Source organism: Ixodes scapularis, unplaced genomic scaffold, assembly GCF_016920785.2.
Source record: "Ixodes scapularis isolate PalLabHiFi unplaced genomic scaffold, ASM1692078v2 ptg001946l_1___fragment_6___debris__unscaffolded, whole genome shotgun sequence".
Lineage (NCBI taxonomy): Eukaryota > Metazoa > Arthropoda > Arachnida > Ixodida > Ixodidae > Ixodes > Ixodes scapularis.
In genome coordinates this window covers 58407-124999 of record NW_024610216.1, presented here as the reverse complement: position 1 = coordinate 124999, position 66593 = coordinate 58407, and the positions used below count along the sequence as shown (strand labels likewise).

The 66593-nt window shown below is 43.3% G+C and overlaps 1 protein-coding gene across 1 annotated transcript; it reads right to left on the bottom strand.

Moving 5' to 3' along the window:
• Positions 1-6984: 6984 nt before the first annotated feature.
• LOC121834630 (neprilysin-1-like) lies at positions 6985-64036 on the bottom strand. Its single transcript, XM_042288344.1, has 21 exons — positions 63940-64036; positions 58080-58139; positions 57839-58000; positions 35220-35309; positions 34788-34996; positions 31299-31487; positions 26300-26398; positions 21586-21678; positions 21374-21504; positions 20417-20654; positions 18154-18252; positions 18004-18081; positions 17382-17494; positions 12023-12081; positions 11892-11943; positions 11714-11781; positions 11524-11654; positions 11391-11456; positions 9143-9244; positions 7218-7294; positions 6985-7081 (listed from the first exon to the last, which is right to left on the bottom strand). Exons 1-21 carry the CDS (start codon positions 64019-64021, stop codon positions 6985-6987), a joined length of 2295 nt encoding a protein of 764 aa, XP_042144278.1. The 5' UTR covers positions 64022-64036.
• Between the last annotated feature and the right edge of the window lie 2557 nt (positions 64037-66593).

Genomic DNA, 66593 nt, shown 5'->3' with positions numbered 1-66593 from the left:
CCAACGACCTCACCGAGGGTGTCAATGGTGGTGACGGAGGAAGCTGCCTCGGTGCTTCGAGGTTGATGACTAGGCGTTCCTCGACCGGTAGCCGGGCGGCGGGACATCGGGAAGACGGTGGTCAGGAGAGTTCCTCATGGTGAGATTCTCTAAAAGCCAGCAACTGTGCGGTGGCCTCCGGAGCCGGGAACAAAAACAGCTTGCGCAGTGATAAACGCGACAAACAACAACTGTGCCGTAACGACGTCAAACATTCCCAGGGATTCGGGATATCGACCACCCGCGTCAAATCTTGGCAGATGGGAGCAGACAGCTAAATAACAATAAAATGTACCCGTTGAAAATCAAACAACAAATATTTCTCCCAGATATATTAAAGTAAGTAATATTTATTAGCCGAAGAAAATTTTCATTACGCTTTAACTGTTTCCTAGAGGTTCCTGCAGAAGAAAAAAAAAGATTTACTCTATTGATTCCCAATAATTTTTTAGTTCTATCAAATTTATGAAACAAACATTAAGTATTTCACAGACTTCCTAGGGGGATATAAAGTAGGGACTGCACGCTACCAAATTTTGTGTGCATCTAACCTAAAACTGAATTCTCCTATGTTGAAGATAATGATCCCTGGAGAAGGGGATCAAGGGGGACAAAATACAAATATATATCTACAGGTGACTGGTGCGCGACCGAAAAAATCCAGCTCCCTTGCACCTTTGTATTAATTGCATTATCATCATCTTCTAGTTTCTCTGAGAGATATTAGTAAATCTTAACCTCTCGCCCTGGCAATGTATCTTCCGTGTAGCAAATGTATCATCCCTGTAGCGGGCTTTGCGGGCACGGTGTTTCAACGAGGTTGTCGCACGTGGAAAAAGAGTAAAGTTCACTCGATGCATTGCGGCAGCGGCGGTGTAACGATACTGGGTTGTGACATCGGTTTATTTAGATGGCAGTCGATATAATGACAACGATGGCTGCGTGACAATAGCGACTGTTAGCAAACCGCCAAAGCTCGGTTACACTCGATGTTGAGCGTAGCAAACGTAGCGTAGCCCAACCTACGCGGATTGGTTGCAAATATAGAGTTTCCGCTCTCCGGCCAATGAAAGACGCGCGTTCTGCGCTACGTTTCGTTCGCTGCGCTCAACGTCGGAATGTAGCAGAGCCTTTACCGTGTTCCGCGTACCGCAATACCGGAGCCTTTAAAGGATGCTTTTGAGCGCTCGCCCCGCGGCCATGGTGTCATTCGGGCGCGCGCTTAAAAGCATGCTTCAGTGGCTTTGGTCCTGTGTTACTCGGAATACTGTAACAGTTTTCTAAAAGTTCCCACTGTTAGAATATTCCGGTCGTTTACTGTTTGCGAACAAAAGCAATACATAAAGCAGTTATAATATCTACTCAATGTGTTGTACTACATATTTCCCAGCGAACTTTGCAAGATAAGCCCTGGTTGTAGTGATAACAGGCGCTGCATGCGACTACTTTAAAACAATGGCATTCGAAAAAAAAAAAGAAACAAAAAAAAAACATTTTTTTTTTAGGGAGTGCGTTTTTGCTAGAAACTTGCAGCTTTCAACTTATATGACCTAAAATGTTTTGAATGGTTGTGAAACACCGAGTTTTACTACATGATTTCCCATTTAAACTTTGAGAGATCGCCCTGTTTGTTTATATACGAGGAGCTGAATGTGGCAACCTCCAAAGAATCATGTTCCAAAAGAGAATACCCACGAGTTCGTTGGGGGAGCGCGCTCCCGCCAGGAACCTTCAACGAGCAAGCTACATGGCTTAAAAGTATTTGAACATCTACTCAAAGAGTTCTACTATATGATTCCCCAAACACTTCGTGAGATTTGCCCAGATGTTTTTAGATAAGAGGCGGTTAATGTAGCTACTTTGAAAGAATCACGTTCCAATAGAGCAAACCTTCCAGTATTTTGGGGAAGTGCGCCTCCACCACGAGCCTGTAGCGGGCAACTTATGTTGCTTATAGTGCGGCATAAGCGTTGAGATAAGAGCCAGCGAATTTTTTTTTTTTTTTTTTACAAGTCCTGTGCAGAAAAAGGAAATCGCGAGTTTTTTTAACCATGTACTTTTTGAACGGAAAGCAGCCTAAAGCCGTACATTTTTATATTATGTTTACTTCAATGTAAATTAAATAAATCGAAAAGGAAGACCCAAAACTCAACGAGTCAAACCTGTATTAGCATATTCGTCGTCATGCAGGGATGCGAAGACAAGGGGTCGGAGTGGGGAGATGATCAGAATGCAGTATGCTTGCGTAAAAATCCAAACTGATTAAAATAACTTGAATGTACAGTCGCCAGTGATATAAAAAAGACTGACCAAGCGTCTAAACCACAGGTGGCCAGGCTTACCCGGCCTAAGAGCCGCAAACAAAACCACGAAACTTCCAAGAGCCGCGGGGGGGGGGGGGGGGGGGGGCGGCAAGACAAACCTTTGTTTAGAGCAATAATCGGAACTCTAACTACTTTCAATCTATTCGAGTCAAAAGCAGTCCAACTCTACCTAAAATAGGAGTTGCACGAGACTACCAGACAGCAACCTGTCTTTCGATTTAAGACGCAGTCCATTTCTCGTTTTGAATAAGTGGGGGGAGCCGGCGAGCCGCACTTTAAGGCGCGAAGAGCCGCATGCGGTTCGCTAGCCGCAGTTTGGCCACCCCTAGTCTAAACTAAAGATTATAAAGCGTTTTTTTTGCCTCAAAATGATTGTTCTACGGTGCCTTCATGTACGCTTATAACCATTTTGTTCCGAAAGCTCTTTTCTTTTTTTTTTCTGGAGCGGCGTGAAGAAACGTCCTCTGTAAGCATTCTCGACGTTGACTGTGCTACGGTGGCATTTTGCGTTCGGCGATTTCTTTATAGTTTCCCTGTGAGCGCGAGCTGTCGGGATTGAAATGTACAAATAAAGGCATCACCCTAAACGGAATGACATCGCGCACCCTAGTCTGTCCAGTTGTGGTGGGCGTTGATTAATATATAGATTTTTCTGTTAAATTATCACTATCTGTCAACGTGTAGAAAACGCCTGACGTTCCGCACACCGCGTTAAAAAAAAAAAAAAAAAGCAGAAAGGCCTTAACATATGAAGGACGGAACTGCTGACGGATCGTGGAACGTGTCGGAAAACTTGAGATTCCATTGCCACGTATATTCAGCGTGGTTGGATTCAAAAAATGCTTCAGCCATTTTGTGGTACAAGTGTGCCGTGCTGATTCCAATTCGCCGCCAACATTATTAGCGTGTATGAGATCATGTGATTCATATGATGGCTGTCACTTGCTGAATCCATTTTTTAAAGAACGCGACATCTTGATTAGCTGGTGCCATGGCGGATTGGGGTAAATTTACGAAGTATGCGACTTCCTGATGGTCTGGCGTCCGGTCGGATTCGACCAACTCCTTAAATCCTGTGACGTGGTGACAGGCGGGCGTCAGATCGGATTCGGCTATCTTTTTCACGCAACCTACGACTCGTGGCACGTGGGCTGACTGGTCCTGCATATGTCTCGCACTTTGGTCATCCATTTTTGTGTGTCTTGCTACTTCACTGACTTAAGAAAAAAATAAACAAACACACAGCCACACAAAAATATACTAGCTATCAATAGAAATATTGCACGTGCTCATTAGTTATTCGGCTCTCGTAAATGTGTCATAAGTCCACGCTTTTGCTGGCTGTTTCCCAACCACGTCTGTGGCTGATATCGAATCCCTGGTTGAGCCTTTCCTAGAGGGAAAAATGACTGTTTGATTTAAAATAGTATCTCGATTTCCGTCATACGCGTCATTCCACCTAGCTTGTGACAAAGAAGTTTTTTCATCGCTAAACAGACCTGATGTAGGGGCGGAAGGAACTATCTTCCACCAGTTTGTTGGTAGACTTGACAGCACACGTGTTGAAGGTGCAGAAACAGCAGCCCATGTAAATGGCACAAATGCTCAGTGTTTAGTATCAAAATGAGAGGGTCCTGCGAACTAAGACAGATGAGTGTATGTCAAACCTGATAACAACTAGGCTGAATGTTATTTGTCTCAATGAAACACGGCGATATAATGGTATACCCCGACTCAAATTACTTCACAGCTAACTACAACGTGTTTCGCCAGGATAGAGACTACGAGACCACTGGTCAGAACTTCGGGGGAGCCGTACTAATTGCTGCTGAGGAATCTCTTTCGACACACCGCCGTTTTGATCTTAAAATATATTCCGAGTGCGTAAAGATAGAAATCAAAGGAAGTGATGGCTTCGGCTACCTAGTTGGAATTTACTACTTCCCACCCCTGTTTGATCAGGTTATCTTTGCTGAGCATCTCGAGACACTTAAAAAATACCTCGATTTCAGCATGTAGAAAGTTTATTGCGATCTTAATATTCCGGGTGTAGATTGGTCAGTTGGAGATGTTAATAGCAGCAGCCTCATAACAAAAGATAAGACTTTATTTTCATTCGACTTTATGAAATTTTGTGGCTTGGATCAACTCAACAGAATTGAGAATTGCGCTGGAAATGTCTTTGAACTTGTTCTGTCCAGCGTGCCGGTTGACTTTGTAACTCCTAGTTTAGCACCCTAAGTGCAGATGGATATTTTCCACCCTCCATTCAAAGTTGAGTTCTGTCTTCCTCAGAGAAAGCCAGCAACGTATCCCTACACTACTTACTGTTACTGTAAAGGCGATCGCCTGAATATATATATATATAAATACTTAAAAAACTGCCACTGGAGCGGCCTGCTCACTATATATGATGTCGACCGGGTGACCGAAGCATTTTCTTTATTGGTTAAGGACGAAATTGATCTATTCATGCCGCAGCGCATTGCAAAAACTTCAATATATCCTGAGTGTTTTTTTGATGTGTTGAAAACGTACAGGCGAAAGAAAGGACACTTTCATCGACTTTTCATACAAACGGGCTCTTCCTTATATCACATTGAGTTCAGTATATACAGGACCTTAGTGAAAAAAAATATATTCGAGGGACAAGCGCCTACATTTAGACCAGGTAAAGTGTAGCTTAAACCGGCGTCCAAAAACCTTTTGGCGATTTGCAAAAAAGCCAAATCGCAATTCTAACCAAAGCATTTGTATGCGTACAGATAACGATGCCAGCTATGCTACATCTCCTTTAAAAGTTGCGAATATATTTGCTACTTACTTCAGTATCTGTTACTCAACCAGCCAGGGTATTGCTCCACCTCAAGAAGTTAAAACGAGCTCCCATGACTTATTGACTGGTGCCAGAGTAGATACGAAAGAAATCTTAAACCGCGCCACTTGGAGGGCAGAAACCGTTGTACATTTAAACAGGAAACTAAAGGATAGCTCTATTTTCTCCATTTTACCTACTATTCTTTTTTAATGCTAAAACTCCACTGTAAATATATGTACTTTCCGTCATAATTTCGTACTGTTCAGTCCTTTCCCCAGAGCACAATCGCTCTCGGAGACCGACAGTTACATTGGTCACTCTACGATAGGAACTTACTGTTCAGATCAGAGTTTCAACATGACTATCCGCACGTTGATCAATTGCACCTAATTCCATAGGTTTTCTTAAACTCTTTAATGTAATGTAAAGCGGAATGTCAACCGGCGACAACCCGCCCCCTCGGATCACGGCCCGACCAGCGGCATCAATGCCCGACAGCTTACGTCATATCACCTCGCTATACCACTGATACGCGAACACACGGTCGCATCGGCGATAATTCCAGTCTTCTGTTCACAACGCACAACACTACACTCACGATGTTGCTGCTATGTTGCTGACACGCAGAAATACAGAACCACGTTGATTGCCGGCTAACACTCGGCATGGGAAAACAGAACCGAACTCAGCACGGAAGGCACCCAGGCAGGCGGCAGCAAAACCTGCCTCTCCTGGACGCAGTTCCTGCGATTTTGATACCGTCGAAAACGTCGACACACTTCCGCCTGGGTCTCGAAAACAAGAAGGTTTTAAATCTCCTTGCCTGCAAACCGGAAACGGTTATCTTACCCAGTGTATGTAACGCTGCTGGCATACTCCGGAACTTCGCTGTATCTAGCGGCTTCGTTTGCTCGTTTGATAAAATTAGTGGTAGAAACGTCAATGCAACCGAAATTTTCTGCACGTTTGAACTAGAAGATGGAATTACAGGCGGCCTTCGCTGCTGCTGAAGCTTAATCAACTCGACAACATTTATAAAAAAAAAAAAAAAAACGAAAAAAAACGTGCGCGACGTGCTCGAAGAACGGAGCCGAAAGAAGATGAGTCGGCAGGGCGAAAGCGTTCTACTGTCTGCCTGGAGAAGGAGAAAAACGTCTCGTTCCTCCCTACTTCTCGTGTCCGCTGGCGGGCGCGTCAGTAGAAGGGAGGAAGACGCGCCTTGCTATTTTTTTCCTCCATTTGTTCTTAGAGTGTAGACAAAATCAAGTTGTGGCATAATAGACCAACATAAGGAGCGTGAGGTTCGTTTGCCACATTTCTGGCGATATGTGGTGAACTTCTGAATTGCATTATGCAGTGTTTTTTTACGCTTCTTATTGCTTACTTGTGAACTAAATAGCTGCTGCAATGCGTGCGATTTAATAAATAAATAGGTCGGCTTGGGCAAATAAAACACCGCGTTTCTTCGAAAGGGCAAACACTAGGAATGCGATAAATATCCACAGCCTGAAAGCCTATTCTACATTTCTTGAATTATATTTGACTGCTTTGCTAAACAACGAAAAAAGTGTGGGTTACTGACCTGCTCTTCTTAGTTGGATTATCGCTGTTGCATTCCCAATCTTTTTATCATACCCTTTGTCTTTATTTCTGAAGAATTTTTTTTTTTACGTTTTGACGTAGATTAAACACGCCACTTGCAACGGACGCCATTTTTAGGTATGAATAATCAGCCTTGCGATATTTTGAACGTGTTTATTGTTTAATTATTTGGGTAGTAAATGCAAATATTACTGTTGCATGTTACACGTAGCATTTGTCTGTTATATTCATTCGACTGGTTGCATTGCAGCTGAATGTCTTCAAAAAGATGGGAGAATTGCCAAGATGCCGGTTGAGCCTAAAAAGAGTAGCAAACAATTAAGACTAATAAGATTTACATGTACACGTCAAAAATTCTATAACTTTTGACTGAAGAAAAGTTCCTTGAGTTTAGTGCACGAAATGTTGTAAAACCTTTCATGATAAAATGGTACCTTATTTTAGAAGGGGAATGACTGTCCCGCTCGACAATGTCCCTGAGTTCTGCGCCCTGATCGTTTTGGCAAAAGCTCTGTAGAAAAAAACCGGAGTACACTTAGGGCAACCTGCAATAACTCAAATTTACACTTAATATGCGAGAAAAAACTTCCGACATATTGAAATGCAATATTCAAAGATATATTTTTGCGGAACGATTATTTTAACGTCCGAACGGTAAGCCCCTTAAAGCTGAAAAAAATGTGCTATATATTTAAGAATTTGAAGGTTAACTGATGAATTCCAACATGAAAAATATGCAAATGAATTTGTTATCGGACCACTTGCGCGCCAGGCATGCAGAGGTAGAGACTGATCATGAAAGTGCACCAAATATAAATAATTCTTCAATAAGAGGCAACGTTTTTGTTTACCCGTAAAAGAAAAAAAAGTTATTTTGTTGTGGTTTTCTAAACAGATTGGCAATAAACATGATCTCCCACCGCTGCGGTGGAGGCCCTGCCGTAGAAGGCCAATGTGCCAATGGCTGAAAATGAACCTTGTATTTATTAAACTGACAAAAAGAAAAACCTTACATACTGAAGGAACGAGAATTCGTCCATTATTCTCGTATCACCTTGAGACATAACATTTGGCTATCGCAACGCCCACATGCGAAGCAATGTTCGGTGTCTTCGATTCGTGTAATGAATTTAGAGTAGAGGTCTTCGTTTCAGACATAAGCAGTGAAAACACGCAGATTTATTTAATCTACTGTAGCTCTTTGTTTCGCATTTCGCTGCCATCAACTAACATTTAAAGGTCAAATTGTGAAGTTCCCTAAATGTGGATTTTATGGTAGGTATAATAGGCATTAAGAATGAAAGGCGGCCGTGCCCTGAGCGAATACAACTTGAGTTATAATCTTGTCATTTTAATATTAAAGCATGTTTGTGAAAACACAAACGTATGCGTAAACCAATTAGACTGCCACGAGTGAAAAGTCCCTCGTAGAAGCCCTTTGCCTTCAGTTTTATATCTAATAAATCGTAGCCTTTGAGAAGAAACAAACAGGAACACATTCAGATGCGCTGAGAAAGACCAATACATTCCAGGAAAACAGACTTTCTGGCTATAATCATGGACAACTAAGAAACGCAATATCTGCTTTTCTTCAGCTGTCAGTGATATTAGGAGGTCAGTGATAGCCCTGCGGAGTGGGGGGGGGGGGGGTGCCATTTAATTTTATTTAATATAATTTGCTTTATTTTCATTTGTGTTATTTTAGTGCCGCAGAAACAGCTATGCTCCTTTTGGTGGTGCACTACGTCGTAATAATAAGAATTCGCACCTCAAGAACGTGTGCTTACTTGTCAGAATGAAAGGACAACGCCAATTCCCTTTCTAATTGTTTGTTCGCAACCAATAATATCAATATAAAACGTATGTAAGGTGGAGTCGAAGTCGTTAAAAAGAAGAAAAACAGTTCCAAAGCGGGTGTTGGGCTAAGTGCTGTGTAAAACGAACTAATAAAACAATGAGCGTTGAAAATCAGACCTTTGAGTAAGACGTTAATATAAGATGTTCAGTAGCGCTGCGCAATGATCAAACACATTGAAAACCTAGTGCAAAAAGGTGACCTCACTGATCATCCGTCTATTACACAAATAATGTGTGCCAGTCAGTTCACCCATACTTTCATAGTCATAAAACAAACGTTTCGTCAAGTACGACAATAGCAACAAACGGCAATCTCCTTTCAGCTAACTAGAAGATCGGTGATTCTTCCAGTACTTTCAACCTTCACCTTCTCGTACAGAGGTTGACCTTCGTGGTTGTTTAACATGATATCACTTTCATACAAAATGCACGCGCGCCAACGGACCCGTGATGAAAACAAAGCTTTCACTTTTAATTTCATATTCATGGAGAAAATACTCACATATGCCAGTGATATAAAAAACAACTGGTCAGCATTAAATTCAGTCATGCATGGCAAGCGCTGCGGCGCGGAGGGGTGCTGCGTCAACAGTTTCTTATGAGCCTGCGGAAACAAATAACTGTTAGTTCAGGAGTGTACAAAAAGCTGTCAGACTTATTTTATACAAGAAATTTTTAAGATTAATGTCCACAACGCTCTAAAAAGACAAAGACAAGCAAGGAGCGGTAGACAACAAAAGCACTCAACTCTCAATTTAATATTTATTGAGGAAACAGCAATGTGCCCGAAAACGCAGTACCACTTTTTTATGTATAAAATATTTATCTGAGGCAGTTATCTTACCTTGTCTGTTTTTCTTTGGAAAAGGCTGCTTACCAAACCTTTTTGGGGCTATTTTGAGTGTACTCTTCCACCACAATAATAATGATGCCTTTAAATTTAGGACGACATTTTCAAACCGCACATTTCTACCGTTGATGACACTCTTAAAATGATATCGTCACATGGGTGTTTAATTATCTGCTTTTCTTTATATAAATTATTTCTTCTGAGATGCTAGCATCCTATTCCACAAGAGGGGATCCAAAAGCAACCCGAATGAATTTCTGGAAGGCGGGCGATCGATAGCACCAGCTTCCGCGCTAGCAGCGCTTAGCGGCAGAAGCTATAGAGAGAATGGTCATTGTGTAAAGAAAATGGTCATTAATTTGTAAGAACAGTGCGAAAACAAGGGTACCTCGTTGGCTGAAGTTGTTTCAATGACCACGGGTGCGCTGATTGACAGCTCTTGTGACCAGCAACTAGCCACATATATTCTCCTAGCGGAAGGATAACAAATACCCTCCAATCACAATCTAGGTGTAGGATGTATTCAAGTAGTTAATTTCAGCACACAAGAGTGGAAATCTGCGAGTCTTCGTAACTGAGAGCGCAATGCACGTGGCGTTGTTGTTACTCTGATATTTAGAATGCACTCAAGCTTTCTTTTTACTGCACTCGCGGCGGGGACCGCTGCCGCTGTCACGACGGAATGGACGATAAAAATGAGGATTCGGTTCTGTGGGAGTTTAGACCCGAACTTCAAAGCGAACCCCGCATTCGCAGCTGCGCCTCAAGTTTCCGAAATTGTTTCTCGTCAATGTCACCTTTCCTGGCTTAGTAAAGGCACTCAGCACCTTGAAACTCTTCTTTTCCCACCTATATCTTATAATTACACATTCATCCACTTTAAACATCATCTAAAAAAAAGACCTGCGCCTCGCTACGCGAATTTAGCCAATTCTTACTTTGCAACTTCATCACGGGGGGAATATGCGGCGCCGGCGGGAGCCGGGGCTCTCCATCCCGGCTCACGCCTGCTACTCCCATGGACCAGACTCACTCTATACACGGCTCTCCCCCTTCCGGGTCATTTTGCCGACCGGCGTCGTTTGTTAAAGTTCTAGGGGCATGGTGCAAATATTTTCCCCAAGAGTTTTAAAACCGTTTCTCGTTTTTTGCAATGTCCAATATGAAGGAACACCTTGCGGCTGTGGAAATCATTATTATCTTTTAGAAAAAAAGGCGGCGGAAATTCATGTAATACTTCTTCAACAAGCTTTCAAGGAAGATGCTATGAAGAAAACGCAAGCATATGCGTGGTTTTCTCGTTTCAACGCTGGTGAATTATTGATGAACGCCCAACGTCGCTCAGGGCATTTGCGAGGAAAAACGCCACGACTTGTGGGGAATGGGAAAGTGGTGGTTTAATCACGACAATGCCCCAGCACACATGCTCTGTTAGTGCAACAATTTTTAACAAAAATAATAGAACACCTCTTCTCTCCCCCCCCCCCCCCCTCATTTTTATTTAGTGGACCTCGTCCCGTGTGACATTTCCAGTACGTCCTTATGAAAAAATTCTTGAATAAAAAATGTTTTGTGCGCGTCGTAGATCCTTCAAAGCAGACATTGCAAAAAAACGAGAAGTGATATTGAAGCGCTGGGGATAAGATTCAACATATGGCGTAGAACTATAGCAGACCATGCTGATCGAAAAATTTACGGTGCCGCTAAGCGCTGCTGGCGGCGGATGCTGGTACTACGAACGGCCCGCCCTCCCGAAGTTCATTCAGTTAATTTTCAATACCCAACGACACTCTTTTTTATCTGATTTTGTATTATTTTGCGCGCTGTGTTTACTTAAAGCATAAATAACTCTACAGTAGTGCTGCTTTGATTCTCGTGCTTTATTAACCTTGATACTCACCTCAAATGCAGTTTGTAATCCTTTAATATCGGCAAGATTTTCGTTAAGTGTTCCATATCCACTAATCTGTTAAAAATGCATGAAACATTAGGTATTGCACGAGTATGTAAATAAACTAAGTAAAATATATTACGTTCAAGTGAGTTTCTTCTTCCGTCTGACCATCATACAGTTGCTTGACACAAGTTTCGATGGGATCGAAATTCTGCGTCGTTTTATCGTTCCACCATAGGCGTTGGTTTCCATTCTCGTCATGGTAATTTCCTAGAAAGTATTTATAGTTTGAAATAGATTTATCTAATAGCTAGTATTAATTTACAAACCTGGGTAAAAAAAGCCGTGATTGAGCTCGTGTCCTAAAATCCATCCTAGAGTTCCCATTTTGACAGAGCTGTAGCCGTTGAAGGTAAATATATATATATAATAATATCATGCAATTTAATTATTTTTAGGGTAGCAAAGCCAGGCACGATTGTTGAAAGCATTTTCATCTAAACTCACGATGGCAGTCCAGAGGAGTAGAACGGGTGTTGCAATGTCACCGCCGTCAATACTGATGAAGGAAAGTGTAAAGTAAATAATAACTCTTGTCACAAGCATTAAAACGCAAAGAAAATTTAAAAAATATTTACCAACTGAATTTTCCAGAGGCAAATAAGCGGCAAACACTGCGCTCACATCATGGGACCATCTAGAAATAAAATGTAATAGCAACCGGGGGTGTACAATAGTTGTAAAAAAACGCAGTTAAATCTATTCGCGTGACAGAAAGTGCACATTGTTTCACCATTTTCACAACTTCAGCAAACTGCAAGAGCTGATACCGCATTCAGACAACTCGAACTACGCAACCTCACAACATACGCTCTCATTGTGTGCGCAGGTCATTTCCCGCTAATACAACCAGGCGCTTTGAATGCGCCAACGATGCACTCTAGGATTTCATATTCGTATATACGTGGCTTCTAGATTTTGTGCTAACATCGATACAAATTAAGTGAGCTATGATTTGTAAACGAGCAAAATAAAGGAATTCGTCTAGAAAATATTCGCTAGCTGTACAGTACGCGACAGGGTTAACACAAAGACGACATCAGCGATTTTTTCAAATTTTACTGAGACAAGAAAATGTTGAACACAAAAATGAACCTTTGAGGTTGGAGCCCTGAATAAGCGCCCTTTGACACACCAGCACATTTGATAGCAGCTATTTAGTAGACCAATTTTCCCGAGATCGTTCGGTGCATGCGTGGCGCTACCACAACCTTAGCTCACGGGAGGCAGGAGGCAGAGGTCGGGGAGCCGTAGAGACGCATCGAGGTTTATGCACCCTTCAGAAACAGTCACGTTTTCGTGATGCATTGCGGAAGCGGCGGCGTAGCCAAACTGGCTGGTGAGATCGATATGTTATATAGTCCCCGTTTGCTTAAAGGGTTATTTCAACAAATTTGAAACATACCCTTCGTGTTCAGAAATAAGCAGAAATCGCAGGTTTGTATATTGAGCCTGATGGCTGTATTTTTCGTAAGAAACATCCCACTCTGGCAAGCGCTCGGAGACCAGCCAGCGGAGAGCACGTGACATCCGGCGCAGCCGTGACGTAGATTGTCTCGGGACGAGCAAAGCTGCGACGAGGCTGGCGTCACAGGATATCCTTGCCGTTCCAGCCACCGAAGCGGCCGAAGCACGCCAGCGATTAGGCCACCGCAACAAACCCAAAACAGCTTTTGTACGAACAATGAATAACGGTTTATTCTTCTATAATCTTGTAAAGGGATAATAACGACGTCTGGCACACACAAACGAGAGTTCCAGGGAGAGGGGAGTTTCTCCTTCCCCTCGTCTCTCGTGGTAGGCGGCGGCGAGCCAGGCATCGTCAATACCTGTCAAGGATCCTAGATTGGTATTACAAACGAGGCTTTGGCGACATCGAAAAATCCTTTTTACTAGTCCTTTAATTCGTTTTAAAACTCCTTTTCTTGTCGTTTTGAAGAAGAGATTGCTGAATCTGATGCGGTTCTGCTTTCTCGAACACATATAGACCCTGAGTTAAGCACCGAAATTTCGTTGTAGTATCCCTTTAAAGGGTCACTGAAACTAAGACGAAACAATCTTTTTTTCTATCTGGTTAGGATAAATACTTTCAAAAAATATGTTCGCCTAAACATTTTTGTTTCTTAAATATTTATGTTACTATACGAAATTTGCTATTTCCGGCTCAAACCGAAACTGTAACCCCGTGGAGGGATGATGATGATAGCTTTTGTGCCCAACTAGTGTGCGCTCTGAGGTAACAGTGTGACCTCAGGAAATGTGTTTAATAAAGCAAAAAATGAAAAAAAATCTAAGCTTTTTGGAACCGAAACCGAAACATAAGTACGGAAGCTAATGGCACTGACATTTGGACGAGGTGTACGGAAGTGGAGGCAGAAATGTAGAAGAAAAGAGTGCTACTAGAAGTCACATGGCTACACCCGACACGAAGTTGCGTGCACCATTTGTCGTGCGATTGATTTTCACATATATCCCTTAAGCTCGATATTCATACGCTTGAAAATCGATTGGCTGGTACCACTAACGACAGTTAAGAAGTAGCGACTGCACGTCCTTCGCAACGTTCGTCTGTCGTGCACCGCCATTCTGTCGCTCAGGCCGCGGTACGTCGCCATGTTTAGACTGCCTTAGTAGGTAAGCATGATGAAATACAGGCTCAGTAAACACGGAGCACATACGTATTACATGCACTTCTGTGATCTGTGCAACAATTGTTTTTACAAACCTTTTGGTTTTTTTTTTATGCCACAAATATCGGGTTTATATTATTTTCTACTTTTATTAAGGAATGTGTGCCTTATATTACGCACAACTTTGAATATATTTGGCACGCATAGTTTTAACGCCAAGTAGTCATGAAAAACAGTGAGCGCCACTGAAATCGGCCAATTTTCGGCCGGCTGTTTTCGGGTTGAAGGAAAACGAATTTCGTGCCGCAAATTGTGTTCTGGCCCGTCGGGCTTTTATAGTTCATGCTTTAATAAAGATATCGGCGAGCATAAATGCCCTAATCGTGAAGCTTAAAACTCGAGACTGTGGTGAAGGAAAAATAAAAGACTTTCACGTTGAAAAAAAAAAAAAAAAAAAACACAGGAGAAAACCAACACCATCTAGATAAGCAGAAGGCCCCAGCACCGTCATCACTGTCGGATCGATGGAGGCCTGTGATTGGTCACGAGTGTTAGGCAGTGTTAGGCCGGGGCTCGTGTTCAATCAGCACGTGGAAGGTCGGACTTGGGCCCAACAGCCGAGTTAGCGCGATCCTACTGCTGTGACTTTTCTAGATGGGAGAGGAGGAGATGCGGAGGCTTTGAGTATTATAGGTGGTGGTGCTGAGACGCAACTAAATCGTGTATTTTTCTCCTTACTTATATCCCCCTAATTGACACCAGCAACTCCTCTACCCGACATACACTTCGTTAACAATGCATCGATTTGTGAATTGTGAACGATGGTGCCGGTGTTTATCGCGAGTATATAAGTAGCGAGAGAAAATAAACGATTTAGTTGTGTTTGAGACACCTTCTCCAGTGCCTTTTCTTCTTCGTTTTTAAAGTTTTATATTTTGTTCTTACCACGGTCACGGGTTTTAAACATCTTGATTAACTATCGCCAGCTTGCCTGCTCACCCACTGTTTTTTTATTATTATTACCCGGTCTGGGTGTCCCTTTAAGAAATGCATGACATGGCTTTATTATCTTTGCGTTTCTTTATTCGCGATTCGTGTTTTCGCTTTATAGGCGTATGCCCAAAACTTATAAGATATTTGCTACAAAGCGATAATAAGACGCTAGGCACTCTCCGGGCGTTTTTGAAACTGTCAATGAGGAAGAAAAAATGTCGCCTATTTTTTGCTTATGCTAGTGAAACAAAAGATGTAAAGGATTACTTTTAATAGAATATATTGGATCAATAAAAAAGTTAATACGAAAAAGTAGCCGCATAAATTTTCTCGTTAACCACACGCCAGAAAGCTCTTTCTCCTTCAAACGTAAAATAAGGGCTAGGCGACAAACACAATCAAGTTGGCAAGAAAACAATACTTAGCAATTATTGGAAGGCGTCCATAACTACCGGTGTTTAATTCGGAAGTGCACGGCAACACACGCAGTGGCCCTAAAGTTCAGCGACACTTAAGCAAACTTCTTGTTCTGCTTGTTCTTGTAATAATACTGTTCTACGAGGAGGAGTACGTTTGGCTGCGTCATTATCATTTTTCTTCATACAAACTACGTACAAATCGTTCCTATTATCTTGGCGATAATCACGAATAACAGACACACATAATACTTAAGAAGGATTATAGTTTCTTGAAGCGGCTGAAATATGCTGGCTGCCAAACGGTTCTATCTATTGTGAAAATTGAGAAGATCAACATATCAGCAAGCCACCACACCAGAAAACGAGAAAGCATGTATTGGCATCCTGAAACGAAAGGTTCAGGATGCCAATACCGAAATCATCCACTAAAAGGGGGATGTCCACCTTTCGGTGGTCATACACTTGGCTAGTTTTATTTTTTCGTGGTATGCGAGAAAAAACGGATTAGTGAAATGCTGCTGTTAATGAACTCGAGAACGCATAAAAACGCGTATGAAAAACCAAGTTCCAAAATCAATACAGGTTCCAATATTAAAACCATGAAAAACCAACTAGCATAACCCCAAGCACTAAATAAATATGGTTAATGATGAGGACACGGTTTCAAAATCACTTATTTTAACTTGAGAACGATACGCTTATAAAAATATTTCAGAATGATAAAATAAAAGACTTGCTAAAGAATTAATGATCATATTTGCCTTGTCCGTCATACTACACGTTTTACTATATAGAGCCACAGCTGTTACAGCCTGTCAGCAGACTCAGTGCGCTACAACACAGAACATTGGTAGCACCCCAGTTCCTAGACCAGTGAGGGTGCCTGTTTGTGTGAACACAGGTGTCCGCGTGAGGATTTTGCAGTAAAAAGAAGAACACAGATTCTTCTTCCCTAACCCTTGGGCAGAACGTCTCAATTTTTATCGCGTATTAATAGTGCTCGAACACTACCATAGAAATTTACACCAAGACGTCATACAATTGATTTTCCCGCTAAGTGAATTAGGTTGGCGAAGTAAACGATGAGGCAACCATTACTACTTTTAACACTCTCAACTTATTAATGTAAATGGGAAACAATTCAGTTTAGTTTTGCGAACCAGCATTAATATCCCGGCGGCCAATTTTCAAACCTTTTTTCCGTGACATTCAGTAAGAGCAGCACACTCCACAGGGGAATCTTTTGTTTTTAGTTACTACACTAACTTCTTCGCATTATGAATCAATTATCCTCAGAAAACCTGAGAAAGCAAATGAGATGGCAGTTGTTTAGATTTTATATTTAGGTTTCTATTTTCGAAAGAATCAAGTGGAACTACTCTAGAATCGGGACATAAATTGGCTAATACTGGTCAGTAAGCCAAGTAATGCGACTGGCCTGCTCTTAAGTACAAATCATACCATGGTCTGAACATTCCCCAGAGGAAAGCCTTCAGGAACGAGTAAGCGCCAGTCGCACTCCTGGCAATTTTTGGTCAATTTTTCTTCTTTTACAGCTGGTGTACTTAAGCCTTAATAAGTAATATATAGAGAATCTTTTGTTGAGGACCGAAATCTAGTCGTTGTCACTTGTTTCTTAAAAATTTTCTATTGAAGAGGAAGCATCTTTTTCACCAGAATAAAGCACCAAAGCCAAAACGTTTACAAACTGAATAGCAAATGACCTGTCATGGTCGTAGTTTAACATACAATTTAATAAAAATATGTTAACTGAATTATTACTGCAATATTTGTCCAAGCCATTCTTTTAAGTACCATGAGATCTGAGCACTGCAGTGGTGTACAGGGACACGAGTAAATTTTTTTGTTTCCTAGGAGATAAAATGTATACTAACTCTTTACTCCGATTGTAGGGACTGTGCACCTTCTGTAATTTACGAATAGCATTGTTTTTCCTGAAGCTCAGGTAAGTATCAAGGAAAGGGTCCTTTGGTGTTACGTTCCCAACCTGCATAAAACACATTAAGGTCTGTTACATCCACTTAAATCTGCTCTCCAGCGCTTTTAACAATACCCTTCTTGAATTTTCTCATTTAATGTTTGCTATTTCGCATCATACAAAAATGGCGCTAATTCAGTAAAAAGTGTTAGGCCGACATCACACTGGTCATACGTCAAACAAAAGACAGTCTGCAAACGCGAGCCACCGCAATAGCCGTGGTTCGAATGCCGCGTGACAAGTTTCTCTTTAAACTCATTGCCATGCGGCATTCGGAGCACGGATCTCGCGGTGACTCCTGTTCGAATTTGTGTGCAAATTGTCCTCTGCATGAAGTATAAGCAGTGTGACATCGGTTTTGGGCTGCTGTGAAATAAATTTAATTCAAGAGCGAAACCCAAGTTTAAGGGAGAATCGAATTTTGATATAGCTGTTAAATTTATTTGTATTGATTTATGTGATGAACTACTCAGACACATTGAACAAGCGTAAATATAATTGTACATCAATATGCTCACGTGTTTATACATGTCTTTCAAGACATCATCTTCATATATCTCTTTGGGGTAACCTATTTTAAAAACCACATTTTTGAGCTGCAAGCAAACAATAAACATTACTTCTTTGAATCCATCAAATAATTTATATCTGATTCCGAGCAAACTTACCTTTTTTATTGCCTCTTTTTTGGTGTCATCGTCCATCCATGTGGTATTTTGAATAACAGCTTGATGATCTTTTCTGATACTTTCGGCAAGTGACTCTACCTGAAAATAGAAGCATATTTTTAACCCGAAAAATACTTTTTAGGATGTTCGATATACGTTTCAAGTTTCACACAAAAATTATTCGCTGCACGCATCAAGCGAATCAAATAGATTGTTTTCGCTCGAAATATTCTTGCGGGAAAATTACGACAGGAATCAATTTTAAATAATTTGTATTAAATTAGTTTGTACATGTTCTATTTTTCGCAGAGAAAATAAAATAATATATTGTAGACTATTAGTTTAGAACATGATAGTCATAAACACGTTGTACTATAATGAGCTACTGCTTGCCAATCTCCACATTGTCTTAAGTTTTTTTTTATGTTTAATTTGTTTTCTTCAACAAAGTTAGTGTACAAATGGTCGCATTTTTGCGCGCCGCCGATATCGCGTTTTGTTTGAAGAACTCGTTCATGCGGAGCGCAAATATTTCTGCTTCTTGCGCAGGATATTGCGGTGACGTCAGAAAAACGCCGAGCTCTCATTGGCTCTAAATGAAGGATAGTAGGTATGCCTCAGAGCAAGCTGCCGCGGGGTCTACCCACTTTATCTTTCATACAGAACGATTCAAAGCTCGGCGTTCTGACGGTACCACAACCCCTGCAAAAGAAGAAAACGAACTTGCGCCCCGTTCGTGCTGAACCTGTGGTTCGCTCATCGCGCCCGGAGTTGTATCTTTGCCACTGCCTAAGTCTTCACCATTAACCAACGGACAGGGGCATCCGGGCACATAAACCTACACAGCCAGCAGAACACCTAAGTACACTAGTCAATGGGCAGGCCGTTTTGTAAACGTGACGACGTGCCAAGGACGCGGGTCTCGGACGCAAGCGACGCAGGGAAAGACCTCGGATCACCTTCCAGTGGTTGGGGGAAGGGAGGGGAAGGGGGGGGGGGGGGGGGCGAACTGCGAGGGACTCGACCGCGGCAGAGGTTTACGAGTAGGCGTAGACATAGTGTTGGGTCAAACATCGAAAGTGGTCACCGTATTCTTGGAATCCGGTGTGCTCCTTCGCTGCGCTCATGTTTACGAAACGAATATGTTGATATGTTGTGTCGGCCGAGTTCTTCGTTTATCTAGTTTTTTAACGTACCTAATGCTCGCGCTCCGTTTTGGCGCAAAACTTTTCCTTGTGAGGCACGTTTTGGCGATTCGCGCGGAAATCATCGCGGTCACTTTATTTTTACCTCCAGAAACGAACCAGGGCTCTACACGGGTTGAACACTGAGCTAGTTGAGAGGAATTCATCCTGGTTGAAAGCGCGCGAAAGACGGGGCAATTGAATAGAACAAACACGACAGACAAGTGCTCACTCGCAACAGACAGTTTAAAGAAACAACAGAGGCCACATAGAAAAAAAAGAGAGAGCGAAACTGCCAGTTTCGATCAGTGTTTGTCTGTCGTGCTCGTTCTTTACTTTGTCCTCGTCGTATGCGCGCTTTTTAACCAAAATGAAACCAGGGCTCGAGTCTTGATGTTTAGTCTCTGAACTGTGTACCTGACCTTGGGTGCTGACACTTTGGCCTTCCGGTGAGGGTGGTGTTTCTCTTCCGATTGGTCGAGAGTGCATCGGGGCCTGCACCCGATGGGATTCTAACTAGACCCTGATGGGATACGACAGGCCTTCGCGCACTGACATCACCTCTGGCCGAACGGAAGATTGTTGAGTTTGAACTAACCCGTGCCCGGGTCTTCTTTCTCGCGGCGTTCCACGTTACTTTAGCCTCCGCTCGCCGACTACAAGTCAGCCGGCGTCCTCAATGTACGCGGGAAGACTCTTGACGCCAAAGCGTCCGTCTCGTAATTGTTAAATTACGTAAACCGTACGCGGCAGTTTGTTACAGTTATTTCCCATTTGTGCGTCTTTAAGTAATTGCTTTACGTATCAGTGAAGTTCCGTTTGATTTATTTATTACTTCATGAGTCTAAACATTTGTCAACTCTCTTTTGTCGGCCACATAAAAGAAAAAAAAATGTCCTTCAGCATGTGCTATACCTGCAACCGGCATCTCATTCACGTTTCCCCCTGTCCACGTCGCTATAGACACTTCGTACGTTTTCGATTGAGGTCCGGGATAAAATAAGCTAACATCTCTGTTAGCTTCAGTGCGGGATTATTATGACAACTCTATTGACAATTTTTAGTTGTAGAGTACTTACATATTTTTTCTGCGTTGAATTAAAGTACTTATCCACATACAGCCTTCCCATCCCGTTGCCGATTAAGGGGTCATACGGATCGTTTACTGCGCTGATGCAATGTCTCCATCGCGGCTCTGTTCCCTGGAGTCCCCTCCACACTTTGTTGAACTCCAAGTTGAGTGTTGTCATATTATGCGAAGCAATCGGACCTAATTTAGACAGAAGTTTCCATCCAAAATAGTTGTTCACTGTCACCCTGAGGAAAAAACGGTGGATCAATTATTTCTTGCCCGCCTATTCGCTTGCAACGCCGAAGCCCAATAACCTTCGTCATCTCAAATATGCGTGTTTTTTTTTAGCTGTGCCAAATTCAGAAAAGGCTGATAAATGTCATGCGTATGGAGGTATAAAGGTTTTACGACATCAGGTCCTTATTAATATTGAACAGCTTTTTGGCTAGGCTCCTCTCCAGAATTTCTGGAGAATAAAAAGATTTGATTGATTGATTGATTGATTCTAGGCAATATAAAATTTTAGCAGACCACGTGCTTCGCATTTTTTTTGTGTGTCAAATGTCATCGCAAAATATTCTTTGGATATTTATTGTCTGTCTTAAAAGTGCATTAGACAGGCATAATATTTGTAATTATTACCTATAAATAAACTCTAGAATTCAATATCCAGCAAAATGACTCGATAAATCATCGGATTGACAGGACGAATCGGTTTGGAAAACCGTAAGTAACGACAATTCATTATGAAATGGGAAAACTTGAGAGACGCTTGTAACTGTTATGTGTTTTTATCTGGCTTAATATTTTATTCAAATCTACGTTATTGTCTACTAAGTTGTCAAATATAACTGTAATTATTTCGTAGACAAGCACGTAAGACATATTGTTGAAAAAGAATTCCAGCACAATGATGACGGCCTCTGCTGAAAGTAAAAACCCCTAGTAAAGCCTTTTTTCTTACCCAGATGTTTCATTAAGCAACTTCATAGCTCCCTTAAGGAATCCTTCATTGAAAGCATTCACCTCCTCTTCTCCGTTTAAGTTCACTGACGCATCTTGGAAGATATCTTTTAGAAGCTGAAGCCACCCTTCCTGGAAAAACAGAATAACTTATCTGATTCCGTCCGACTCGTACACTGGCTCTTAGCTAGCTATTGATAATGGAAGGCTTACTGATCCAAATGTTCTATCAATGTCCTTCAGCTTCGTGGATGGCTCGGACTCCTTTTGAGGTGGGCGTGTAGATTCGTCACTTCTTGCCTGGAACTGGATTATAAGAGCAGGTGATCATCCGGTGAACAAGGAAAATTAAAAAAACCCCAATATTGCATCTAACATCTTTAAATGTTTTTGATGATTAATATTACTAAACCGGACATTAGTTGTACTTGAGAAGTTTTGCTTGGAGTATCATGTATGAGTCGAAATTTAAAGATGCTTTGAGTGTAGATTCTATCTCATAGTTTAGAGTATGTTTAGTTACCATCAAATCCATCAATTTAATAACGAATTAAGTGATTAGTGTATCGAATAATTGGCCACTTTCACCGCTGGCGAATTTGGTGATTGACCAAATGATGAACTCGTAGACATATACAACCCACCTCTGACAAATGACTCTTTATTTTGGTTTTGTGTCTGGGCCATCCCAGTGAATGGCCGAACTCTCTTTATATGAGGCTCTGCTCGTTACCGGCTCGCAGCACAGCAAAAATGAAGTTCGTCTTGGGCATATGGAATTCATAATATTGTGTGAGGGCCGACAATATTTTCAGAAAGATATGATAATTAATTTCGAAAGACATTAGCTTCAAACGTTAAGGAATTTAAGTAGTATTAGGAGACATTAAAGACGCTTACGTTGGAATACTCAATTTGTTCAAAAAGAGGCTAGACGCTTTATTTATTGCATTTTCCTAACAGTGTGGCTTCTCAGTATATTCTGGTCCACAAAAATGACAGCTTCAAACTAACCAATGTTTAAACATAAAAAATTGAACACGTGAGCCTGACTTTGTGGCTTAAGCGGCACTTTGTCTTTCGATTGAGTTGTGTCACCAATGATATATGTATGTCCTCAGTCATAACCTGATCTATAGAACATTATCGTAGCTTATTTAACTGTGTACATCGAATATTTGTGTGTCTACACTTAAATAATGATGAATTTCAAGGCAGTGTCGGCATCGTTTCGAAGCTTAGCTGTTTATGGCGGATGTGTTTACCCTTTTTTTATGAATGTTGAAAACGCTAGGCAAAGAGACGACTGATGGATCGACCTCGTCGTCTTAAATCCTGCTTAAACGACCTAGATTCTACCTGGGTGCCCAAATTCTGCTTATCAAACAGCGTGCTGGGATGAAATTTGTAGCAATGATATTGTAAAGTTTTCAATGGCGTCAGTGGATAATAAAGACTTTAATTTTCCCTCTTTCGGTCTGGGTTTGTTTATTTTTGTTTTGTTAAATTGAAAAACAAAACTTAACTAAAAAAACACACACACAAAAAAAAAAAAAAAAAACACTCCGCTGCTTTCAGGGATCGAGCCCTCGACCACTTCGTCAGTAGTGCGATGTTCTAGCTCTGCGTCAACTCAACATGGAGAAAAGCGATCCCTTCCTTTATTCTTAACTTCCGTTCCTTCCTTCTCTGGGGAGCGCGTCCAAGGGTGGTCGCACTGTGGGTTGGGTACTGCCCCGCGAAGGTTGACACGATTCGGCGATGCCAGGAGCCAAACCCAGCCGTCTGGTCGCCGCTGGGTGGCCGGCCGCGCCGGCGGGTCGTCGCGTAGCGGACTGAGCGCTCCTCCGCGAAAATCGACAGGTTTGGCGATGAAAAGCCTAACCCAGCCGTCTGGTCGCTGCTGGATGACTGGCTGCGCTGCGGTCTGGGTGGCCGATCATAACAGCGGCAAAAAGAAACCTCATATTACTGAGACCCAATCTGCATGAAGTAACCAGCCATCGACGCCGCGTCTCGTATCTTCTAAAACCTCCTGTTCCATTGGCTCCCATCGACCGAATCTATAGGCGCGTCCACACCGGCAATGCGATCTAGTCGCGCGATAACTTTCATCGCAAAAGCGCACATCGCGGGAAAAAAGTGACGCGATTCCAGCAGTCGCTATATGACCCGACTTTCTGCGATGCGATCTAGTCGCGGAGTGGCTGAGCCAAGCAGTGGCGTTCCGAGCGAGAGTATTCGTGAAGCGACTTGCCAACGAAGGCGTTGGACTCGCTCATCGCGCACGTAAGTATAACCACCTAATCTTTTTGCGATGCGACGTAGTCGCATCGAGCGACCGTTTTACATCGCCGGTGTGCACGCGCCTTAAATCAACATGGCGGTCGTCGTGTCGGTGGCGATGCGCGTTTTGGAGGTCAGCTACACGGCTATGCGTATAAGACCGAACCAAAACACGTTTTTTACAACCTCGCATGATTTTTTAATTTTTCAACAAAAATATCTATTACACAACGTGCACAACTATGCTAATTTGTTTAAATAACGTGTTTCTCACCCCAAATATTCACCAAATACACGGGACTTGCTAACAGTGTACCCCATGACAAGGCAATTTTATAGGTGACCCTCATGGCACACTCACGAAACTTAGTGGTATGAAAATTCCTTGTCATGTGGTAGGGTTTAAGGGGACCAGACGGGGAGGTCCATCGATGATAGGATTAGAGAGCACTCAGCTGCCACCAGGTGATCTCCGTCTGACCGTTTGGTTGTACACTGCGACAGATGTGAATGGCAACCGGATTTCCACAAAACTAATATAGCACAAAGATTCAAAACGCCACTGGAGCGTGAAATATATGAGGCCTTCATGATAAGGGCCCATGGTCCGAATGTTTGTATCAGCACTCCCTCCATCGCCCTCTCTGATAAGGAGCAGACCTTTATCAGTCAAGGTTTAGACACCCATCAATGACGTCTGGCTTCTATTTTTTTTTTAATTGAAATGTGTCCTCTGTACGCATGTGCGGTGTTAATATTGGTGTGTGTGTGTGTTCTTTTAAAATTGAGTTGCAAGTTACGTCCTGTCCTGTGTGCCTCTCTTCTCTGTCCTCGTTTTTTTTTTTGCGTATTTCCAAATATGGTATTCGAACCATCTAGCCCAAATCGAATGCTAATGCTTTCTGTTTTAAATTCTGGACATGTCTCGTTTTCTGCTTGTCTACTCCAGAAAAAAACAACGCAAAAAAGAACACTTAAACATGAGTTCTGACATCACACGAAAGAACAAACCCAGCAGAGTATTTAATGGTTATTAATAGTAATAGTAAGAATAAATCATTTAGATTTTTCAGAAGTTTTTATCTTATAGGTAGATTGTGCTCACTGCAGAAACTTTAGAGAGCGTTCACGTGGTGAAGAATAGTAAAATTGAATTTTGGCGGGAGTTCATTTAGAATTTAACAAACAGCCACGATTTTTATACAAAATTTGCGTTGTTCGATATCAGGGTTTGGGACGCTTGGCTTAAGGTTTATGCGGCCTACTGAGTTCTGTCGTCGGCAGAACTCACTGTACCCCCTTTCTTCACCAATACACAAAATAGCCAACAACTAACCGTCTATGCAGACGAATAAGGAAAATGGAAGAAAATTTACATTAGCATGGCCACACTTAACTTTCCGGAAGCGGAAATTTGTTTGTTGAAGCCGCCATATTTCCTATGTCACCCCGCGTATCAGGGCTCCCTCGCGGATGGCACCTCACTCTCACTGGCTGGTGCAAGAATCACGTGACCATAGCGAACACTAAATGGTGCTCTTGTCGAAAGTCGCAGTATGAGTCTCGGAGCTCATACAATAATACGAAAATTTAATGACCCAAAACGTATTTTACGTATATCGATTTTGCCAGGTGTGACCGAACCGCCGTAGAATTTGTTTGAAGAATTTGAAGGGCCTCCTTTCGTACGGTAATACAACACTATTGCAGAAAACATTACCTTCCCATTCTCCGAACCTCGTCACTGTCGTATCACGGTACGTGATAAATGCAACTGCTAACTCTAGACACGTACTAAAAAAAAAAAAAAAAAACGCGTTCGAACGCGCGCGTAGCTTCAAGACAGAACTATTAGGCTGGTGTAATTGTAACACAAAGACATAGGCTCTTTCCTTCACTGCTCTTCATTATTGAAACCATCATGCAACTTATTGTGAACGGTTTCCGCTCACCTGACTAAAACAACATCTGTCATAAATACCTGAATAAAACTTAGCAAGAGCTGATATTTTGGTGGTGGATATTTTTATTGAAAACATTCTATTGTCAATATGAACGTCTAAAAATATGTCTCGTTTCTTACTGTTACTAGTGTAGTGACATAATTGGGGGTTGTGGGGATATTTATACAGCGTGTAGTTGGTCTGCCATTTAAAGCTGCGACGAGTCACACGCTGTAGATGAGCAATTTAGCCAGTGCAGTACAACCGCTAGCCTGGGGTCTTTAACGTGCACCACGCAGTAGTGATACACGACCGCACGCCGGTACGATGCTCATCCAGATCGAAACGGGCAGGGGTGGGGCTCGAACCCAGGATCCCTGGGTTCTGCAGCGCGAGCTTTCGCTCCACGCGCGTCGAGCTGGGTGTGCGCTTCAGCCCACTAGGCCACCGATCCCCCGTAGTGACATGTCGGTATCTGGCCTATGCATTGCAGCTGGGAAGTGCCATATAAGCTGGAATATTGGGTAGCGAATCCCCGCAGCTCTTGTACTCAAACTGTTCAAATTTTATTTAATAATCGTAGGCAGCTTTTGATCCACCTTTAACATTAACGGTATTCAGGAGAAAAAAGACTTAGCCCGCATATAATTCTGAGATAAATTCTCACATTACTTTTATTGCCGATTTCAGCCACTTACCACTTCAGTCTCTATGGTACTTGAGGTCTCGTTTTCATCATAATAGTTGTAATCATACGTAAAATTGTAATCAAACTCGAACTTGAGGTCGAAGAATTTCTGGCGAAAAATCAACGGAACAATGATCAAACGCATAACAACGAAAGAAATGCAGACTGAAACATATCTAAAAACAATCAGAATTGCATTATGGTCCCCGTCCCCCCCCCCCCCCCCCCCCCCCCCCAGTTGACTGTCAGTTTATTCATCACAATAAAATTAGTGCCGGGGAGGCAAAACGTATGTGCGATGTGCCAACTATAGTGTTCAACAAACTTATCCATTAGAAACTCGGCCGCAGGATAAAATCATCATTAGCTACAATAGCTTGTTCAAAGCTTATAAACTTTTATTTCGTTTCCGGACTGCAGAAACGTTAAAGCACTTGGTATAATAGCAATAATCAACGAATAATAATCGCTTCACCAGTTCACACAGAATTTTGACTACGAACCAAATAGTAACATAAGAAACACGAAATAGGGAATAATATTTCGGGTTCTAATAAAATGCGAACGGTGTGGCTTAGTTACATTCTGCACCACATGAAGCCTACCTCGGAACTAAGAAAAAACTTCTCAGTAGAAAGGGGGCTCTATTGTGTATGCTTATGTGTGGGACCCAGTGACCCTTTGGGTGGCGCAGCATGTATCCGAAGCCATTTGCTTCGCTGTTCGCATCTCGTTTGTACACAGTAGTACTTCCCACATATATATAATCGAAAAAGAATGTACTATGAAGGTGACTGAAATGGGAACTCTTTTTTTTTTAGCTGTCAAGCACTTAATTTAAAAAAAAATCTATGTGGTAAGTTGTAAACGATTTTCAAATACCAACTTCTCACAATAGCTCCAGCTTTTAGAATTTTATTATAAAAACTTTATAATTATATGAAATGCCTTGTATTTGTATTAAACCTTAATAAAGGAACACTGCAAGTTTTTTTTTAAGAAGGCACTAACACGCAATAAAATAAAATTATTGTTACATTAAATGTGATTGCCTTATTTGACAACGCTAATATTAAAATAGACACTGGTTTCGATAATTGTGCTTTTCTGAAAATATACACCGTGAAGAAATAAATAACCTCACAAAAGAATTTCACTAGGCGGCTGTGAAAAATGGTTTGTTCGTAATTTTCTCGAATATTTTCGGTTTTCCTGTTATTACGAAAGGAATACGAGTAAGCAACAATTTTATCGTTGTAAGGTGAATTCCGCTTTATTGTGCCTTACTTTGTCAAAACTGAACAAGAGATACAATAAAAAGCGACCATAACCAAGATACGGTACCATATACCTAAATCCAACGTCAGCCTCATTCATCTCAAAGTCTTGTTGTACAAAGCAAAGTTTATCTACTCGCGCAAGAAGACTGGGCAACAAAAACATATTGCCCTTTAAGTGAACAAAAAATGACGTCACTCAAATGTATTTGAAAGAAACAAAAAAGTCTAGTCAAAATGTCAAGTCAAAATGATGCTGGTTTGATGTCCGGCGTGGACGCGGCGCGGATGAAACGTTTTTGTCTGCTACATTCGAGAAAATTCGGACTTCGTGTAGTCTGCACAGCTTACTGCACAAGTTTTTCACTCTAAAAAAACCCGTGCGTCTACTTTCCGGCACAACACTCGGAGAGCCAATCAGCGAATCTTACGGAGGCAGCTCGGCGTATGACGGTGCCAAACATAGGTTTAGACCAAAAAACACAGTTTGAGTTTTGACATCAAGCAATGCAAGTGTGACGTTTTTCATTGTTTAATGTAACAACGCAGACTGTTTTTTTTTTTTTTTTTGTAAACATATGTTTTGGCATCGTCATTCGCTGAGCGGCCTCTGTAAGTTGCAGTTATTGGCGCTCCGCGTGTTACGCAGGAAAGTAGACGCACGGGCTTATTTTAAGATGTAGTATCTTTGATGTACGTGGCTGAAACCTCTTGAAGTACCGAGCCTGACGCGCAGCTGTGGCGTCTCCATTTTGTGAGTGGGATCGTTGGGATGGTCGAGCGGAAGAAAGCTCCGAAGGAACTCGTCGCTACCCTTCTTGTGCCACACAGAAAACTGGAGACTTCTCGGTCACGCCAGGAAACAGGTCGTCCTAGACAATGGAACTTCGACACCAACCTGACGCCCTTGCGAAATGTCTCGCCTGCATACACTTGCTGGCCAGGGCTAGTGTGTCGGATTCAAAGTGCCTATGTCGACTACTAACTTTTTTAATACTAAACCACAGAGAGCTTTTCGTAAGTGACTGACGAAGCACGTGCGACGGAACGAAGCTGTTTTCGTCCAAAAGGCATAAGGCACAGGTAAATAAACGTGTTTGTGCCGGCGACAAGAGAAATGCTTCCAGTTGCATTTTTCTTCAACATTTAGCATAGCTTAGACGTTTTTTGGACGATCGCTCTTTATACGATTCGCTCGCAGGGTGAGAGCGACGTTTGTGGTACACGATTAGCACGATATGTCGCGTTTCTGCTCCAAGTGTGGATTTTTTTGGAAAGACTGGCAGCGGGCGGGTGAAGGAAACAGGAGCAGCCGGCAGAGTTTGCTGCCCCTGCCTGCGAAAGTAAGAGCGAAGTTACATTTGTCAGGTGACTTTTTAAACAAACAGCAAGGCCATTTTAAAGTTCACATTTTTACTTCGAATGAATATCTAATTTAGTTTTATTTTGTACGTAATAGCTTTTAAATTAAAAAAACTTCCATCGCGAAAAATATTTTTTTTTCGCAGTACATCACATCGCGCAGAGTGCCTTTAGTGTTGATTGGACTAACGTGTTTGCAACGACAGCGTTGAAAAACAGCAGCATAATTCCTCCAAATATGCTCATATTTATTTATTCAATATGACGTTTCGGAGCTTTATTGGAACATAAATATCGTATCACTTGTACAAAACACGAACATTACTTTAAGGAAAAAGGCTACGCTCTTTTTACCATCGAAGTCGTTGACGCCTACTCTGCGATGCCTAAGAATGCCTTGCCAGTGCCGTGTCGCAGCTACTAGCCTCCCACTACGCTTTAACACAAGACGAAACGAAGTATAGTATTTCTTTTGAAGGAAGTGGTAAATATTCATTTATGCGTACTTCGTTATTTATTTCTTTTAAGACGAAAGCGCTAGCTTTTTCAATAATGTAAATGACGATTGAACTAAGAAGGGTCGACAGCACAAGAATGCAAGGCAGCCGAAATGAGGTTTAAATGATTATTTGCGTGTGACGTAAGCTTACAGATCTCTCCTCCCCAAACAAAATCTCGCAAAAGATCCCAAGAACAGGATAAAACCAGGCACAGCAGAATCTATTTTGTATATTATTATGGGAAATATTTTTTTTTAACATGCCGGTCAGTAATTTACTTCGAACTGAGCAAGATCACTACGGCTTTAGATATGTCTGAAGCTTAAAGTATTTGACTAAAACGCCAGTGTCAGTGTCGTCAAACAGATTGACCCTTGAAGATGTACTAAAATCTTACATATATGGTATTTGAGACGAAATTCCAAAGATTACCGATTTTTTCGGTGTTACTCTCTCAGAAAGAAAGGGTATATTCTTCCACCCATTGTCCCATATGCGACACCCCAAAACCTCAGTTCGACGTACAGAGCGCGGACGTCGAACAGACGACTCCAACTTTTGCGAGGGGCTTGAGAACGTTAACATGTACCTCATTAAACAGCTAAACTACGTATCGAAAATTACAGCAGAAAAAAACACTGAGGTTTCGCAGTAGGGTCAAGAAAACCCCGATCACTTTTTTTTTGTAGTCAGTAACACGTGCATTAGCTATTTTATTAAATTGTACCACTCGGCTATCAAACCGGTCGTAAATGTTGGTACCGCCGGGTCGACGTCAGCGCCCTGTACGTCGAACTGAAGTTCTGAGGTGTCATATGGGTTTTCACAGTCCAGTTCTGGAAACACTAAATATTCTCAATCTAGTTTTTTTTTTAAAACAACGTAATTTATTTCCCCACTCCAGCTAAGCTTCCCACTATTATTTCTGTATGTTTGACTCAAACAAAAATTATTCATGTTGGAGGGGCGCCAGACCAATTACTGAAATGATAAAATTCGGGAATTCGATATTTATTTTATTTTTTGGAGGGGAAGGGGGTCACTCGTTAAGAATTCTTTAAAAAAACAGTTTTTTTGGTAAAAGTTCCCGTAACTGTAGCCGACTTGTTTTATTTCTCGCTTAGAACCCTCGTGGTGGTGCGGTGGACAGCCGAAACGACTGCCGCGTCATTCTCAGGTCTGGTCAAAATGTCCCGAGGACGGCGTTCTCACCCGACATGGTGTCGGGTGTCGGCCGCTGCTGCAAGAGGGGAGGGGGGGTCTTCTACACCCGACATGCAGGGTATAGAAAAGATGTGGAAAGTATATACATGGTCATTACTCCCTCGTTACACCTATATGTATTTGAAAAGCGTGTAAACATTGTGTGAGAGGGGTGTAGCAAGGGTGTTCTTTCCAAACTACACAATTTTTACACGAATATAGGTGGGGACATATTATGTGTGCAGGCTCATTCTGTTTCATAGTAGGCTTCATTCGCATAAATAACTTTAAATCAGATGATGAAACCCAGCGGTGTTCTCACATTTCTTCGGAAGCGAACTACTCGCACTCACGTTGAATCAGAAGCGTTAACTCAAAATCACGGTCGAATGCGAGCATGAACGATAATCGTTGGTTCATCCAGAGCGAAACGACCAGCTTTATTATTCTTCAAAATTATTTTAAACATAAAATTTTTTAGAAAAAAATACTCAGTATACAAAGTATTGACCTGGTAAACAGATAAAACTTATATAAATCATATCTTACTCGAACAGATCCATATATCTTTACACAAAGGATGATTTTAGTTTTATATGTATATGCTAAATATTTATAACACGGGGTGCTGACGCGTTCCTTATAAGTATATGAAAGCGAACGCTACCTTTGTTAAATTTACTTCGAAGTCAAATATATCTTGAGCAATCTGTGTCGTTACATTAATGTCCTCCTCTTCCGAAAACAAAATTACTGTTTGCTTGATGAAATTTTCATAGGCTTCCACAGCGCTGTCCTTCTCCTTTTGTGCCTCAGAAAGTTGATACGAACTGGGCACAAACTTTGCAGGTTCAATCTGAAAAATATGAAAAACAACCAAATCCAACATTGTAGATAAAATTTTCTTCATAAAACAGTTGTTCTCTTAGAAGCACTTCCTGAAGCAAAATATTGACCACTAATACTTTTCGTAAGAGATTCAATCGTGTGGAAATTACACCCAATAGACGGTGTGCGAAATGCACAGCGCCATCTACAGCCGCGCCGAGAACTACTTCCGCTATATTGGTTGCGGCGAGAAAGTGAAGAAAGCGACCGGACTTGCGAAGGCCACATTTAAAGAAGCGGCAGCTCCGTGCAACAGGTACGATGCCAAGGAATGTTGCGTTCTCCCGTGTAAACAGCAGAACATGACAGACAGGTAAGCAAGCTTCCGTTTTTTGTTTTTATTTATTTATGTTTGTTACTTTTCACGCAGCTTTTTGCAATACAGAATCAGCGACACGGCGAAGAAAGAGGTAATTCTCGTATGATGCGAGCCTATTTACATCTACTGGACTGACACCCGACTTACTGAAAACACTGTAAAGGCACAGGCGAGCTCGTGGTACCAATCATGTCGTTTAACACCTCAGACTGGTACAGGAAAGGAAATACATTTAGTCGAATGAACAGACATAGAAGGGAACGTCCCTTTCTGTGTCTGTTCCTTCAACTAAAAGTTTTTTTTCTTTTTTGCACCCCAGATTTAGGTGTTAAATGACAGGAATACCCGTCTTATACGTGGGTCAGGTGTAAGGCGGGTGTCAGTTTCGAACAAACTCCTTCGAAGGGTCGCCGATCAGCACACGCCAATAAGCCCAAGATAGCGAATTAATCTCCCGATTCTTTAAAGGAGTTGGTTCTGAAGGTCTTTAATGTGCCCGTCTGACACGGGTATTACTCTCGCATTAAAGGCCTTCAGAACAAACTTTTTTGAAGGGTCGTCAAATCGGCTGGCGATCTTAGGTCTGCTCGTGCTTATCGGCTGGTGTTGGCTCCAAAAATTTTAAAATGTGTTCACTTTAAGTGTTTTTACAGTGCCCGTAAAACAAAAGTATTTGTCGCAATTTACGAAAAATTTTACCAAATTAAGTTTCTGAATTAGCGTTTTTTTGTGTGCATGTTATAGCCAGATTGCTTCTCGCTTGATGCGACAATACATGACCTTATATGCGCTAGAACAAGCACGTGAAAGCGAAGCAGCAAGAAGCTACAGCTTCACAAATTTATGCCACAACCATAATTAAAGCCTTGCATTGTCAACAATGAAAGACGAGAGTAGAAAACACGTGTTCTTTACTTAATTACCTTTGATAAATAATAAAAAATTCTTAAGACAGCTAGAAAACAATGTGTAGCAGTGATTCCAATACTTGTCTTGGGGTCAGTAAAGGCAGATTCACACGAAGGACCCAAGCGCGAGTTTTGCCAGCAAGTAGTGTACCACGTGACCCCTACATCTCCAATTCATGCGATCGACGCCTGGTTCCCGGACGCGCGAACTGAAATGGCCGAGCGCGTTTTCACTCACGGATTCCTGGCGGGTGATTGTCTTGAAATGCGTGTAGCCTGGCAATTTACAACGTCCTCTTTTTGTTTTGACCAAAAAAACAAAGATGGCGCATTATTCTGTTTTGTGTTTTCGCTGGTTCATCTTATCGCGCGAATCTTGGCACCACGAGTAAAATCAGCTGCAGAAACATTGCCTGGCTGACGCGACGCAGGTTCCGGTACTCCTCCACTTCCGTGTGAAGATTCAAGTAGCTTCCGTCACAACTCGTCTAGCACGCCGTGATATTTTTTGCACTTCCAATCAACCTTTCATCCAGCAAGTCCTTTTTTGTGACGGTGCTGTACCAGAGTGTTGTGTGCAAGCACGGAGTGCGAAACGCCCCTCCGCAAGTCCAAGACGTCGTCGCTTCTAGGCCGAAGCCTTCTCGTGCAGGACCATCCTTGTGTCACTGTTATTCCTTGGGTTAGTAAAGATAGTGGCGGTTTGCGCCAAGTACATCACGGTGTATTTTCTCGCTCTGTCCGTAACAGCAACTCACGGTGATTCTTTTTCACGGTAGCGACGTGTCCATAGCAGTGAACGTCTATTTCGCCCTTGGACAATAGTGTCACACTCTGATGCTGGAACTCTGCGGCGCAGTAGGGTCGCGAATAGGTTCAGTCCCTCCTCACTGTCATTTGCTGGTCGTCTCCTTCGTGTGCATGCGCTTGGGAGGCGGACTATCCTCGGACGTGTCGTCACGTAATCGCTGCGTCCGTGGATCCATCCGTTTTATGAATCGGTCATACACCAACTTTGTAAAAACTACACTTCTAAAATCAAGCAGGTAAGAATTTAGAATGTAAGTATGTAGAAAGGAAACCATTACAGATTGCTACAGCGTGTCTGTTCGCTCTAAACTCAGCCTCAAAAAGGCGATCTTACTCTCGATCTTGTTGAACACAAATTTTGATTGCATTACTTGATTTGGTTCATCACAGAAGCTAGAACTTCAATATTGGCGGCAGCACAAAAGTGACCTGATGCTAAAGCCGCCGAGTGGATTGGTGAAGCTAAAATTATTATCGCAACCTCTCTTTTTTTTTTTCTTTTTTTTTTCATGGCCGAGATGAAAGTTTTGTTTATTGTAAAGGAATTCCGTTGATTTGTTGAAAATGTCGCGTAGTACAACACCAGTACCTAAATTCAGTCTTTCTACCAGAATCGGACGAATATTAGTTTTCCGGCAGGACGTTAGCGATTTGTGCACTACTTATTTCAAAGTTATCTAAAATTGATTCGACCTGTTCGGAAAACCTCAAAAATAATACCGAGGTTGCAGTTTGTTTGCCAGGAATTCAGAAATCTCCGTCAATCGAGGCTTTTGCCAGTAAGAACATCCCGAAAATAAGCAACTTTGATTCGCATGAATGAGTGTGGAGCTAGGATGGGGATCGATATATTGTTTTAACGCTAAAGAGTACGACGTCTTGCTCCATCACGTCAAAAAGAAAGTAAAATAATGTGTCATCAAAAAAGGCAGGCCGGCCTAGTCTTTCGTCTAGATTGGATGATCCCAAAGTTTCTGCATCTCAATCACTGAGGTAAAGCCTTCTAAATGCCAAGAGGCCGAAAAAAACATGATGCTACATGAATGGCAACAGGCACAGTGTTACAAGGCCTCCTAGCAGTTTCACATAATTTCTATTGAGTCATTTTGTTTTCAACAAATCTGACAGGTAACGATTACGTTGCTTTACTTAATGCAAGCTTAGATTTTCCATTATGGGTGCAGTTTTCAAATATCACACAGCAAAGAGTAATATTTAGGACGCTACTTACATACATGGCTAGCTGCGACGTGTTAAAAAGATGCGGTGAGAGATCAACGCTAAAAATAAACGACATGTCTGCTCCGACTCGTATTTTTCGGTATATTTCTTTCCAGTCGATGGTTTCATTTGAACCAGGTATCATCGGCCATTTAGGAATGCCAAATTTTTCCAAGGTTTTTCGTAGCCGGCCTATTTCTTCCGCTGGTTGGGAAGAATCTGCATATAGATCACAGAATATCATTAATGAAGGAGAGAAACTAAAAGGTGTATATGTTTAGCAATGGAGCTTTCCTTTAAAATTAGGAGAGACAAATAATTAGTGAAGTGCGATTTCATGAAAACATGTGGATGTGCAGAGAGATATCTGCCATCAACCTAACGGCCTTTTTCTTTCAACCTCGTTTTTTTATACTTAAGGATATTAATTCTAAAGACGTACCTTCATTCATGCACGATTGATAGGCTATTGCAATTTTGTCATTGAGAGATTCAGCTTGACATCTTGGTGGGGTCATGTTGCTTAAGATTTCTGTAAAAGGCATAAGAAGAGAAGAGCTAAATGAGAAGGTTTTATTCGTGCATGCACCTATACGTTACAAAATGCTGCTTCTAAAATTTCATTCACCACGTAATGTAAGAGCTAAATTATAAGGTATTATTCGTTCCTGCACCTAATATTTAAAAATGCTGTTTTTATAATTTCAGCCAGAACATAATGTATGAAAGGGCAACTCCGATTAATTACTAAAAGTCTGGGATTACTAGTGATTATCATGTCAACACTACTAATAAACGGTTTTATGTCAATCATTTTCCGCGTTCGATTGTCGTCATTGAGATTTTTTTAATCCCACAATTATGTCATCGAGCTTTGCGAAGTCAGGAATGAAGGAAAAAGTCCCATTTTATCCTCGAAACTTCACCGGGACAAAGAAGCATCTGATTCAGTGGCGGTCAGTGAGAGAACACTGGACCCAAACTTGAACCAGTATTCGCCTCTGCAAAGTTATGAACAATCCATACCGATATCGTCTCATGACCCTTTAAATTTTTCTAAACTGTCTCATCCATAGTTTTCTTCACACTTAATGTACTACGTTGTTAAAGCGCAGCTCCGCGGTCAGTTTGAGCGTTTTTATGGAAACATATTTTCAGAAAGGGTGCTAAAAACTTCGCCTATGGCGCTGCGGTTAAATCATGAAAAACCTGTTTCCATAATTTATAATTGTTAAAATACGATTAAATCGATTTCGAAATTAACTTGCCACTTGACTGGTTCGCCATTTGGAAGTGACATCGCATATGGTATAAACATTCGCACGTGTGCAGTTTGAGCTTGGCCTGCCTGGCAGCAGGTCACTGTTCTGCGTTTGCGCCGCATATCGGAATGGAGCTATCATGCTCGTCTGAATCGAGCAATGATCAGGATGTGCTCCTAGATTTCGAGGACGATAACCTAGACGATAACCCGTTCTCATACAATCCACCGGCACCTCCATTAAGCGAACCGCCAGCGTTATTCGCGATTCGCCGCCATGTGGACCCAGCGTCCGCTTCCGAAGCGGAATGGTGAGGCAGATTTTGTTGCTAGCACGCCAAGAAAAACTGATCGACGTAATGCCTTTTAATTGAAAGCACTTTTTGTTATACCTCAAGGTCTGACAATAGACGGTTTTAGTAAACCGTATTTTCAAGCAACGCTTCTCTAGCAGGAGATCGCGCTGTGTTCTGTCGGTTTCCTTTTACATTGTCCTCGTCTTTGCGGTGTTTTGTTTTTTAATAATTTCGGCAGTCCAACTACCCCAAATTTCTACGTTATTCAACTTTATTTCTTTTACATCGGGCACTTTTCAATGTTTTAATTTGATGGCGCTGTGTCCTATCGGTCACCTTTTACTTTGTCCTCCTCTCTGTGCCGTTTTATTTTTAATTATGACTGCCACTTCCAAGCGTGCTCTCACGTGCTCCCGGAGCGGTAGCCAGCCTCTGAAAGCTATTTACTAAAAATCGGACAGTCGACAGCACGAACAAGCTACAAAGAAAGCACCCTCACCAAGGCACTCACCAACATGTGACGTCACGGCGACGTCAGCGCCATCGTGGCAGCCCCCATGTGAACGCTCTTGCTCAGTGTTGCAAGTAGAGCGGCAGCAAGTAATTTGGCCGAGTGCACGTAAATGTCAAGATTAATTTTATTCTAAGAACATCCTTATTTTGCCGAGATATATTGTAGATATGGTCAGGAAGGAAACCCAAATACATGGTGGAACATTTATAGAAATCGGTGACCATCAAAATTGCGGCGGATTTTCCCTTTAAAACGGTTTGCGCGATCATGGAATTTTATATCGCAGATCACTTGCTCACGTTCTTGCGCAATGGAAACCATAGATAAAGCCACGCTCTCCCACCAGTAGCTTTGACAGCGCAATTTACTGAGCACGAAACGGAGTATAGGAAAATATAAGGAGTATTCACTGGCGGCCATATCTGTGTGCGTGGTTGCTCAGCGCGTGCTGACGGCGAGCTTCCACAGTTCTTTTGCAACATTCCGCACCATAACGAGTACCGGTCGTAGCAGGCTATTGATGAGAGCTCGTTTTGAGCATGCGCTCTAAACAGAACCCACAAATATGGCGTCCAGTGAATACTCCCTATAGGAAACGGAGCATGGTCATTGTCCCTACATGAAAAACAGGCGAAAACAATGAAAAGTTTGGTGTGCTGTTTGGGCGCGAAAGTTGTCGCCTAAAAATGCAGTACAAAAATGGAGATGAGCTGCGATCGGCTTGCAGATCTCTCCCCTTTGTCTGCCAATTTTTACTTTTGCATCGTGGCTTACAGATATCAGAATATTTCATTGGAGCAGCAACAAAAAAAGTGTTTTTGAAGGCAGATAAAAATAACACGCTGCGTGTGATAATTCCATCTCTTAAGAAAAGTTGAAAAATTCTTCAAACGAAAAAAAAGAGAGTTGAATTTGACAGTATTTCATTACATGAATCTGAATATCACGCCCGTTTTCCCAAAAGATGTTACTAAACGCGAAAAAAACAAAAAACAAAACAACCTCCAACTCGATTGTTACGTCATCTTTCAGCCGCCAAGAGTGTGTCGCTCGTGTGAGCAGCGCGAGCAGAAGCAAGCTTGCCAAGTATATTCCTCTACACCAATACCGGTCGCAACGTCTTCTTCTAACCCTTTTGAAAAAAAAAAAAGAAAAAAAAGTGTGCGATCATAGCTGTAATAGGCGCTGAAGATACGTGAGAGCGGAGATTCCGAAAAAAACGCCGTCTATGACGTCACGCTCCGGGAAGGAGGGGCTTCAGCGGTACTTTTAAAATACTTTTCTGCAGCCTCTATGCACCAACTTGAAAAATAATCTCGATATTCGTGATCCTGGAGTCCAAATGAAGACGATTTAAGCATTTTTACTGAAATACAGAACCGGTCTACTGCTCTTTTAAGGCAGTCCAATCCACACCGCTATTCGACTACGGGTCCTGTAAAGGGCGGTCCAAACAAACCCGCAAAACGCCGTCCGGGAATGTCCGTCACACAAACCCCGTTTTTTTTTTCGTTTTTTTTTATGTAGCAACGGTAGGTTGGTGCGACTGGAAAGTGCAAGGTTGTGTGTGGACGAAGCAGCCAGTGCAACAGCGGCGGGTGGAAGGGAGGAGGGGGGAGTGGGATTGAGCGAGAAAGGGAATAATCGCACACAAGCCGGAAGGGCCCCGCTAGCAAATAATAATTGGGGTTGTATGGATATTTACACAGCGTATACTTGGTCAGCCATTTCAGTGTCGCGACGAGTCACTCGCTGTAGACGAGCAATTTAGCCAGTGCAGTACAACCGCTAGCCTGGGGTCTTTAACGTGCACCACGCAATAGTGAAACACGACCGAATGCCGGTACGAAGCTCATCCAGATCGAAAGGGCAGGTTTGTGGACTGAACCCAGGATCCCTAGGTTCTGAAGCGCGAGATTTCACCCTATGTGCTCAAAGCTGGCCGGGCGTGCGAGACAAATCCTTCTTTTTGTGATTTTTGAACGACTTCGAGGGAAATAGTACAACAAAAACAAATGCGTCTTAAACAAGTATTCACACGGGGGAGATGCCTCCCTTTGCTCCCTGGGATGGGCATCTCGGGGTAACAACGTCTCTCTTTTGCGGGGAGCCGTGCGGATGTATAGACATTCCAAAAAAAGAAAAGCTAGTGCGTGTACATTCCTGCACAATAACACTCCGAGAGACAATCACCGCAACTTACGGAGGCAGCTCAGCGAATGACTATGTTAACACACATTTCAGAAATACATTTCGTATCTGTATTCTTTATCGCGATACATTTCGTTCTACACTATCTGTATTTCTGTATCGAAATACATTTAGAATGTTTTTTTGTATCGCGATGAAATCGGGATGAAATGTATTTCGTTACATTTCTTGAAAAATACTCCTCCCCCCCCCCCTCCCCCCCCCCCCCCCCCCCAAAGATACAAGCCCGACCACATTGTTTTTGGTTTTTTTGTTTCTTTTTTACCTCTGAAAGCATCAGGGTCAAGGAGTTGCTCGGGCATTGTTACTATGCTGACCAAGGTTCCTTCCGATTATCCAAACTCATCTTCTATGCGTCCTCTTCTCTCTTCTGAGAAGTGTTGCGTAGTCGGGGACTCGAACCAGGTGGCGTGCCAGGAGTGGAGTCAGCGCATCTTCTGACGCAGGCCCTTAGGTAGGGATTTCTCGAGTCACTGTTTGTTGGCATTCATCGCCCGCCGCTAACCGTCTCTCTTGCCTAAGGGTGCACAGTACACCCAACCGACAAGGATAAGTCACAGTCCGTTGCAGCACGAGCCTGGTGGTGGTTGACTTCAAAAAGTAGGATGACTCACTCAGTAAAGTTCAACACATATTTGAATGCGTATGCGGCTGCTCTCGTAATATTGTACGGTCAGGGTACGCCATCGGCCGACGTGTACGTGACCCGCTGCTCTGGTGATCCGAAACCCAGGAAAGGGGGCCAGACGTAACCTCGCTATGCCGACCCAGACTTCGTACACCTACGACTCGTCTCGAGCGCGCCGTTTCTCGGAGAGCTCGCACCGGTGCCGGCAATATCAGGTCGCAATTCACAAAGTCTCTGCTTGGATGATGCTAGGCGAAACTTGAGGACTGTAATCCATGCGTCGGTGGCGGACGGTCGGCAGGAAGGATCTTCAGAACAGGGATGCCACCGTATCGTTTACATCTGTTCCAGGATGGTGGTCCGCTATTCTCAAAAATTCCAAACGACACTGCGTGCACGATCCTCAGCTAGGTAACCCACAACGTGTGGGAGCCGGAAGTGAAGGACGAGGCAGAGGGCACGTGACAGACAGGCGGTCGGCGGAGAAGTCACGAGCTGACGCGAGACAGTGCAGCCGGAGCGAGACTAGTAGCTGGATAAGGAACGTTGAAGCCAAGCTGCATGGCGCGGCCCATGGCGAATGCCGGAGCAGTCCACCAGCGAGGTCTGGAGCAAGACCGGTGGAAACGGCGAGCCCTGACCATATGACCTGGTCAAGACGATCCCGGGGTGATTCCGCAGCGAGACTCGGGCATTGATAGCTCGGGACAGCCAGCCTACGCAGCGCTGGCGTGGAAAAAGCGATCCGCAGGCCTGGACACGGACCCCGACTGTGAGCTCTGATCGACGGGCGACAAGGGTCCACGGACCCGGACTACTGGATCTCGACGACGGGCAACCGGGAGGTACAGTAAACCCATTAGCTGTCCTCTCGTTGCAGTGTGTAACTCCCTGGGTGACGGGCGTAGCGCATACCGATCGGGCGGCGATGATTAGTAGAGGGACTTACAAAAAGAACCTCACAAACGAAAGTATGTACTGTTCTTTAATACAGCAGTGTGGTAAAGTTTCTTGTTCAAGACAAACATACAGATAAAGAATACCAGTTAATTTCACCGAGACGTCATGTGATCAATGGTGATAGGGGCGTCCTTATTGGACAGGGGCGTGGTGACGTTTTGATGGGATTTAGGGTGACATAAAATTTATTTAGTTAAGGCGAAGTCTTTTCGCATCCCTCGTCAAACAGACAGGATGTCAGGGAAGGGGCCGCGGTCAGTCCTTGATGGAACGTTTTTTTGACCTTGTCGTCCGAAACCACTACCTTCAAGGCAATGTGCCAAGCCTACGGGAAAGTAATTTCGGGAGAAAAAACTTCCACTTCAAATTTCAAGCTTCATCTCAGTTGGCGTCTCAAACAAATTTGAAAAATGTATTGCAGTATCAGTGTTTCTGTATTTCTATTTCTGCCCTCCCTAAAATGTATTTCTGTATTTGTATTTCCAAAGACTTTTTGCCTATTTTTAAAATGTATTTCCGATACGTATCGCGGTACATTTTTACAGATATATTTTAGTATCAGTATTTTAGCTACTATTTTAGTGTATCCCAGTATTTGTATTTCAAAATACATTTTTGAGTATTTCTGCCCAACCCTGCCCAGAATAGACGGAAGTTCATAACAAGTGTGGGAGACCTGATCGAAGTAGACAGGCGCCTCCTCACATTGCGTTTTAAAAGCTCGACGGATCACAATTCACCAGTGAGTTGCCATCAGTACTCTGTTTAAATAATGTACACGTCCTTGGTGGCTTTGATCTGAATGCTGCTGCAACCATTTGCTTTTCCATGTGAAAAACGGGCGGGGATCGTTCGTTGTAACACTGAGACTTGCAGACGCCCACCCTACTCTCGGTCTAATTCAAAAAGCAAAACTCTGCCAAATGTGCATTAGGCTTCTGTATCATCCGGGAACATCCGAAGAGTTTAAAAACACTTCAGGAACCAGCTGGGAAATGTGTTGCTCAATTCGATGACAGTGACTTGAAGTGCCAGCGTCTGCTAGGATCGATAAAGCCTCGGACCGTCGGTGAGAGCCCCTTGAAAAGAAGGCAAACACAATGGAGGCGAGAATCCTACGTGAGGAAGAAAGTATACGGGCTTCAAGAAAAAATCAGAAAAAACTGTGTTAGTCACTTGGCACTGACCAGGCATCTACTTCGCGGGGACGCACAAAAAATAAATTTATGCTTTTTAATTATGCCCAGTTAATGAACGATTAAAAAAAAAAAAGTTCGCACTAGAAGAAAAACGGGGAAAAAGTTCAGTTGTTAACACTGGCCCTTCATTCATGGCGTGGCAGAGTGTTCACTTTGCAAACACGACATTCTCCGAAGCCCTTTTGACCTCGGGGAACGACAGGTTGAAGGCGTGGAAAAGAATGGACCCGTGATCAGGTGGATACGCAAGTATCGAAGGAACAACAAACAGAGAAGCGCGAGACATCACCAGCAATTCCTGCTGAGCAAGCAAGCAAGCAAGCAAAACTTTATTTGGTGTAAGGGCCTACGTCCTGGGCCGGACGGCCCGTCCGGCCCACGTCTCGCGGATGGATTCCGCAAGGGGACCGGAGTGATTAGTTAGTGCTTCTAGTGCGGCGGACATGTCGGCGCCCGTGGGTGGAGCCAACCATTCCTCCCAAGAAATGATGTGTGAGAGGGTTGGGGGAAGGGTGGGTGTGGTCCTGCTGAGCGACCGACGTCAACGTTGTCTTTCCATTTAGCGGGGTTCGGTTTTAAGTAAATTATAGAATAAACGTTCCTCACTGGCTGGGTTAAAACCCGTCGCGCACGCGAGCCCAATAGGAGCGCAACAGCGGTGACCCGGTAAAGAACTTCAACGTAACCAACCGAACCAGCCATCATGACGGACAACGATGCGACGAGTTCCACTGGGGGAATTTCGACGGTCACGTTGAAGCTGCCTCCATTCTGGCCAGCATATACTCAGCTCTGGTTCATGCAGGTTGAGTCAGAGTTTGTGACTCTGCGCACCACAGCAGACATGACGAAGTAAAACAACGTCGTGTCCAGCCTATCACCTGCCATTGCCACAGAGGTGCGTGATTTGCTTTTTTCACCGCTAGAGGAGGATGCCTTTAACACCTTCAAGGCCCAGCTTATCCGACGGACAAGCGCCTCGGAGCAAAAACGCCTTCAGCAGCTCTTGAAATCCGAGGAACTGGGCGACCGGACTCCCACCCAGCTGCTGCGCTGACTGGAGCAGCTCCTCGGAGAAAAGGCGACCACCATTGACCAGCCCCTGCTTCGTGAGTTATTTCTGCAGCGGATGCCTAGCAATGTGAGGATGGTCGTCACGTCCGCAGGAGACATTGGTCTGACTAAGATTGCTGAGCCTGCAGATAAAATCATAGAGGTCTCGGCAGCGTCAACCAGCATTTCAGCGATCGAAAGCAGAAGTACTCTGAATGAGAGGAGCGAGCTGCGAGCAGAAGTCGGCCGTCTCGCTGACATGATAGCATAGCTGCAAGCTCCACGCGGCCGCAGCACGTCACGCGGACGCCCACGATGCAAGCCTTGTTCATTGTCCCGGACGAACTCAGGCCTGCTGCTCGCAGGTGTGAGTCACCCTGCTCCCAAGCGGAAAACGCCGCAGCAGAGCACTGACGGTGTCAAGTGCTCTCGCAACGCAGAAAGCCGCCGAACTTTGTTCTTCGTGTCGGACCGCAGCACTGTTGTTCAGGTGCGCTTTAGGGAATCTGGAGCTTAATTTTCTCGGGACACAAAATCAACTCTTCGGGAATCCTCCCACTTTTCATCAAGGTTCAGACCATCGAGGGCTTCCCGAAGCCGTCGACCAAGAAGCAACTCCGGGAGTTTCTGGGGGTGGTATACTTTTACCGCTATTTTCTCCCGGGCTGCGCCACCAAGTTTGCGCCACTAGACAGGCTTTCCGGCAAGACTAGCTCAGCAGCCGAACTTGCATCGGATGCCTGCACCACATCGGCATTCGATCAAGTCCGATAACTCCTTTCAAACAACTCCATGCTTCCTCACCCCAAAAAAAGTAGCCCCACTCTCAGTTGTAACCGACCCTTCAGATATCGCTGTTGGTGCAGTGCTTCAGCAGAACGTGAATGGGCACTGGCAGCCGCTTTCTTTTTTCTCTCGGAAGCTGACACTTACAAAACAAAGGTACAGTAGGTTCGGTCGAGAGCTCCTTGGAGTATATTTGGCACTACGGAACTTCCAGCACATAATGAAAGATTGGCAATTTTTTTTTATATATATTGACAGACCGGAAGCCTCTCGTCCTCCGTCTGCTTCCTCCGTCTGGTTCCAGTCTCTGAGACCAGACGGAGGAAGTCATTCTCAGAGAAAGCTCCGCCAGATGTCCAGCGTCTCCGAGCTCACATATGACATCCGGCACATTCATGGTGCTGAGAACGTCGTAGCGGATGCCCTTTCACAGATAGGTACCTGCACGGTTGAACATTCAACCGCCATCGACTTCGCCCAACTGACTTCAGCGCAGAACGGGAAAGCAGAGCTACGAAAGCTCCGCACATCTCCTGGTTGGCTCGTATTCGACGAGACTCCACTTCCCGTGTGTCCCACCAAACATCATTTTGATACATCGACTGGATCGCCCCGCTTGTACGTGCCGGAACAATTTCGTGGGCAAATTTTTGGCGCCTTTCATGGGCTATTGGAAAAAAATGGTCGCCCTGTGAGCGAAAGTGTGAAGTCTTCTGTCAAGACATTTTTCGTGGACGACTCAGTTTGCTGCTGCCTCCCAGGTTAAAAAAAAAAAGAAAAAATATGCTGCGCGACCATGAGAAGCGGCTACTTTTGATGAACCTAAAAGAGCTTCCCCAAGAATGGAAGAAAGGCCCAAACCCAACCTATGGATGTTCATATTTCGCCAATATATGCGCACTCCAAACTGTGCTTTAGCCGGGCCAAGTGGGGCGCAGACTGTTTGCGTATGCGTGCAGCACAAAAACTTGAAGCTGATGATACACGCGAGTGAACTCAAGGAGAACACTAAAGAATTATTAGCCACCGCATGGGTCAAGTTTAGGAAGAAAATTGTAATATTTGAGGAGTGCGACGTATGCCGCCGTACCGAATACATTGTAACCTCTCCAGAAAATACCTGTCCTTAACACCAATCAGGTCGACCATGTTCAAGTTCAGCAGTGGATGAGCGGCGTGCGTTGCAGACTTGAGACAATTTTGTTAACAATACAGGAATTTTTTTGGACATGTTGAATGAAGTCAAGGGTCACCATTTAATAACTAAACAGCAAGCCCCCCTACTTGCGAAAACTAAAAGCACGGTTAAATAAAGATGAGGCAATCGTGCTTATGAATGTTGCCGAGAATTTCAGTTTCCTGCTACAAGACGCCCCGCAGCCTTATCACTGGGTCATCCCACAGGCTGCACTCTGCCCTGTTGTTATTTTATTTCCGCCTGCCAGAATTCTGTGAAAAATAATCTGTCAGATCTTTTGCTGCCATTTCTGACTGCCGGAAACATGATACTGTAACAATGTATGCATTCCATTGTCAGCTTCTGAAACTTCTAAAAAATGATCTGCCACAACTAATAAATATTTATTACTTTTCCGACGGAGCAGATTCACAGAACAAAAACAAAAATAACTTTCTAAACCTTTCTTTTCATGATGAAGGCTTTAGTGTTTCCCTTGAATGGAAATTATTCGCAACTTCCCACGGAAAACGTCTCTGTGATCTCATTGGAGGAAAGGTTAAACGTTTGGCAGAAAGAGCCAGCCTTCACAAACTGTAACAAGACCCAAAATTCATTCCACTAGAACTCATCACATCGGCACAAAAAAAAAAAAAAAAAACCATAAATGGTGTAAACATTTTATAGGTACCAAATGTTATCGTGAAAGAAATTTCAGACGAATTAGCTTGAAGATTCCAAACAGCGGTCGCCCCAAATGGTACGCGGGATTCGCTACTTCAAGCCAATTTCAACTTGAGCGCTTTGAGTATCGACAACGTTGTACTAGGTGACTGAAGATGTTCAAGCGTCAAAAACGTCTGAAAACCACAGCGTTTAATTAAAAACGAACCTTCCAAAGATATTTTATGAAAAACAAAATTTTGTAAAGTTTACTCTCGAGGCTCAACCAGCTTCCTGGAAATTGCAGATAAGAATAAATTATGTTTTCTTTTCATCAGCTTTGGTGCTACTTACTACAGCACTTAAATAAGGCCCATATTTAACGGATGAAGCACCTCAGCTTGTAGCGTGTATAAGATAAAACCCTTCTTCTACGTGGTGTGCGGAAAAGTAGCCGCATGGAACCACTCAGCGCAATATCATGGGTGCTCAACATAAACAAATATTTTCTCGCTTAATTTTTTTTTACTTAGATTAAACTTTGAATATTCCAAATTATTGAGGCGTAAACTCGTTTGTTTGAGTGACCTTGAATAGTAAAACTTGAACAACCTCAACGCGGAATTTGCAGCTGAATTGTAGTCAAAACGACGTTTTTCTCTACTTTCCGTTTGATATCAAAGAAACCTTTTCTTATAAGGGTATAAAGGTATTGCATGCATAAAATATACGGACCCTCTAGGCTGGAAACTCTTCTGCGGTTATACAGGAGAGTAGATTGAAACAAAACTACCCCGAAAATGGCCCAATTTAAGCTTGTTTTTATAGACCAAATACAACACAAAAACATAGTTATTTATTTATTTATTTAAATTTCACCTCATATTACATACGAATGCAATTAAATTCAAACAAAAAATTAGGCATTGCTAAATAATTACTTAAACAGGGTGTTATTTTTTATTCGAAACAGAGTTTTAAAAAAGTCGTCTTTACTGCTACGTGAATGCCGTCTTCACTATGTGTTTCTTGAGCTCGGCGGACATTCGAGAGGCGAACAACCGTCACAGTCTGGTGATTCATTAACTAAATCTGTTAATTAACTTTTTAATTATTGGTTTTATGGACCATGTTGCAATTGTAATTTTGAAGCCAGCCGTCCTGGAAGGCTATACCAACTTACACATTTAAAAAAAATGCAACTGGTTTGGAGATATCCGTCGACAATTTCTCCCCTTTCTATCATCCGATTCCGAAACTGAAAGTTCCAAGTGCGCCGAAGCGCTGATCACGTGACGCGTGTAGAAGTGACGGTTTCGTGATGTACAAATCGTCATGATCTCATATCTGCACTGCGGCTGTCACGGTGCGGCACGAGGTATGCAAACTCGCGGGGACGGTCTTTAGCGCTCTCGCTTTTAATGCGTCATTGCCCTCGGAGCTTCACTCGCGATTGTTTATCGGCGGGGAAGGCGCTTCGCCAAATAGCGTTGGCGCACGAACGTTGACTCTGCCAGTCGACTTAACGAAAGAAAATGAAACGCTACAAGAAAGAAGTCTTTGCTATTTATTATCTTCAGCGAAATAACTTCAGAGATCAGAATTGCTGATAATTTAAGTTTCTGGTGTGCTTAGACCCTAAGGTAATGTCTTACTACACGTAATGTTCGAAATGGCGACCCTCCACTGCTACGCATGCCATGAATCGTTTCTTCATAGATTGAACCACCCGCTTCAGGACGTGTGGTTCAATGTTGGCGCATGCTGAGACAATTCGGTTCTTCAGGTCGTTGACATCTTGGGGCTCAGTTGAATAGACTTCGTTTTTGATGTGACCCCGAAGGAAAAAGTCTAGCGGGGTCAGGTCAGGCGATCTTGGCGGCCAGAACATAGGTCCACCGCGCCCAATCCACTGCTGGGAAAAACAGGCGTTGAGGTAGCTCCGCGCACGCGACGAGAAGTGAGCTGGCGCTCCGTCATGCTGGAACCATGTGCTCCTAAGCTCGCTTAACGGGAGATCGCAGATAAAGTCACTGACAGCACCATCAAGTATGTTGGCTGTGTATGACTGAGCTGTCAGTGTGCCTTTGAAAAAAAATGGTCCCACTATTCTGTCACGAAACACGCCGCACCACACGTTCACTGACCACCGAACCTGATGGTTATGCTGGCGGAGCCAGTGAGGGTTGGAATCAGACCAGTAGTGCGCGTTGTGAACGTTCAGGTTGCCATTTCGGCAAAACTGTGCTTCGTCAGTCCAGAGTACATTAGTGAGAAAATCGGGGTCTTCATCCGTTTTAATAAGGGCCCAATTGCTAAACTCCAAGCGCTTCTCACAGTCACACTCACTGAGGTTTTGATGCAATGATATGTGACACGGATGGAGCTTGTGCTTTCTCAGGACTTTCCATACCGAAAAGATGCTGCCTCCGGAATCTTCGACGACATTTCGGATGCTGATTTCGGGGTACGCTCGCACGTAGGCTAACACAGCGATTTCCAAATCTTCGTCCAAGACAGTTGCTTTCCTTCTTCTTTGACGATGCACAGACCCAGTGGACAGAAACTTCTTGGCAACCTGGAAGACGGTGGATGGGGCAGGAACAGTGCGACCAGGGTGTTGGGCGGCAGACAGCCTCGTGGCAAGACGAACGTTGCCATTCATTTTAGCATACGCAATAACCATTTGAACCTTCTCGGCGACTGAATACCTCGACTGAATTTGCGCAGCCATTTTAACGCTACAACTGGTAGAGCCGGCGTTCGTGCGCCCACGCTATCTGGCGAAGCGAATCCCCCGCCGACAAACAATCGCGAATGAAGGTCCGAGGGCAATGACGCATTAAAAGCGAGAGCGCTAAAGACCGCCCCCGCGAGTTTGCACACCTCGAGCCGCACCGTGACAGCCGCAGTGCAGATATGAGATCATGACGATTTGTACGTCACGAAACCGTCACTTCTACAAGCGTCACGTGATCAGCGCTTCCGGCGCACTTGGAACTTTCAGTTTCAGAATCGGATGATAGAAAGGGGAGAAATTGTCGACGGATATCTCCAAACCAGTTGCATTTTTTTTTAAATGTGTAGGTTGGTATAGCCTTCCAGGACGGCTGGCTTCAAAATTACAATTGCAACATGGTCCATAAAACCAATAATTAAAAAGTTAATTAAGAGATTTTACTTAATGACCCACCAAACTGTGACGGTTGTTCGCCTCTCGAATGTCCGCCGAGCTCAAGAAACACATAGCGAAGACATCATTCATGTAGCAGTAAAGACGCCTTTTTTAAAAATCTGTTTCGAATAAGAAATAACACCCTGTTTATCTATATTGGTGATTTCAAATCAACTCAGGCACGGATTTAGGGTCGCATTTTTAATTTTGACGAAAAAAATATATGTTTTGGGGTAATTCCTATAATAAAAGAAGACGCAAACGGTTATTTCGTCGGATTTTTAGTTCTCAAGTTATGGACCGTTGAAGCGGTCAAGGTGGAAATTGATGTTTTTCCAGCCTATCGGAGGTGCCATATTTCACTCCATTCCTTTTCCCTACTTTTTACGCTACATCAATATAACTTTTTGGGAACACTCTAGACATAGGCTTTTTCATGCTAATTAAGCGTCTAGGTCATAACATTCTTAATGATTTTTTTTTATTTGTCAAACCGCCTCTCTGTGACGATATTTGACGAAGTTCAGCAAGCTGTGCTGTGTGACCTAATCAACATATATTTATGATCTTTATATCACCGTAAAGCAGCAATTATGCTCTTTCTTTTGAGTAGAATTTCAATCTTTTGCCGCGAGTATATAATGCGCTACATGTGCCTGAAAAACGAATATTTCGAAAAACTGGCAAGTTTGGAGTCAATTTTCTAAAAAAAAACACTTTTTATTTTTTTCATTTTTTATTCACAGATAGTTAATATAGTAGTCTATCAGGAACTACCAACAGAAATTGTAATATATTGTTTTTATGGCCGCTATTAAGACTCGAATCTCGTGCTATGGGCGTTTTGAACGGGACTCGCACAGGCGATCTGCTGAGCAGAATTTTGGCCTATATAAGGTTTTCTATTTATCGCTAGCAGTTACCTAATATCCAACCATAAACATAAAAAAAAATTTTGAGTAGTGCTCTTAGAAAAAAAGTTACTTAGAAGTCCGTATTCACAAGTGCAAGCGCATCTTTTTCTCCCAATACGGGGGAATGCAGATCGTTAGAGAAGTCCTCTGAGGCCTTTTGCTTACGGCTCCGAAATTTTACAGATGCCACCCTAACACAACCGTGCCACTAATCCGCGGGCACTAAAAGAGACGCCGCTGCTGCGTGGCACTCAGATTACGCGCGAGGCGGAGAGCGAATGTTTAAGTATGGATCGACGGGAAGATTGGGAACCTAAAGGAAGCCGAATCTTCGCACGTCTTCTAACTGATAATAGCCTTCTCGGTCCCTTTCTGGCTCTTTACGTGAATTCATAATCCACGGCGGAAAGCTGGTACTCATTCTACCTCTGTGCTGTCTGAGCTGGGTGAACTTAAAACTGCTCCTGGTTTCAGAAAGCCAGAAGTGTTCGTTACTGCCATGGCTAATACATTATTCAGTTCAGACCGGAAAGTGTGCGCCGGCTATTCAAGGAGACACAAGAGAATAGTGTTTTACGGACGCCATTTTCGTCAAGTCTCGGAGCTAAACCTAAGTTGTCTTAAGCAAGTTCTACCGGCTGAGGACGCCCAGCGCGTAAGCCCTGGAGATGTTCTGTGCAATAACTGCTACACAATGTTCTAGGGTCAGATTGAAGAACATAAGCCAGGACAGGAAATATCATCAAGCTCATCGTCATCATCCTTGAAACCAGCGGACAGATCACTCGTTGACGAGGAAGCCCTGGTCCAAGGAGTGTCTGAAGCAATTGATGCTGCCGAAGTAAGTGTGACACCACTTAAACTCCCTTCTAGCGTGACCCCACGAAGTCGTACCGGCTATGTTAAGCGAAAAAAATCCGAGATAACCGCGGACTTCAAAAAGAAAATTGGTCGTAAAATAAGTGACGTGTACGGAGAACCTACGGGCACAGACAAAGAAGATCCATGCTCCTCGTGCTCCGACTGGGTCAGCAATTTACGAGCAGCCTACGTCAAGAGTGCGTCGCAGGTAGAACGCTACCGCCTCTTAACTCTCTTTCCATCTGACCTCAAAAAGAAAGATATCCTGAAAGCAATTCCTGAAGTGACGAAGCATGCTTTGGACCAATCAAGAAAGCTGAAAAAAAAATGGGGGTCTGGGCGTCACCTGACCCCTACCAAGGACATGCTCTCAACGAAAACGATGTCGCTCTTGCGTTGACTTACTACACATCAGATGCGAAAGACTGCTCAAGACAAAGCCCGAACAAGAAGGATGTCGTAAGGCTTTTTATTGATGGTCAGGAAGTCTTCGTCACGAAGCGATTTATGACGAGATCTATTAGGGAAACCTACAAAGAATTCAAGGCGGCCAATCCAGAGTCAAAAATGGGCCTAACAAAATTTTATTCTCTTCGGCCCAAGTGGGTTAAGAAATACCCTGTACATGAAGAGTGTGTGTGTGTATGCCGCGCCAACTTCATACTCTGTCTGACATCTCTGTCAAATGCGGCGGGGAAGACCATGACCTTTGAAGACGTCCAGAAAATTTTTCTTTGTCAAAATCCTTCCCAAAACTGCTTCTTGCTGAGGTGTGAAGCCTGTTCGAACCGGAAGGACATATCCCTCGAGATGCTAGGGATGAGCGCTGAAGATGAACTGGAGTTGGCACTGTGGGAATCTGGTGGCGAGTTGGTGAAAAAACATTTGGAGGCCACTGCTTTTCTTAACGAACTCAACAAGTGGACGAAGAAATACAGACCCCACTATTATATTCGGCGCGCACAACAGAGAGCAATATGGCTTGAAAAAGCAAATGTGAAGCCACGTGTCGTATCCTCCACTTTGATTTCGCCGAAAACTGGAGTATTGTGCTCCAACGTGCAGTGCAGGGATACCACTGGAAAACCAAGATGGTGACAATCTTCACCTGCGTTGCGACGACCACGAAGGGAACACTAAGTTTCGGCGTCGTGAGTGACGATACCTGTCATGATTCTGCACACGCGCTCTTTGCGCTCACAATGATTGAAGACAGGCTCGAGGAACTCTTGCTCGTTTTTTTGGAGCTAATCTATGTTTCGGACGGCGCTCCAAGCATTTCAAAAATCGGCACCAATTACACGAATTTCAGAAGAAGTTTGTTGTCAGCAGGTGGATATACTCGGCGTCAGGGCACGGCAAAAGCGATGGAGTGGGTGGTGTTCTGAAGCATCATGCGTCACTGCATAACTTGAAAACAACTGAGCTGAGCTCCATAACTAACGCGCGTACGTTCGTTGAAGCTCTCGGCCAGAAAATCAACGGGATAACGCTTCTCTTCATCGACGAAGAGGAGCTGTCCCGTTATCGGGAGCTTAAAAGGAAGGCGTGGGAGAAGGTAACCCCATCGAAAGGCACCCAATCTTCTCATGTGTGGAGCAAAGCAATGGGGGAAGGGGGAGTTGATGTCGTCCTAGAAAGAGTTTACCAAACCCCAGAATAGACAGAGGACCGTGAAAAGGCCGGACCGTTTCAACAGTGCGTTCATCCTTGTCCCCCTGTGAGTGCGCGCTGTGTGATCAGACGACGCGCCATAGACTTTGACATTGAACTGACTGCAATTTGGACAAAGCGAAAACTGGGTCAGAATCGCATCAACCTATTGTCTCGAAATGTGCTACGTCGAAAGATGACTATCCCTATCCCAGGTGTTTATCACTGTTTTTGTGTGAGCAGCGCCGTGTAGTATTGAAAAGGTACTGCGTCGTCTATCCGTAAACCAGACGGAATTTGGCGGTGTTCAATTCGTTTTAAAGTTTATACTTGTATTAACTTTGAGTGTATTTCATGTTAATTAGGAGTATATGAGACATTTGGTCAACACATTTTGATATATTTTATGCAATGAACATGTTTAGGCTACAACATGAAATATTACTTCCCTTCTCTGGTTGCGTGTCGCATCTTGAGTTTAAAATTCCGAACTTTATATGTAATTGTCATATTTTCTTATGTCAAACAGATATGCAGTGCATATACATATGTGCGATTTAGTATCTGACGCTTAGGAAGTACGGTCTATTTTGTGCACATACTGGTTCTTTCGTAAAATAACGAGCATTTCGTGGCGTGTAAGGACGAGCATTTCGTGGCGTGTAAGGCTTCAAATGTGTTAGTCATGTGTTTAGGTTTCATTTCCATTTGCAGTGATTCATGCCAGGTTACTTAGACTTTTCCCTCGTGACTTAAGTTTGTCCGTGAGTTTAGATGTTACGTACTTCTCCGTCAATACATAAGGCGAAGCTCACACACCTTTCAAATCACCCCAGTGCCAAGTAAATAAATATTGTAAGGATATATATTGTTACTTCACTTGCTTTTACGCTCAGATATGTGGTAAGTCCTAACATTAAATAGAAAACTTTACATTGGCCAAAATTCTGCTCAGCAAAGCGCCTGTGCGAAGTCCCGTTCAAAACGCTCATAGCACGAGATTAGAGTCTTAATAGCGGCCATACAAACAATATATTACAATTTCTGTTGGTAGTTCCTGATAGACTACTATATTAACTAACTGTGAATAAAAAATGAAAAAATAAAAAGTGGGGTTTTTTAGAAAATCGATTCCAAACTTGCTAGTTTTCGAAATATTCGTTTTTCAGGCACATGTAGCGCATTACGTACTTGTGGCAAAAAATTGAAATTTTACGCAAAAGAAAGAGCATAATTGGTGCTTTACGGTGATATAAAGATCATAAAAATATGTTGATTAGGTCACACAGCACAGCTTGCTGAACTTCGTCAAATATCGTCACAGAGAGGCGGTTTGACAAATAAAAAAAAAATAATTAAGAATGCTATGACCTAGACGCTTAATTAGCATGAAAAAGCCTATGTCTAGAGTGTTCCCAAAAAGTTATATTGATGTAGCGTAAAAATTAGGGAAAAGGGATGGAGTGAAATATGGCACCTCCGATAGGCTGGAAAAACATCAATTTCCACCTTGACCGCTTCAACAGTCCATAACTTGAGAACAAAAAATCCCACGAAATAACCGTTTGCGTCTTCTTTTATTATAGGAATTGCCCCAAAACATATATTTTTTTCGTCAAAATTAAAAATTCGACCCTAAATGCGTGCCTGAGTTGAGATGAAATCACCCATATATAGAAATATATATGTACCATTTTGTCACGAATGACAGGCGCAGAAGCGGCGAAAAACCCGTTTTGAACCAAAAGTTTATGGGGGGCAAACTTGTGCCAAACAAAATAAAGAACGAGCGTCCAGACAGCAGAAAGGCGAGCGGCGATTCGGCGGCGTAAAAGCAAGCGAAAGAGGGAGTGACTCGACAAGGTCCCGCGAAGTATCTCGAAACTTCGTCCCAGAAGGTTCGAGCGTCGAACGTTCGGGGCGAGATTGAACAGGCACTTTCGAGAGCAAGGAAGTCGGACGAAACTTTTACGTTTAAGTCGCGAGCCTTTACGTCCCGAGTAAAAATAAACATGATTCTCCTAGAAGTCTGTGACTGAGCTTGGCATTTTAATTCGGTCCTGCGTGCGGCAATATTTCGAGCTTTTTTGGAAACTTCAAGCAGTGCTAAAAAAAAAAACGGTTTTCACCACAAACTTTTGCGGAAGTGACTACTTAGACCGGCAATCTTGGCGGTGCGGAATGCACGTTGCAAAAGAACTGTGGGAGCTCGACGTCAGCACACGCTCAGCAGTCGCGTACGCAGCTATGGCCGCCAGTGAATACTCCCTATAGTCTGTTGCAGTATAACATGAGCAGTTTAATATATGACTTGAGCTCGATCTATCTACTTTCCGTACCATACGATGCACGCGCGGCCCAAACACAACGGCAGGCAAGGAGCGCGTAATAAAAACAAAGCTTGTCCTGTTTTTTTTAGGGCGAAGCTCCTTAGGGTCTAGCCTTGTCCTTCCGGCGTCCGTGCTCACATCGATCTTGCTGGTGCTCGTGCTCGTGCTCGTACTCGTGAGCTCACGTGCTCGTGTAGGGCAAAAAATAAAAAAAAATATGAAAAAAAAATGTTTGCGGAGTCGACAGGATTCGAACCTGTGCGGGGAGACCCCAATGAATTTCTATTCCATCGCCTAACCACTCGGTAACGACTGCGGGACGAGTAGGAGGCTCTGAGATGTGGTAGTAACTCAAGAGCTGGGGATGTCATGGATGAAACGTTGCATGTAGCCGGTCAACGTCTATACAGGAGAGGGTGCTGCGGTCAAGTGCGTATATATTCGCGTTGAACTTTGGAGGAATTGGCTGAACGTTTATAGACGAGAGGGCGCTGCAGTCAAATGCTCAAATGCGTACATAACCACGTTCCATAACGCACATTCTTTTTCTGACATGGACCGTTGACTTAATCGGTGGAGATGCCTTCCCACGGCTTCTAGCGGATCCAAGCTGATCCGCTAGAAGTATCACTGGCTCTGCATTTCACCGACCATAAAGCAGTAATAATGAAATCGAAACGTAACCCGGAACTCAGCACTACTTATGAGCAATAAAAAAATCAGCACCATCAGCACTACCTATGAACAAAATCAGTATCATCAGCACCACCAGAGCTTCGCCCAAATCAACATCATTCACCACGATGAGATGCGGTCATATTTTAAAAGGACACTGAAGCTAGGAAAGAAATCTTTTTTTTTCTACTCGGTTAGGACAGGCATCCCTCAAATAAGATACACGTAAAAAAAGTTTTTTTTTCTTGTTTAATATTTATGCTACAATAAGATTTTATTTTTTTTCAATTTGAGACCGAATCTGAAACTGTGCCCCTGTGGGATGATGATGATGGCGTTCTAACCAGGTACAAAAAAAATGTTCTAGGTTCAGTGTTTGTTTTAGGCGCGCGGAGGCGTATGACCAAACCATATGCAGTACAGTGCCTGGCCACGCACGCCCCCTTCGGCGCGACGCGAAAGCGGCCATTTCATTGGTTTTCAAAATGTCACGTGACATGACGTCACTTCCGCGCCGTTTGAACGCACTTGAGCGCGTTTTCGTCTCGTCAAGATGGCGTCCGCCGCTACGCTGGTGGGTGAGACGCGCGTTACGCTGCGCCGCTGTAAACACTTCGTTTCACGCGCGTGCCTAGATGACTCGAATGCTTCCAACTTAGCGATGTGAACTCGTTTTTCGGTAAGATGAACGCCCAGGACTGCACGCCGAGATGATGCCACCGCATACGCGCCGCTGTCGAAGTCGTACGACCCATAACGATCCTTGGAGTTCGCCGCTGCAGCGTAGCACCAAATGCTAGCAACTGAGGACGGCTCGACGCGGACGCAGTGCTTCTTGTACGTGGACATGTTCTCGTTCCGCAAATGCGCGCCTGACCACGACCGCAGCTGTACTGATGCCTGCGTACGCGCGTTTGCTAGACTCTTAATGCTCAAAGTGCGATTTCGGAAAGCGGTGGACGTCTTCTAGCACCACCAGTACAAGTGTCAAAGTAGGTGGAGTGGTGCCATTTCAATTCACAATTTTCCAGGTTGCTCACGCGTAACAGCCACGCACCTAACGTTGCTTTTCTATGCGAGCTTTGCTCGCGGAGAGGAGGTTAACATTCTGTGTACGCATTTATCATTCTTTCATCTCTCTCCTCCTTTCATCGCTTGTCTGGTACACGCACCTCCTACCTGGTGAGAGTAAAATTACTGTGGAGGAAAATGAATACTGTCGTGCACTACGATGATTGCTACTGTGACACAGTCTTCGCCATGAAGTGAGGGAACAAGTGCAGTTACTTTGAATACAAGGAAGAATTTTATTTCACAACATGAAACTGTTTCAACGGAGTGGTATAGTGCTGGTCGTACTCGTAGGGGCGACTTCGGCAGCGGCGCGTATGCGGTGGCATCATCTCGGCGTGCAGTCCTGGGGGTTCATCTTACCGAAAAACGAGTTCACATCGCTAAGTTGAAAGCATTCGAGTCATCTAGGCACGCGCGTGAAACGAAGTGTTCACAGCGGCGCAGCGTAACGCGTGTCTCACCCACCAGCGTAGCGGCGGACGCCATCTTGACGAGACGAAAACGCGCCCAAATGCGTTCAAACGGCGCGGAAGTGACGTCATGTCACGTGACATTTTGAAAACCAATGAAATGGCCGCTTTTGCGTCGCGCCGAAGGGGGCGTGGCCAGGCACTGTACGGGATATGGTTTGCTAATACGCCCCCCGGCCATGGTATCACTCGGGTGCGCGCTTAAAAGCATGCTTCAAAGGCTCTGGTTGTGCGGTAGGTGGAGCACGGTGACGGTTTGCTAAAATATAGAGACAGACCTGATAAAATGTTATGTTAAAGTGACCCAGTTCTTGCGAACCGCGGCAGGCCAGAGTATAAATTAAGTGGCGCGATGGCACAGAGTATGTCTTCCTGAATATTAAAAAGTTGAAGTTAGCACATATTGTTGGTTCTCCCCTCTCGTCCGTCTCTAAAAGTGCTCTCATGATAGCACTTTGAGAACATGCATCTCCACAAAGTACCGAAAGATATCGCACCCCTATCTTTCGTATGATTTGATAGTGTTTTATAAACAGCGAAATAAAGCCCACTTCTAGTGAATACAGGACGCACGCCACATGGGACCTCGGCAGAAATGATGTTTCTTCGCCACAATGGAAGATAAGCGAGCATTGCTGATTGGGAAGGACAGTCTTTGGATCATCTTCCTTCCTTTTGATCAGAAGTCTCGCTGGTAACGAAATCTTAGACTAGCATTTTTTTTTATTTCTTCTTATATCGCGCCCAAACTTAGCCCATTTCTCATTTACACCCCATTTGCTTTCAATTTTAGGTTCGCTATTGCTTGTGATATTAAGTATGCAATAGAAGGTCTGCGAGAGTAGAAACACATACAATCATTAATTTTTATAAAAAAAAAATTTGTTTGGAAAATACTTGTCAACGTGACCTAAGCATGGTGGTGTTAAAGTCAGAAATTTCACTTTTTTATTTTGATGAAAGTCAGAAATTTAATTTTTTCTTACCAATAGTGAGCATACCTAAGACATCACAGGCGTTTTCCTTTAACCAAAATACAATAAGTTGTACATTTATTAATAAACATTTGTAGCAATTTTAGGTGTCAGTTAAATATAATAGTAGTAGCTAATTCTCCCACTTTAGTCACCCAAATATAGCCATGTTAAAGATCGAAATTACCTTTAAGTCTCTTGGACAGTTCCTCTCGTACTAACCATGTATGTCCATAGCTAGGCAAATATGGCGGAATGGTGTCGTCCTGCTTCCAATTTTTGCACACATAATCATAAAAATCATCACATGGATCTTTATTTCTGTCAACTGCATGGCTAAGCTTTATGCCTGTAATAGTATAAAATACATTTCAGATAATATAAATCTAGAGGGATTATCCCGCGGCAAAAAACAAGTCCGTTCTTACCCATCTCTTTACACTCAGGCGTTTGGCATACATTATCAAGGGGATCCTGCTTCACTGGATCTGAAATATTGTCGCGCAGTTTTATTTAGAGAGATTTTCTACTGCTATAGACGTTTGCAAGCAGCCGCACTTCGAAAGCTAGTCTGGCCACCGTGGATGAATAACGTTTTGTTTGAGCGCCAGTCTGAAAACCGGGGGTGCGATTCAGCAGTAATTGACGACCAGACGATCTACCCACACCAGCAGCAAGATGACAGCGCCCAGAAGTCGCACTTACAAACGTCTATACATACAGGAGACTTTAAGAACAACTGTGTGTACTTGAAAGAGCAATTATGATTAAAAAATATTACTTTAGAATAAAGTTCCGGGGAGTAGGTCGTGTGGACAATGTAAAGCAATAATTAACAATTTAATACTTAAAAATTCTTACTTTCGCAAATACTCGTCTTGACTGGCGCATTTCAATTATAAATTTGTCGCCGGCGTGTAAAATGTGCCATCGCTGTTGTTTCAGTATGATATCCGTTTTACTAACACAAACGTAAAAAAAAAAAAAAAACCCGCAGAAAGCGTGTCGATTTTCGCGACCTTGTAACCCTTAAATAACGTGACATTGTCAGACCGTCTTTGGTGACTCACTATCAACGCTACATAGGAACTGGAGCCATTAAAGGGCCAATGAAACGAATTTTAGACTGGAATAAATCAATTTATATTTGGATTTTACTAATAGCACATTGTTCAGTGGGCCAAAAAAAAGTTAGAAAGTCAAAAGCCTGACTTTTGATACGAAAATTTGAAAACAGCGCGGACTATTTCGTACCTCCTTCCCTTCGTAAGCTCTCTGCCTTTTCACTGGGATACATCCGCGGACCCTGCAGCGCGTCACCGGGCCCCCGCAGCGCGTCACCGGGCCCAAAGGAACGTTGCACGACACCGGAGCTTACTTAACCCCTTCACCCCTCAGCTGACATTGTGCTAGAAGCTACGCGCTGGCCGGACCAATCAGACGCCCCCCTTTCATCACCTGACCTCATTGTCTGCGTGTGGGTATGCGCGAGAGACCGTGATCACGTCGCAAAAGTGTGGCTGGCCCAAGCAGCAGGTAGCTTCCACAGCACTTTCAGCTTCGGGGTGAACGGGGTGGGGAAAACAACGTTTGTCTGAATTTTGAGCGACGCGCTAATCTTCTAGGAGGAGAATGGGTGTGTCCGGATTACACAAACGAGAGTCCGAGCATTTGTTCAAGCAAGAGGGGACTCCCCCTTTTCGTCTTCTTGAACTGTTTGGTAGAATGCAGGATTTATGAGTTAAGGAGTAAATCTAAACCGAAAAAAATTGGAAAACCGTTTTATGACTCCTTTAAATGAGCTGCGATTAGAGTTTCGGCACTCTGTTCCCCGACATTGTTGTGGGCGCCACCATTTTGGTGCTTGTGGAGAGCAGACACAACAGCCGATCGTCATGATTCAAAAGTGCGACTTCCTCAGTATTAGATTTGGTGTTAGGAAGCCCATGTAATATTTCTTTACCCTGTCGCAAACTGTTTAGACATTTGAGGAGGACGGAAAAGCGTTTTTTGTGCTTTCAGATGAGGCTTCAGATAACTGGCAACCATGGTTTTAAGCAACAATATGGTCAAGTGTTTGACCATATTGTCGCGCATTTAGCGCCACTAAATAAGCGTAGCTTATTTAGTGGCATGCACTAATAGTAACGTTGGTAGCTAGTCATTATCATACGCGGGGGTCAAAAGGCCTCCCTTCGCGAATGATTCTGGCGTTGTAGAAAGGGGAAAACATGGGTCAATATGGGCCTGTGCGGCATCCTGTCACCGTCGTGCCCAACCGCGGGAGTTCCACGGGAGACGAAATTGAGGAGGTACTGCCCTTATCCCCTTTCTTCCGTCTTCGGTAATCTTTTGTGATTTGAAGCGCCATATAGATTTTCGTTTCAAAACTGTGTTTTCTATCGAGTAGAATAACTGTATAGACCTTTTCATCTCAGTAGTTGCCTGATCGGCGGATAGAGGGCGCTGACGCCCTGGCCACCATTAGGTTGTTTCAATTGGGTCGCTTATGGTTTCAACGTGCACATCCCTCCACGACAGTTTAACTAAAGGTCCAGCCACCTCGACATAGTTGGGGATGAATTGGCGGTAGTATCGCGCCAATCCGAGAAATGCGCTAACTTGCTTCTTGGTTCGGGGTCCTTCAGCGCAATTGATGTTCTACAAAGTCTGCGAGTGTGGCCTTACTTCTTTATTCCCCATTTCATTGCCCGAAAAGGTTATTGTCTTTCTTCCAATTTCGAATTTTCGGAACTTCACCGTGATTCCGGTGCGCCGCATTCGCTTAGGTATTTTTTTCCCACGCGCCTAGGTGCTACTCCCAAGCATTGGTTGCTCTTAGCGCATCGTCGATGTAGTGCTGTACTGTTGGGATGTCTGCCAGCAGCGTACTTATAAGCCGATTAAATACGACTGATGCCGTTTTAATTCCGAAGGGATTAAACCTAAACTGGTAAACCCCGTCTCAGTTGAAAATGCCGTCTTGACCTTGGAATCCGTCGATAGAAGGATTCACCTATATCTTTTGGATAAGTCCAGTTTGCAAAATAAACATTTCCTGCCCACATGGGCCAGGATTTCATCAACCCGGGGAATGGGTTCCTCATTTAGAGCCAGCAAGCTGTTAAGTTTCACTTCCGTATATCTGACTTGCGTAAAACGACGAGGGGAGAATTGTAGGCGGAAGTCGATCTCTCAATCACTCCCAACTTCAACATCACTTGAACTTCGGTTTCGATTACCTTCCTGATTGCGAAAGGAAGCGAGTACTGCGGTGTCTACACAGTGGTAGATGCATGTAACTAAAATACAGAAGGTTTTTTTTACCAAACAAGTCGAATAACACATTTTGTATCCGTGGACGAGCTCGTTCACCTCAGCGCCCTGCTCCTAGGTTAACGGGTCTGACCCTGTGACATCTTCTGGTCCCTGCGTCCTCTTGACGCTCATTCAGGGAAGCTCCTTTCCATCATCACACTACTCGATTGCAACATATGCGTTGACATGCACCTTGCTGGCTGTTTAAACTGCTCGTTCCTCACATCCTTTCAACATATAGACGTGAAAGAGCTTGCGCGTGTGACCGGGGTCTAGAACGTAGCACTCATCCATCTTCTTCTCCACCATCAAGTATGGACTTTTCTACTGTATCAACAGCTTGTTACTGCTGCTAGGGAAAATAAACAACACTCAACCTCCCACTTTTAGCTGTCATTCTTTAGCCTTCTTATTGAAGCATTTGCTCTGCTTTCGTTGAGATTCCTGCAGTTTCTCCTACACTAACTCAGTGGCTTGTTTCAGCTTGTTTCTGATATCAAGCACACATCTGCACATTGCTTGTACATCGGAGCTTATGTGGTCTCCGACCCCTTTTACCTTTAGCACTGAGAGACCTCTAAAACGGCGGCCATAGATGAATTCAAATAGGCAGAACTCCACACTTGCCTGAAGAACCTCACGGTACACGAAAAGAAAGGGGCTAAATATTTGTCCCAAGAATGAGGCTTGTCCATGCACATTCTTTTAAGCTTTTGATTGGGGGTCCGTTAATGCGTTGGACTATCCCTTATCCTTATCTAATGATTTAGACATGTCAACGTGTCTAAATCATCAACATGCTCCCGGTCACGAACGAACGGATCTGTACAATATAATAAAGAGCATAGTCTCGTATCCACTGATGTGCCCTTCAAACACCCATGCTCTTCAGGCTTATCTTTTGGTTGGAGTACCAGTCGAGACGTATGTACGACCTTTCATAAAAATGCAGAGTGATTAAACGGGCGATAGTTTACAATGTTAGGAACGCCTGATTTATGAATCGGAAGAACTACAGAGCGTTTTCAGACAGATGTAAACATTCCCGTACGTAGTGATAAATTAAAAATATGCTCTATAAATTGTATGTTCAGAAAATTAAAACTTGTTCAGCACACACTTCTAAAATAAAACTAGGAATTTCATCTGCGCTAGCAGACAGTTTCAATTTCAAACTACGAATGCTTTCCTTCATTTCGACTTCGTCAGGGGGGATAAAACATAAAAATTTGGATTTGCCTAGGCACCTTGAGCTCTCACCACGGACTGCTACAGACTAAAAACAGGATTTAAAATGTTCTGCAAATACGTCGGCAATTTCGCATAGATCACTTGTATAAACAGAGCCATTTTGTATCCGGACCACTTTACCAGCTCGTTTCTTTTTGACTGTGCACATTTCCGAACAATTTTGGGCCTGGTATACATATCGGACTCAAGCCTAGCAATATGCAAACCCTCGTCTCGTCTAAAGAGCCCCTTTGCCGAAGTACGACATCACTAAATTTGGCGTACTACTTATCCAGTCCAGAATGCTTAAAGAGTTAGTGAAAACAAAGCTTGCGTTGCAAGCAGCGGCTCATGTCAGCTCAGCTTAGTTTAGGCACAGAGCTGTCGATTGCACTCAATACTACTTTTGTAAGAGCTTCAACAGCTGTACCATCTCACTCTCCATTCAGGATCGGCTTGCAGCCATAGCACTGAAGTTATTTATATATATAAAGGTTATCACCACTATTCTGCAATAAGTATTCATTTAAGGGTCGGCGATAGACAAAATAAAATAGATTGGCAAAGACACTAATGCAATGTTGAGAATATTTCCCGCTAAATTCTGGATAGTGTCGCGAAGTTCAAAATCATTATGATAAATAGAATTCAAAAGGCTTAAGACTTTCAAGGTGCTGACATCATGCTCCACCGAGTTATAACCTGTCAGCCAATTAAGGCCTTGCTGGTTAAAGTGTCCATATATTTGCACACGAATCTTCGTTACGTCCAGATATTGTGCTAATTTTTTAAAATGACGTGAACAACTTCCGAGTTAGTGTGTGGCCGAAAATAGTAATTTCGAATCAAATAATAAACCGCGTTGCACGACGTAACCCGGATCCGTACACATTCTGAGTGTGACTCACAGTTATGTATATGCTCGCAATGAAAGCAGAGAAGCGTCCCCGGCCGTTAGAACACCATTTCTGTATCTCCATCCATTGCTAACATAATAACGGAATTTTCGAAATACTGAGTAACACGGAAGCAAATATTGAGAACTAGGATACTGTCCTCTAGACAAGTCCCAGTAAGGCAAAAATGGCGTATGAATTGGCTGCAATTTCAGACATAAATTCAAAATATTTCGTCCAAAGGCCACGAACACTCTGGTAATAAAGTGTGCACTCCATATCGCTTGATTAATGATTTACATCATCTGATTCACCCGATGTTACTTCTAGAATGTCAAAAATGAACGAAAAAGATACTCGGTGGACCAAACGTTGAGTGTTTTAATATTGTCGAAGTCATCATTCTCGACAGACACATGAACGGACGGATATATCTATCAAGTTTTGTTCGTGACAAGCTTGGTACATGTCACTGACTTGCCTTTCGAAACAACTGCCAGGGAGTCAGTTCACTGAAAGTTAAAGAAATCCAGAGCGTGGAAAATCTGAATACCCTTATGATAGTTTGCCCTGGAACATATTGCTGCATTAGCCAATAAACTTGCCGAAGAGCGAACCACGAAGCAAGAAGCCTGGAATTACAAGTTACGCTCTGTGTTGTAGAAGCTTTGATTGACAATAGATTCCGTGTGGATTCACTTCGCAGTTATTTGCCTCATTGGTTACAGAACGGTCTCTCAAAAATGCAACAACATACGCTTCAATGCTATTTTTCTACAAGTGAAACAACTAAATGATAGTTATTAATATAATCAAAGTCTACTTGCAAATTCACATATAATACCTTTGATTTCCGCAGTCCTTGAACTGGCGAATGCTGTCACCACGAAGATCAGTGCTGCTATCCTTCGGTCCATGACAAACATTTTTTTTAAACCTAAGATATATCCAAAAACTAATGTTCAGTGAGGTGCTCCTTGGATTTTTGTAAAACGGTTTCAAAGAATAAAAAGAGCATACCTAATATATTATCAAAATCCTAAAATGCTGGATTATTATTTCATGTTTTCAACAAAACGATCGCATAAAGAGTAACGCACCTTTCAATCCTTTACGTTTCCCCGTCCAGTAGCCACTGGAATCTATTCTTCAAAAGGTCTGTTCTGAGTCCAGCGTGCTCATCTCACGCATTTTGTTGTTGACTTCAAAGGGCAACCAGGATATGATGAAACATAATCTTTAAACAAGTGTAAACATATCTGCGTTCTTGGGAGATGCATTAAAATGGCAGGTGTTCCTGCATGTAAAAGTGCTTTCACGATTGTTGAGTTTTTTTTTGTTAGTTCTTCTTTATTATGGCGTATTTCTTTGTGAGTTTGAGCAAACATTTCATATTTTTATAGGCGTGCATGCAAACAGTGAAAGGTCAGCACGAATCGCATTCGAATCGAATGGTGGAGAATAGTGCCCGGAAAATTCCAACCTCAAATCAAGTATTGAACACCAAATCCTTTAACTGCTGTGCAGAGCAAACAAATCTAAACCACCCACTCTAAACATGAAAACACTATACTCGTTTTCACTTCAAGAACCGCAGGAAAAAAAAGCCCGGCTCCTAGCAAAGCATTACTAGCTTTTCCCTTTATGTGGACAATTAAGATATATGCAGTTGAATTTTAGATTAGATACATGTGCTATCTTATCAAGACGTACTTGCGGTGGTCTACCGCGAATACGCTGAACGAAGCGTATAGGGCTGTCCGGTTGTAGTTTTGCCACGTCGCCCCTTCCCCTGTCCACGCGCGTCCATATAGAGTTAGGCGTACGTGAGAGCTGAGCAGACGACTCAGGAGGCTGCTGCGCTTGTGTGGGCCTCGCGCTTTGCAAAACACCATGCCGAAGGCAAAAGGGGAAGGCACCAAGTAATTTTGTGCAGTCAAATACTACGGCATAAACTTAAACATTAAAGGAAAAGTGTCTCCCGAAATGCTTTACACGTTTAACAGGAGGTTATTCCAGAAATATCGCCAAACATAAAATAGGGTTCTCAGTAGTCGTGTGAATCGTAGTGCAACTACGCTTACTTGTCATCTTAAAGAAGCCGTGAAACGATTTTTTTACTTTTGCTAAGTACGACTATTTCTACTTTCGCTAAATGCTACTAACTGAATAAGCTTGCCTTAGTTTTTTCTGTCTATGCAATGGCAGTCGCCAAATGATTTCAGGAAATATGAGCATATTTTATCTCCCCAACTCGGAGAAAAAGAAAGCGGCCACGCGGCCTTGTTCCTATTACATGCCGCCAACGTTAATCATAGAAACGCGCTGCGGTTAACAAAGCAGAAAAAGGCGTGCTGAGCTCCAGGCATTGTTAGACTTCGGCTCTTCTTATCACCGCAGTTGCTGGACACGAACCGCTCTCGAGTATCGGACGAGGCATTTATTGTTCCGAGCCGAGTCAAGCGCAGTTCTCGTGTCTAATTCATGAACCGCGCTCGACTGCCGTCATGCTTGTTGTTTTAATCCCACAATTACGTCGTCGAACTCTGCCAAAGCAAGACTGAAATAAATAGCCCCCCTTTTATCCTCGCAATTTCACCGCGAGAAAGAAGCTTCGGTATCAGTGGCCGTCTGTGCGAGTATACTTGAGCCAGAATAGGACCATTAAGCCGCTGCAAACTCATGATGATTCCAACCCGAATTTGTTTTATGACCCCTTTAAGAGGATATCGCAGTAGAAGAGCCCATATATTTTTTATGACAAGTTGTCGTACTTATTATAAGCAGCTACTGAACCTAATGGCGTCGGAGTGGTTGATTTCAAATGACAATAATAATTTAAAAAAAAGACTTCACAGCTTCACGGAATTACATCTTTCGATTTTGCTTTCAATAATATTTTACGACGCCTCAAACTCCTAATAAAAATACTTTATTTAGCTTTGACTTTTAGAGGTCCCGATTAAATTAAAATTAAAATAAAACTTGCAGTACTATGTCAGTTTATACGGATTTCTGATTTTATATCTGCAAATATAATTCGTCGACGCATTGCCGTTACAAAATTGATTAAGAAGTTTGCGCCCCTGTGAAATCAAAATGCGTCTGCTGAACACCACGTTTGGGGCTCTACGCAGTGGCGCCATCCCGTGATCATGATCTCTAGACATCAGGCGGCAGTGATAAATGAGTCCGTGCAGCGCTATATTTATCTCCCACAAGAAATTCACAGCGTGCTGTGGTGTGGTTCATTTATGTTCAGTTACCTAGGATGTGGATTTTCTAGAGGTGTCTTTTACTGCTTCCGGCTACGGGCAGTGCGTGATCTGGAGTCTAAATTCCTTTTCACAAACATCTGCAGTGCTGACGAAAGCATGTCGTTAGCCTGTGACATTAAAAAACGCCTTGTATGCGATCTCGTAGAAACAAAATCATTCGCCAGACATAGGCTCACGCGCCTCAGCCCAGCACTGTGGATATTACAACGCACCGATACAC

Bases quoted from the DNA above. Each gene is read 5' to 3' on its own strand.
- LOC121834630 (XM_042288344.1), bottom strand. From the start codon at position 64,021: ATGTTTGTCATGGACCGAAGGATAGCAGCACTGATCTTCGTGGTGACA. The intron at 58,140-63,939 runs GTATTATATGTG...ACAATATTTCAG, and splicing joins AAGGACTGCGGAAATCAAAG to ATCCAGTGAAGCAGGATCCC. The intron at 18,082-18,153 runs GTAAGTTTGCTC...GTTTGCTTGCAG, and splicing joins AAAAAGAGGCAATAAAAAAG to CTCAAAAATGTGGTTTTTAA.